The following is a 70,421-nucleotide window of genomic DNA, read 5'->3' on the forward strand; positions in this document are numbered from 1 at the left end:
ACCAGGAAGCAGAGGAGATTATTAGAAAGTTGGAAATCACATTATGTCTGTTCCCCTGTTTTCTAGTAATATAGCACCAACATGAGACATAATGCTTTCTAGACCCCTGCTTTTCTCTAATTTCCTGAAATACCAGCTCTCACTCTATAAAATAATAGGGAACTACACCATTTTTACTTCACTATTAGGCTTCTGTGAATTACTTTTATTTCTCTCATCACTGCATGAATTTGCAGTGGGTACACTGTAAGTAATAAAATAAGTACTTCTTTTATATCAAACTATTTGAAAGATCTTAATTTCGGATTTACTTTTATTTAAACATAATTATATGGAAGTACAATTGCTAAAGAAAATATTCCTGTGACTCATTTCCATATCTTCTTAGCAAGCCAAGCAAACATGTCATATTATACTTACTAAAATTATGTGTTCAGTGGTAACATCTATAGTCAGCAAGTCCATTCCTGCTGTTGCACAGAACTACAGTGTTAAGTGCCAATGACAGATTTATTTCACAGTATAATACACCAGGGAATTACTCTAGTTCAGGGATATTCACTGGGAATTACTCTTCTTCGGTGGTGAAGGATTAAGACAACGTATTATGCCATGTTAATGAACAAGATAAAGCTGGTACTAACTAGCTAATGTCATAAGATGTGCTATACCAACATACTCCTCAAGGAAAAGATACATTTTCTTAATTTGAAACCTTCTGTTGAATTTAAAAGATACATCTTATTCTAAGCCTTACAATGTCTGCTGTGTAGTGAGCTTTTTCTGTTTTTCCAACCAGATCACTTTTATAATGCTAGAATAAAACAAGCCAAATCAATGGATCCATAACGGGAAGGCATGAGTTTGTCTACAGAGAGTGCTGGCATAAAGTGAAAATATAGCTAACAGAGACTTTTTTTTTCACTGGATAGTTTTCTGAAACTCAACATTTATGGATGTGGAGCCTCTGTCTCCACTGACATGGTTTTTTTGCTTATATTGTGTATGCATTTCTCTGACAGATTTTTTTTTTTAAACTAAGACTAATATAACTTGTAAAAATACAGCTGGAGAACCAGCAAACACATTTGAATATATATGGTAAAAGCTGTATGGTCGCTTTCTGAAATATTAATCTCTTAAAGCCTGTTGGGATAGCTGAAAGCAATGAGACAACTCGGTTTGCAACATGAACTATGTTTTTAATTTTTTCTAAGATAAGGGGACATAGTGCTATAAGAAAGTCAGATAGATATGCAACAAAAATGTTGAACTATTGTTTATTGCAGTCAAATACGAGGTCACTAAATTCATAAGTGGATCTTATCCACAGTTATGGACAGAATCCAAGCAACTTGATCAGTGTTTTATTATTTACTGTTTGCTATTTATTAAAGAATATTTGTATAGAGGTGGAAGGTTACCTCAGCTTTTTACATTTGTACTGTAGGATACGTTCCCTGTCTGGAAGATATTACAGCTTAACAGATGTCTCCCAGATGGTCATCTGATACAAAGTCATACACAGAAGTCAGGTCAGCAACTTTGGAAATAAAATCCAACTCACAGGAAATATTTATAGTTGATTCAGCATGCAGCAATATGACCTTTATTAATGTTTAAGGAAAAACAAGAGAAGAAGTTTACATACTTAGAATAGAAAACTTTTGGTAAAAATATCAGTGGAACTTTTAGTTTGGCATTCCTAAGGCCTACCCAAAGTTAAAAAAGAAAGAAAAAATGTTTAACATACTTAGAATAGCAAACTTTTTGGTAAAAATATTAGTGAAACTTTTAGTTTGCTATTCCTGAGGCCTACTCAATGTAAAAAAAATACAAAAACCCTCATAAATATCATATCATGAGATCTGCTCAAAACAGACGGATTAAATGGATTGTAGAAAACTTATGAATTGGAAACAAAATACATCATCTTTCACATACTCTGAGTGCCTGCCCATAGTTATCCAATTATTTCTCTGAAAGCCATGCAAGCCATTTGGGGTTCTGACACACAATGACCTGTTATTTCTATCAATTAATAGCCAAAGAATCATCCTCCTTCACGAGCGGAAGCAGAAGCTTACAGCATGAGCAGGGCATACGATTTGTCTGCTCAACTTCGATGGAAAACTGAAACAACTACCAAGGGACAAATGACATTAACATGGAATAATTTTATCTCCGAACAGCTCTGTCTGCTTCTTAACATGTAGACACCTCATTTAGGCACTCTGCAAACACTATATTCAAAATGCAAATAAATATTAATGTTCATAGTTATCTATTTGAGGAGTTATTCGCAAAGTCTAACATTATGATCCCTAAAGCCAACATAGAAAAAAGCTACTAACTTAAAAGTGCTCTGCATTACCCCCGGCGGGGTTATACATCTCTTCTCAGACACGGAAGCTTGGTTTGTGGCAGAAGCATCTCGGGCACATGCCTGAAGTTAAACAGTTCTGCTCTTGTTGGGTTAGCTTTCAGCCAGATCAGCAAGCAGAAACATCCAGTAGTACGACCGTATCAGCACTCTGCCAGCACAGGGAAGACGGCAGAACATGTGGCCTAGGGTGGAGGGAATGCCACTTCTGACAGCAGCATTAGTTAGCTTAAGCCGATTATGACACTATAACCCTTTTTTGCCAACCTGCCAAAACAATCATCCAAATTGCACTAGAGTACTTCCAGATATTACACTGGAACTCTCCTTTCAACATTAGAGATCCAGCCAGACGCTTTGCTATAACATTTCCTTTACTCCACTTTGGATTGCATAGGAAGTTTATATTTCTCTCCTGGCGGTTGTGTGTCACTAATTTGTGTAGAATACTTCATTCACAAAACCAAAAGTGTATGGTGACTTTATAGGTTAGAAAAATTATTTAAAGAATGAAAAAGGTGGATTGTAAGTGATTTCCAAGTCTGATTCTACTACCAGTTTTCACAGTTTGTTATTCTGCACACCGTAGACTGTACCTCAGTCTTCTACAACTGCTCAGAAAAGCATTTATTAGGAGACCGCTGTAACATCATTTCAAGTGACATAACTTCTTACTGCGAGTAGCATGCTGGTTTAAAGATATGTCTGCACTGTAATGCAGTGCCTTCCTTGACTACAAAAGCCAGGTGGGCTGAATCTCAGCTGGGCACTCCCAGAGCCTTGGAGAAAAAGTCTTAGGGCTTTCAACACTTTTTAATTCTAAACCGGCCTTAGTCCTATTTTGGGTTTGAAATTATTTAACGCAATTTTTGAATTACAGTGGCTGCTAAGGTGCTTTTAGTCATACAACTTTAGCGTTCTTTATCTACCTTTATAAAAGGGGCTACAGGATTTCAGGCACATGAGGCAGTTTCTCAGTTTATCCTTTTGTGTAAAGTGCAGTGATCTGCTTTCTAGGATCTGGATGAAGGATTTGTTTTGGTTCTGGTTTTGGTTTTTATTGCTATTTGTCAAATACACAGGATGTAAAGTCAAAGTGTCTTCTACTTTCCCCAGGGAGACCATCTGGGGTTTGTGGCAGTCCTTAGTTCTGGAAGAACAGCGTGTAGCACAGGCTAGACACCTGGGTTGTGCCATGACTTTTAGATTCTTTTTGCTTATAAAGAGAGAAGAGAAGAGAAGAGAAGAGAAGAGAAGAGAAGAGAAGAGAAGAGAAGAGAAGAGAAGAGAAGAGAAGAGAAGAGAAGAGAAGAGAAGAGAGAAGAAAAAGAGAAGAGAAGAAAAAGAAAAAGAGAGAAAAAGAAAGAGAAAGAGAGAAAGAGAGAAAGAAAGAGAAGAAAAGAAAAAAAAAATTCAGTTGGAAGGGACCTACAACAATCATCCAGTCCTGACCTGACCACTAAGTAATCTGGTTTTACCATACAGACTCAAAAAACATTAAGAAATATATTTGCCCTAGATTTACACATTTCAGGTCCAGTTCCACCGTCATTATGTGACCTCAGCGGGAATACTGCCTGAGTAAGAACTGAAGTCTTCAGCTTTCGATGATATGCTTGTCATGTACACAAAGAAGACACAAAAGAAAACAGATGACTAAAACTTGCACTTGTATGTGGTTTCAGTTACTGATATCATCTTCATTTCAATGCCATTTGATACGTGCTCCATTTTTTAGGATGCTTTGAAGCATTCTTGCTGCACACCAGATTCATTTTAAATTGGCTAGAGTGGTACCTATTAGTACCTAATGTAAAAATTAGTTCTAAAATGGATTTTCATATCCTGAGGGTAGATGGTACATTTTAAAGGATTTACAAATGTCAAGGTCACTGTAGCTTTTCATTTATCAAAGTCAGTTTGGGAAGTAGAACATGTTTTCCTGGAGGTGTTACAGCTTTTTGTGACAGATTTTTTGAGTAGAAATTTACCTTTGATGTTACAAGATTCTATAAAATAGAAAGGAAAAGAAAATAAGTTTACTTCTTAACAGCAGAGGCCTGACTCAGGAGCTTGTCTATGCTACGTCAGTTTAAATTAATCTTTCTTAGCAGGAATGTTGCTTGAAATTTAAAACACAGATTTTTTAAAAATCAAGTAGGATAATATTTAGAAAAACTGACATATTCCATAATTAACTAAGGGTCATATTATTTTTGAATCTATTATCATTAAGTGGCAAAGAGTTATTTGTACAGCATTCAAGTATAAGCATATTATATAACCAAACAACGCAACACCAGTTCCATTTCCCTACTGTAAATCGCAACTTTTTTCGGTTGGTCCACTTCAAGTGTCCTTGAAATACTTGAACACGCTGATTTCGGTACTCAAGTAGAAAATTTCTTCTGAATCAGAAAAATTTCCCTTGCAGAGAAAACACCTCTTTAAAGCTGCCTGCCCAACACCTCTTCAATTTATGCAGATGAGTCCAGGCCATTCCTCAGTTCTACCTATTCTTGCCTCCACCAGGTGCATTTAGGCGGACAGAGCAGTGCTGCATTTAAGAATGTGAAGGGACATGTATTTTATCTCACATCCATTTATCTCACAATAAATGGTTTGAGAGTTACAGTTCAAGGCTCAAAATATGCCTCCAAGACGGGTATGATTTACAAATCTAATCATTGCAGACACCAAACAACAGGAATGTTTAACAGCTGTCAAACCTTCCATCCATTTAAAAATCTGATTTGCACATACGGTATTGGTCTTGGTATTGGCCTTTGAGAGGGTACACAAATATAATGAGAAGCTTGAAGAAGTTAGCAACACGCAACTATTCACCAATGATCACTGAAAACATTAACCATGTGAGCTCTTGGTTAACACGGTTTGACACAAAACGAAAAGCCTAATAATCCCTCTTACACCACAAAATAAAGATATTTAACAGAAAGTAGATTTACTATAAGGAAGATCCAGAAGAAGAAGAAAATACTACAGAAAATTTAGGATTATGCATTTCTCAGTCGTCATCATATGGAAGTGGCATGAACCACTGCAAGGAAAAATAAAAACAGCATAATGCCAGCACATGCAGTTTCAGGGAAATAAGCTATCTCAAAACTGAGTAGATTAAAAAAAAAGTCATCTAAAGAAAAAGTGGATATAACTTATGTCTAGAATACAGAAACAAAAGCAAGGGAAAGATTCCACCTGAGCAAGCCATATAAGAACAACATCAAAGACCTTTTTTTCCCATTCCTTCCTTCCTTACCATGCCTCTTCCACTTCCCTCTTTGACAATATTTTTTCAAAACTTATCAGAAAAAATAGAAGTTAATAGGTAAAAACTAAAATGTGACTGCATTTTGTGAAGTTTTCCCTTCATGAAATGTCCTTCCAAAACTTCATAGATGATGTTTGCACCGAATTCACCTGCAGTTCATGAAAGGGCATGTAGAAAATATGCAGGCAGCAGTTCATTGTCAATAATACTCTCTAGCCTCTATTAAGCCTTCCATTATTGCACTGAGTTTCAACTAGTCACATCCACCAGTCAGCCTCACTCTTCACACTGTCACCACGCTCTCTTTAGAGAAGAAAGGACCTGCCTACTCTTGCTGTCAGAGCCCTCAAGGCACTAATAGGCTTTAACGGCCCTGACCAGCCTCAGCTGGAGCCTCCACTCGCATCCTTTGCCCACGGGCCCAGGAGCTCTATTTAAGCTCAGCCTTGGTCCTTCAGTAGCCTGAGCCACACTGCTGGAGGAGTGCTGGTGTCAGTTTAGTGCTAGTCATACCTATGCTGGGCTATTGAGCCCCTTGATTCAGGCCTTGACCTACAAACTGACTTCCCGGCTTCACCTTGGACTATCATGCTGCTGTGGACCTGCTTGGCAACCACTGGAACTGATCCTGATGTGTATGGATTGACTCTCTCCCTTGATCTCAGACCTGTATCATCACAACGAACTTGTCTTGTGATCTGGACTCTTGGTTGGATATGGTGACGGCCTCTGGACATGCCCTGCTTACCCTGCTCAGGTACCGTGGGGCTGGGCCCTGGCTGCTGAGGCTGGCTCTGTTGTGCTCGGCTCCTGGCTTGCTTTCCCTCAGATGCTGGCCAGTGCTGTTCCCTGATGCCTACTTTTGTGCTGCTCATCTGTAGTCTGGAGTATACTTTCTCATTATGCAGTGGTAAATAATTTTTCTTATGTCTTATCTGTATCTTTCCTTCTTAGGTTTTCTGCCCCTTTTTCTCTTCAGGTTTCTGACTGACTTTTGGTTTGCCCTTCCTTTCACACTCTTCTCAGGTTCGTATTAGGTCTCCTAGCTGTGGATCTCACTCCTTTCTCAAATCCCTCTGTCCCTTTCCACTAGGAAATCCCTGTCAGTTGTTTTCAGAACTACCTCATGCCTATCCTGATGAAAATGGTTTCATGACTTGATCTGTCCCTAAATCAATAAAGGTGACTTTCTCACAAAATACATCAGAATCATTTTACAGAATAAGTGAAAAAGGGAGAGAAATCTTGGGAGTTAGAAGATAAGTAATAATTTAGTCTAAACTCTTAGTGACATCCAAGAAAGGTCACTACACTTGAGGGGGGGGGACCTAAAATGCTAAGCTCTCTCTTAAATAGAACCTTAGGTGTAAAAACTCCAAGCTCTTCCTCTTAAAATTTGTATGTAAACTTTGTCTCAGCAAACTTAATGCTGAATGAACAGCAAGGAAAATGCCAACATGTTTTTTTTTTTCTGGGCCAAGACTCTGGAACAAGTAATGAGCTGGAATAATGTTCTGCAGTAAATGTACTGCTTGACAGACGTGCTTCTTTCGGAGCAGACAAGAAGCTTCCTCCACTAACTGAAGCTTATGTGAAGTGTAAATAAGGATCTGCTGCTTTGCTCCTTCCATCAGGGGCTACAGAACCAGAAACATTACTAATAGGTTTTATGAAACTCATGCAGGCCTTGTTTGTCAAGCACCGTGGTATATTTTCTACATTGATGAACTGACTTGCAAACAAAAGGCTTAAAAAACCACACACACACACCCCCAAACAACCAAACAAAAAATCCAACAAACCACTGCAAAACAAAAAACCCCCCCACCACCTGACTATGGTCATACAGGGACAGTGTGGGGCTTTGCCTCAGCGCAGCCCTGGAAATAGTGGCTCTGACCACCAAAGCAGCTTCCTCCTATTACTCTGGTCACAGTGGCAGCCCTCTCATGAAGAAAATAACTTATTTTTATCCTCCCAGTGTTAATTTTTCCATCTTTCTGATCCTAGTGTTTTGCCGAACTTGAGATCATGTCGTTTTCTTCCACTAGGTGAAGAGATTGAGAGTGCTAGGTATTACTTCAGTACAAATTCTTTTTCTATGACTATGACAGGAATCAAACCACAGCAGCCAATGTCTTTACAGTTTCAAATCTCTTTCCACTATCATTCTGATCGTCAAAATAGCTATTTTCATGACCTCCTGACTGCCATGCTCCCAAGGCTGTGTTCAACGGTGCCTTGTTCCCATTTCTTCCACCACTTCGTTTCACTGCTGTCTCCCTATAGCAGACACAAAGGCTACTTTAGTATTAAAGGCAGTATGTCCTTCCTTCCGCCTAAGGTAAGGAACTAAGAGTAGGAAATTCCAGTGGTTCCCTAGACGAGGATATGCCGTATGCATGTTCTCCTTCAATGTATAGTAAATTTAAACTGTTTTCCCAGTGGGTTTCAAGTCTGAATACTTAGACCTCAGTCCAGCCAGTAATTAATGAGACTAACGCACTGACCGCTTGTGCTTGAAGTACTTTATTTGAGGTGGAGTGCTCAGCACCATGCATGTAGAAGCTTTTGGCAAAGTGAGCAACCCATGTGTAACACTTATTGTTACTAGTATAAACTACTAGGATTCAGTGAAACTGCGTGGAATGGTCTTGGGCTAAGGTAGCCTGGTCTGAAGAGTACTAGACCTTTTTTCCTATAAGGTTAATAAGATGATGATCTCTCACTTGAAGACCTCTGCCAGATCACTCTGAAAGCATACGGATGAAGGCATTGTGATGCTTCACTGCGTAGATTTTATTAAAGTTACACTACAAAAAATATTGTTCTAAATATATAAAATGCTTTGTTAGCCCCACAGCTTTTCTACTAGTGTGCAAAAAGTTTGTCTCAAGGGGAGGATTAATACTTAAATGTCATCATATAAAAGTCATTTGCTTTATATTTGCATATAAAGAAAAAAAACAAGTGGACTTATGAGAGTGTGCACTTGAAAGCCCTCCAAAACAGTCATGCTCTTATTCAGTAGAATCAGAATAATAACACTCTAGGTAAAAACTCTAATTAGGGTACAACAAGGAGAAGAACCTAGGGGGGAAATACAGCCTTTTATAGCCGTGTCTTAAATGAAGCAGAGCTGCAAAAGAACTTTTACAGACACTGCACTGGAAAGAATTTAACTGCTAGTGAATATTCCTTATGTCTTGCAGTTTAGCTTAAGATAGTGTTCTCTCATTCTTCTCTGTTCCTCCTTTTAAATATGACCTGACTCCAATCTCAGGCTGACTTTGGCACCGATACATAAAGTAGATGTACACATCTAATATTAATGATTGTTTGAGCTCTTCTATTTATCAGTGACAATGGGTGAAATCCACTATATTGCCATATGGAATTTGTCATCCTCTTCTGTGATTTACACAAAGCCTTAGTGATATGTGAGCTGCTGTAATTCAAGTCAATAAATGTCCAGGTAACTTTTAAAAGTTATCAGAGAAAATTCTTTTTGCAGCAGGGAAGCTTCTTCTGACCAATGAAGTTCTGCCAGAGTAGAAATGGATATACCTACTAGCTTCTAAAAACAGAGTTGAGAGAGACAGGAAAAAGTTTTAAAAAAAAAAAAAAAAAATCACTCAAACAAAATAGGAGTCTGTTACAACCCAAGACTCTTCAGGGTTTGGGAAATACATAGATTTATTTAAATGGAAATTCTGGTGATGAAGCCTCTTGTATCAATTTTAGACCTTACTGTTGTATACCAGTAGTTTTAAGACCAGATGAAGTCCAGGTAGAATGCTGATATCCTTACTAATACTGAATAAATACTTCATGAAGTGCCTGGATATCAGGGGGACCATTAGTGAAGCAAGGGTCTAAATTGCCTGGTCATGGGGCAGAAGAAGAAAAACAAGTGGCTTTCAGTCTTTGCTCTAGGTCTCAGAACCTAAGGCTGACCTCTGGTTAAGCCTGAAGAAAGCCTTATGATTCTCTGTCGTGCTGCCTCGTTAGAATGTTGTACTGCATGCATGCTGCAACTGTGTAAGCATGCTCTGTAGATTTGAGGTCCCTAACACTGTCATTCTAGTGGCACAGGATTTTCAACAAATTTTAATGGCAGATATTTCACTTAAGGACTTCCACTTCATGTACTTGTTGCCTATATAAGCATATAATGACTTTTTTTGGAAGGCAGGTTTAGATGTCTTTGAAGGTGCCAGTAAGCTTGTACCTGGAAGTAAAATGAGTAATATCCTATATATTTAACATAACTGCTGCAACTTGGTGTTCTTTATATAAGCCTACTTCAAAGTAAATTAGTAAAGACATACACCAAAACAAGAGTTAGCAGGCTTATGTGACAGGAGCTCAGTTTCAGTATAATTGTTAATGAGTTTGCAAAAAGGAAGCTCACTTCTAAAATGAATGTTGAATTATACCTCAACTCAGAGCCTGCTGTGGATATAACAATGGCACGGTGAAGTTGGCATTGTAGTGCAACGTAGCCATTTCCCGATTAGACCCCAGTGTGACCAGCAGATGCTATTTCAGTGAGGGCAAGATAGGCTTTATGTACTACTTATCTCTCAAAGACTGTAGTTTCCTTGCTTATATATTGAAAATAGGATGCAGATCTCTGACTGGTGGAAGTGTACCACATGCACGTCTAGAAGTATGTCTACATTATTGTCTACATGTCTAACATCTAGCCTGCAGAAAAGGAGGCTGAGGGGAGACCTCATCGCTCTCTACAACTCCCTGAAAGGAGGTTGTAGCGAGGTGGGGTCGGTCTCTTCTCCCAAGTAACAAGCGATAGGACGAGAGGAAATGGCCTCAAGTTGCACCAGGGGAGGTTTAGATTGGATGTGAGGAAAAATGTCTTTACTGAAAGAGTGGTTAAACATTGGAACAGGCTGCCCAGGGACGTGGTGGAGTCCCCATCCCTGGAGGTATTTAAAAGACGAGTAGATGAGGCGCTTAGGGACATGGTTTAGTGGGCATGGTGGTGTTGGGTCGATGGTTGGACTCGATGATCTTAGAGGTCTTTTCCAACCTCAGTGATTCTATGATTCTAAGTAGGAAAGGCTGATTGATATTAAGCTAGTTCCAAACCTCTTTTATGCTGGAACTGACAGGCACTGACCTAGCTTACAGGCTGTCCTGAATTGCATAACCTGTTTTCATTCCTGTGCTGTTTTTGACATATGGGGATCACCTGAACGGAGCCATGCCTCTAACACTCCTGTACAGGAGGTGGCTAGTTGAGTACGTATGCTTTGTCTGCTGCAATCAATTTAACCTTATTGTAGTTCACATTTCCCATAAGAAGATGGAAGAATTACTGCAGAAATTAAAATGTGTTTGTAGGAGTTCATAGAAATGGCAAATGGTGAAAAACAATTAGCTCATGTGAAAGAATGCTGCTCTCTTGAAATCACTTTGAGAAGATCATCAGTAAAATGGTGTCATCTTTGAAAGTCTAATGGAGCTCTTGGCTAAGAGACCCAACGGTGTGGATCAAACCACTGCACTTAATATAAAAAGGGGAAATGACTTATGGCAACAGAAAGCAGAAATAATGCCTACAGAAATAAGTAAGATCATCTCATTTTTTAGCAATTATTGCAAAATAGAAACGTCACCCTTAATTCTAGATGCAGTTACAGCACAGAAAAATAAATTCTAAAACTGAAACTAAAAACACCATTCTAACTAATTATGTAGGACAGATAAACAGAATGAAATATAAATGTAAATCTGAATTAAATATATCAAATCTTTTCTCAGTATACTTTCCACTTTTTGCAGAAATCTTTACTCAAAGCAGTCTAATCTGCATCTGTGGAGAATATATATATGCACAGCTTCCAGAATCATGTGATATTCTCAGTATTAGCAGAAAGAGCTACTGCTAAGATGTGTGATCTACATGGATTTGTATAAAATATAACTAGTCTATATATGGTAACAGCTACAATGCATGTAAGAACAAGAAAGAAAATACCAATTTTTTACATATGAAAATGCTGCAGAGTTCTATAAAATGAAAGAATAACATGTTAACAGTACAGTATCATTTGCAATTAAGAGCCACAGCATCATCTAGTGGTCAAAGATGAAAAGCAGAATTCCAAGTGAATTATCCATTGTTTTGGTACTTTATTCAGACAGAAAAATTAAAAGCATAAAGAAAATGGCTACTTACACTTCAGGGAGCATTGTAGGTAAAACCCAGGAGAGCAGTTACCTGACTGAAGGCTTTTTTAGATATCTACTTTCTCTTTTCCTTTCACAGAAAATAAATTTAATAGAGCACACTAATAGAGGAGACATCATGTACTCTTACTCGCTTTTTCTTTAACTGTATTCAGATATACTCCAAATGGAAATAAAATCCTCCACAAAATGTACAAGTCAAGTGAAATGACATTTAGCAATCATTTTGCAGTCTCTTTGAGGTTATATGTATGCTTACGTAGTACCTAACAAAATACAGCTCTTGTCCATGCCTGAAGCTTCTGTAACATGTATATATGATGCTAGCAGTAATAGATATTATCTTGTCAGCGATATTCTGGTCCTTCTGTGACCTTATTTCTAAGGCTACTTTACGTTACACTATGCTGTTCACATTGATATGAAGAAAGTTACAGAACTGCCACCCCGAAAATCAAATTTTCCCAGCATTTTTGCCATTTCTGTCTCAAAGCTGCTCTTGTGGTTTTCTTTTTTTCCTTAGTAATTAAAACACTTTGTCCTGAGGCTTCTAAAACTTAACAAACGCCTTGCTAGCCTTGTCTAGCTCACAAGCAATGAGGCAGAAAAAATATCTTTTGGGAGCTGAATTTGAACAACAGGTAATACCACCTACACCTCCTATATTTTTGATCTACAGAGTTGTTGCAAAAATGACCTGGTAATATAGGATGTTACCCTGTAGGCCAGTAAATACAGTATTGCCATTACTAATAACGAGCTACAGGCTTTCACTGAGTTTGCAAAGCCTCAGGACTGAGGCATGTCAGACTTGCTTTGCTTGAATTCATCTAGACCTGTCTGGAGCTTTGTCTTAACTTGTTTAGATGTAACATCAATTTTTCTTATCAGGTGGCTATGCCTAATTTCATTTACTTTTGTTTACCTCTGTACTGAAAAATAGATTTGATATAAACTGGAGTAACAAGAAGTCATTCTGTATAGAATGAAATATTTATCACTCTAATCTAATGCAGAAATACAGGCCTAGTATGATAGCAGAGGCCTTAAAATCAATGAGGTGTATGGAGGGATTCTTATCAACCTCTCGATTTGTCTGTAATTGTAGGCAAACATACAAGAACGGTTATAGAAGCTTTGTAGAAACCGGAGTGCTACACAGTATTTGTAACCTGTATTTTGAATCTCTCGAGGAAAAGTAAAAGCAGACTTCGCTCAGAGAACCAGTCAAACAGTCCTGGCTGCGCATTCTACAGTTCTGCAAGTCACTGCCTGTTTAGTTACAGATCAGCTGTTTCACGCGGAGTTTGAGAGCTAAGATGGAACCAAAGATGGTACTTTGAAATGACACTAGTCTTTCTTTGACACTTGCCCCAAGAATAAGGCTGAGTACCCTAGTGTTGGATATGGTTTGATACAGAGACTTCTACTTGTGATGAAGGCATATTTGAGAACTATATAGTTTATTCTCCCATGAGGTACTCATGCTCTTCCACAGAGGAAATATATTTACTTATCAGCCAATTGAATGAAGCTACTCTGCACCATGATCCACAAATTGAGAAGTTCTGCTTTAAAGGATGCAATTGCAGAAACAGCAAAGTCAGCACTGATACCATCCTAAAGAACAGCGAATGCTGAACAGGTCAACATTTTTGGTATTTTGAGAAAATCCACATATCAACATACAATTGGAATGCAATGCAATTTATGTATAGCTTTGACTGTCTCTGGTTTCTTGTGACAAACACTTGGTATACAAATATTAAAGTCACTAGACACTTTTAACACTGAAGCCAGAGTAATGATGTCACCAAATCCTATATGATGAATTAACTCTGATTCACAGGTAATAAATGCCCTATACTAGACAGTCGTTGATTAAACCAAGTCTCTTCTGATGACTTCTGAAATAAGGTAGAAAATATATGAATTAAAAAAAAAAAACTGGATAAGAGTGAAAGAATTAATTTTGACAAGTGCTGAATTTGCAACTCTGGAGAACTAAAATGATATTCCTGTGGATGATGTAATTCTAAAAGCCATTTGCTTGTCATACATTCCTCTTCCTGAAGGAAAACAAAGATTCCTCCTCCCCCAGCTCTTTTTTGCCACCTATAATTATTTCTCACATAGCTATAGATATCATTCCACAAGGCAGGAGGGACAGAAAGAGGGGAAACTGCAGATTGCAATTGCCAGATCTTGTGGTGTCAAACAGCTTGCTGAAAGCAAAACGTCAATTACTTCTGGAATGGCAGTGTATAACTGAGTGTACAGGCCCTTCATTTCAATATAAGGCAGCGTGTGTGAAAACTCATAGCCCAATGATCCAGAATGAAGTTGTACTTGCATATAAAGTATTGATTGTATTTGGTAGGAAAAAAAAAACCACTAAGTGTCTTACGTGGAAGTATAACACACAATAAGGCATTGGTCCTGAACCTGATCCCCCGTGGATAAAAAAACCCAGGCACTCAGCTTATGTGGAGGTGTATTTTATGCTTCCACCTGAAAGGTTGTTGACGCTTGCTTTAGGATATGAAACACATCACCTTAGCATTAGACATGTAACCCGAGAACCGACTTCGAAAACTGATGAAATGCAGCGTGTAGTTCTTCCCCTCAACACATTGAGTGAAAGGTAATTTGTTTTGATTGACACTTCGCTCTTAAAATGTAGCACTTCATTATAAAGAGAAAGTGTTACACTAAATGGTTTCTTACTCCTATGCTGCCAGGTATGTATAAACAAACACAAAAATTTTTATTCAAACAAAGGCTCGGAGGAAAAGCGACCAGAACACAACTGCATAGGGAAAGGCAAAAGGCACCTCTGTGAGATTTGTTTAAAAAGTAAATAAATTATTAGAACTTGCTGCTGAGGCTTCTCAGTGTGCAGGGACAACTCTTTCCTTATTCTGATACTGGAATTCCAGTTGCCACAGTCTGAATAACGTACAGAATATAGAGACTACCAAAAGTCTTTCATGTTTCATTAAAGGCAGAACACCCCCAACACCCCCCCCCCCCCCCCAAGAAAAACAACTGTCTCATTTGAAAAAAAAAATAACTGAGGAAAGCATTTTTTTCTTCCATTTAGCGAAGAGATTGTTTTCTTTAAAAAAGCCTTTTCTAACAGCAAAGTTCTGACTGTTCTTTCTGGGGGAAGGAACTTGAATTAAGGTTATTTGGAGCTGCTGCTGTTGTAGTATGAAGGTGTTTTTCTTGTGCCAGTAAAGGATGAATGCAAAACCAGAAGAGTCAGTAAATTCAATTGTACAGTCTTTCTGTAGTGCTAACTCTAACATGCAATTTCATTAATGAAAGAACGTGACCCCATTACACAGTGTTATTTATTCTGTGGATTGTGCAACCAGTTTTGGGGGCCATTTAAAACTCTGCTTCTGGTGGCCTTTCTGGTCCTAGCCATACAAGAGAGGTTCATTTAAGTACACGGGTATACAGTATTTTGTAGACAAGGTAAAACAAGCCATACTACCTTGGGCTTATCTTCATGCTAACACAGGTACTTGCCTCCTCACTCAGAGCTTGCTTGTGTCCAGCCAACTGGAACATCTACTCAAGACAACAGAAAATACCTGGACACACATAAAAAAAAAAAGACATAATCAATAATGATAACAGCAGGGTCTAGAAATCCCACACCGCAGCTTTTCCTCAACATTTAGCCTCTTTCTGGTCTCAGTTTATCAGGATGATGATCTACCAGCATCTTTGTGCATCTTAATTGCTCCAAAAAACAGTAGCATTGCTGCTTTCGTAATAACGCTCACCTTTCCCTGTTTAAGGATGCAGACAAATACCTCCCAAAAAATTGAGCCTGCTAACCCATACCATCCAAAAGTACTCATCTATTTCAAGTGGACCCTTACATACTATTTTTTATAAATTTAAATAAATCAGTTTATCATTCAATGTGTCATTGATTTGCTGCTTTCGTAAATAACTGTAAAGGACAGGCTGAGTTGGGCTTCTATTACTTTGGACAACTGTATCTGCCCCTGGCCACTGCTGATTTGATGTCACTAATGGACAACTTTATAGGGTGGGTAATGAATGGTGTGCAAAACATCAGGGTATTCTGCAAAGCTAGCTTTCTTGATTTTTTTTTTTTCCAAACTTGTGTTTACTAACTCAATAAATTTTAATTGGGAACTTGAAATTTTGTCTTTATGAAGTTACCACACATTTACACAAACACAGTCACTTCCAACTGGATAAAAGGGGAGAAAAAAAAATCACTGGGAGGTTAATTAAAGAGTAGAAAAGCTTGTCTGTGGAGGCTGTAGAATCTTCACCCTTAGGTCCTTTTGAGACCAGGCTGCAGAAAGCCCCAAGTGATGTGGTTGGAAGTCAGTGTTGACCCTGCTTTGAGTAGGAGGCTGGACTAGAGACCTCCACAAAAGGATTGCCTTCCTTTCTGACCTGAATGAGTCTGTAGTTCTGACTCATACTGGTATTACTAAAACACTTGCACTTGCATTGAAATTTCTCTCTCTATAAGCAAAGAATTCCTAAACCTAGAATTTCAACACAAAACCACGATGCATTTGTGGTGAGGAACTCTATTGTTCACGTATCTACAAATTTAACGTCTTGGAAAGTAAAAAAAAAAAATCACACACTAGTCATCTATTTTGAATGTGGGGATGAGGGGGAAAGAAAGGAAAATATTTTTTTTTTTGCTTTCTGCATCTTATAAAAAAAACCCAAAAAACCTGCACATTTTTATCCCCTTGACTTAATGATACTCTGTTAAACCTCTGCTCTAGAGATGTTCAGCTTCAGGGGCCTGGTCCATCAGAGTGAACAGACTTTAAAAAAGTTTTTCTCTTTCTTTGAGGGGAATTCTGTGCTGAGAGGGACAGGTGGGCTGAACAGTCATGAGACATTAGAGTTGTTTCCAGTGAAATTGTTCATGTCACTTTACTGTTCAACGTCACTAGAAAATACATATTTTTCTCAGCCTACCCTGACCGGAACCGAGAACAGTGTTTCTTAGTTCCGAGGGGAGAACATATTTGAAGTTATATCATTATTTTACCATCTGGTGACTGATGTGCAGATTAATAATTGGAATGTACTATAGAGCTACAAGGGAAACGGGGAAGTTTGGTTTGCCTACAAGTTTCACAGACCTGCTGCATAAAAAGTTCTCCTATGTCATTACCCAGGAGTGAACTAAAAGTCAGGCCAACTTAAACAGGATGCAGCAGCACAGCCACCACAGACTCGCTTTTGCAATCCTGACGCTCCCATCTGCTACAATTGCATGTTGACCAGCACATCCCAGAAAGTCGTCTGGACTTTATACAAACCACAGGCCACACACGGAACTCACCAGGCCGGCCAGCGTCACTTTTAAAGTTTCCACAGCCTCAGAAAATACAGTACTGCTGGTATCACCAAGAGAGAAAGTACACTGCCGTATTTGCATACTGTGCCAATTCTTCCACCTGTTTCCAAGTTCATAGATATTTCCTAGCTTATACTAATGACAGCAACAAAAATGCAGTAATGGATCCCGTAAGAAATTGCTGCTATATTTCTGCTTTTCTCCTAGATTCCTTTTGAACAACCTGTGCTTCCCCAGTCTTTTTTCCCCGAACTCCTTCCCAAACCCATCTGGATGAACTTGGACTGTCATCCGATCTACCCAGTGAGACCACTGTGACCACCCACAACGGCCAGATCTTTCCCCAAATAGTCCGTGTTCAGTCACGAAATGAGCATGGCCCAAGACCCTTCTGGTGTACTGCACATACTGCGCCAGGTCCATCACGACTCGTCAAGGAAAAGAAGCGGCCTTGAGGACTTCATGGACTGAAGGCCTTACTTGTTCTCTTGAAAGATGCAATAAACAATCATTCCCTATTCACCAGGTACACCGCACAGCCTACAACACATCTTTTCTCTGTGGCTGGCTTCAGTGCGCCCTGGACACCAGTCCCAGGGCTTGGGTCTCCCTCGGTGCTCTTGCTGCCCGGTGGCAGGGCAAGTCCTTCAGGCTCTGCACAGTGGCATCAGGCGCTATGGCTCTGTCGGACCCAGAGCCAGTGGCAATAGCCATCTAGGCAGGTGCTGCTTTTGCCAGCCAGCAGCCAGCTAATTAGATACGGTAAGACCTGAGATTTCATCACGCAAGTTTGGGGATTTTTTGAGGTCACAGCCTCTGGCCTCAGAGAAAAAGGCTGGCTCTGGATCAGTCCGTCTGGTTTCAGTAGGAGCTGGCTGGTAACTGCCTCTGTACGCGCTGCTCACGCTGCAGAATCCCCTCTCATGCCCGTAATTACAGGCTGCAGTTACGGCTGTGCTTCAGCCATGCTGCTTGCCTTTGCCAGACGCTCGACAGCTGCTACCGTGAAGCAGCATATTAACGTCTATGCCAGAAAGACCTTAATACCTTGCCGTTCAGGTAAAGCGGCAGGAGGAAAAGACAAGTCTCTTCAGCTAAAGGCTAGTGAGAACGGTATTCTGAAAGCAATACAGCTTCTTACAACTTAGTCTGAGACAAGCTCTTGACTGTTAAGGGAGGGGAAGAGGGCAAGGGTCACCCCTCCCTTTGGAGCATTGTTTCAGATTTGACTAAGGCAGATTTTGTACATCATCTGTCTAAGGCATCACCTGACTGAGACACGGCCCTGGAAGAACGGCTCCCGGGCAGCCCACCACCGCGCTTACGGCAAGCGAGACCGAAGCGAGGGCTCAGGCTGCTCTGCCCGCCCGCCCATCCGCGGGCCAGAGGAACCGCAGAGCCAGCCACGGCAGCCAGCCACGGCAGCCAGCCACGGCAGCCAGCCACGGCAGCCAGCCACGGCAGCCAGCCACGGCAGCTTGCGGCGGAGCCCCTTTCCGCGCCCCCGCTGCTGGCAGATCCCCAGCACGGCGCCAAGGCCGGCCCGCGGCGGCGGGTCCCGAACCCGCGGCCCCCCCGCCCCTCCGCGACCGCCCCGGCGCGCCCTTCCCGCCCTTTCCGCTAGCGACAACCCATGGCCCCGTGCCCCGCCAGTCTCGCGAGACTTGAGGCCCAAGCCCCCGCCTCCGCTCTCGCGCGATCTGTCCCCTTGCTTCCGGGTGGGCGCGGCGGTCGATCCGGCCCTGCGCGCTGCGATGGCGGCGCCGGGCTGCGAGGAGGCGCGGGCGGCCGGCCCGGGGCTGGGGGCCGGCCCGGGGCTGGGGGCCGGCCCGCCTCACCCCGGCGTCCCGCCTCACCCCGGCGTGGCGCGGCGGCGGGGCCGGACGCTGCTGGTGCGGCACCTGCCCGCCGAGCTGACGGCGGCGGAGAAGGAGGATCTGCTGAAGCACTTCGGGGCGGTGTCTGTGCGCGTCCTGTCGGACCACGGGCGGCTGGTGAGGGCCGGGGCCTGGGGCGGCTCCGGGCGGCGGGGGCGGGAGGAGTGACCCGCCGCCTCCCCGGGCCGTTTGCCGCGCCTCGGGGGCGCGGAGCGGGCCGCAGGGCGGGGGTGAGCGTGGGTGGCCGGGACAGGGCTCTTCCTTCTCCCCGCTCGGGCCGGAGCGGGCTGCGGCGCGGGGGCCCTGCGCGCCGGGAGAGCGGCGCTGGGCCGAGGCGGGGCGGTCGGGAGGGCGCCTGACACGGGGGTCCGCCTGACACGGGGGTCCGCCTGACACGGGGGTCCCCTCTCCCCGCCGGCTGCAGGTCCCGTGCCCTTGGCCGCAGCTTCGGCCTCGCTTGTTGTTAGGAGTAAGGCTGTGGAAAAGCAGCGCGGAAGGGCCTGTTGGTAGGTGTGGGGGTGCAGTTTCACAGCTCTGTGTCTTGAAATCTTTATTTTATTTTAGTTTGTTTTCTTCCTCCGAATCACAAAAACATAGGAGTATCTGTCTGGTGGCGAATGCTGTTTGGAAAGAGCCTTGTATTCCTGCAGAACTGCGGATAAATGATGTCCGCGTCTTGTGTCAGGGTCATGCTTTCTTTTATAGGGTATTAAAAATACTGACTTTGTTACAATGATTTTCCTGATAGCTGCTCTTATAACAGTATTAATTAATGTTTTGGGTTTTTAATACCGAATCGTGTAGTGGCAAGGTGACGTAGTAAAGTTTGTTAAAACAAATTGAAAACGAACGGTGTATTCTGTGAGGATTTGATCTAATTGGGAAAGCTTAAGTTTTTTCTGAACTTAAAAAGTAAGGGAAAATGTCAGCTACAAATCATCCGAACTTTCAGAGCACAACAGTAGTTACGAGTTTTGTAACAGGAAAAGTATTACTTTTAGGAGTTGCTTTGATGAAAATGTTCTGCTGAGGTGCTGAAATAAATTTCTTTTTTTGAAAAGAGGATTGAACTTATTTATCAATACATATTTTCTTGCAGTTTAGGATGGCTTTTGATCACTAGAAAAATAATACTGTTGTCCTGTATTCCTTAAACTGCTGAGTTCCTATCTTAATTTTAGACTGCAGGAGGTGCTTGTCCTAAATTCTTGAGAAAAATGTCCTCTGGTCCTTCACCTTTGCCCCACATGGGAGTTAGATGACTACTGTCTGGAAGCTTTCAAATATGTAAACTTAAACTTACGAATTACTTGTGTGTGTATGTTTTACATGCAATTTCTTAGCTTTTTGATTTGAATTCAGTATGACAATTTTTTTTCTGTTTGTTTTCTAGAAACACACTGCTTTTGCTACCTTTCCCAGTGAAAATGCAGCTGTGAAGGTTCGTGTTGAGTTTGTTATTGAAAGTTTTAGCAAAGCACTTTTCTGAATTGCCAGTTGTGCTCTAAGGTGTTTTACACGTCATCTAGTACTCAGTGTTGGGGGGGGGGGGGAAATGCAGAGCAAGGTAATATTAGGATTCTGTTTCAGGAGGTGCTTGAAGGACTCGGTAAAACGAACGCTTCTGTAGAGTCATGAGAAAGGCGGGTTGGAAGGGGCTTGTGGAAGTCATCTGATCCATCCTGTCACTTAGAGCATGGCAAAATTCCATGAGTTAAGGCTGATCAGGGCCTTGTCTAGGGTGTGTGCATTTATATGTAAACTATAAACCAAACGTAATTTACTTGTCTCCTGCATAATTGCATATTTGCCGTAAAATTCAGACATAGTGATGTACACAATTCAAGACTGCCTTGAATGCCCAACTTTGATAAGGAAAAGAAAACTACCATGTTAATGGGGGACATGGATGCCAAAAAGGTAATGCTAATAATGCTTTTTAAATATGAATCTGGTAAAAAGCCTGTGTCCTGAATTTTCTTCTTATGCCCTGGTTTTTTTGGTGTTGCTTTTATTTTTTTTTTAGGCCATGCTGTAAAGTACTAGTCAAAAAAGTTACAAAGACTATGTGAGGTGAACAGTGGTGAATTTAGGTTGCTTTGTGTCAGTTGTTAGCAGCCTATCAGGATCTGGACTTGCAGAATGCTGGAGCTTCCTGGTGTCACTGTTAAGAATCTTGATTTTAAAATTCCCAGCTATTACTAGTGGACTTCAGCCCGTTTGTAGTTTGTGAGCAAGAGGTTGGTTACTTGAAATCACAGAGATTGACTAGGCTATGTAATAAGTATCATTAAGGTTGCTACTGTGTTCAGATGACGTAAGTCTCTGCAATGGTTCTAGCTGTGCAACCTCGTCTCATTCCTTCCTGCTATAAGGAAAGAGGCTGCTAAAAGCAGGGCTGTGAGGGCAGGAACGGTGCAGAACTGCCTGTGTCTGTAGTGGCACAGACTTAGTTTAAAGCAGTTGGGACTGCATCCTATGGCTACTTTACCAACCAAAGGAAAAACAGTTATGCTTTGAAATAATTCTGATGTATTTCGTCTTTCCTTTCTTTCTTTTCTCCATTATAATTATTTGAAGGCTCTGTCAAGACTGCATCAGCTGAAACTTTTAGGTCACACCTTAGTTGTTGAATTTGCAAAGGAGCAAGATAGTGTGCAGGTACTTAGCCAGCCTTCTGTCTCAGAGAAGTGTAAAAGGTACGTGCATAATAATTCAGTCTCTATGTTTGTGGTCAAGGAAAGGGAATTCCATGTTCATGATACTTTTGTAGTACTGTTAAGTCAAAGGATGAATTGTAACCATTTAGAAGTGTTAACAGGCGGGTTCAGATCTCTAGATAAGTAACTGCATTCCTCCCATTAGTATTGTTTCATTCGCTGTCATCATGAAATAATTCCCATCCTTATTCCTATAGTTATTAATATCTTTAATCAGCAGATGGTCCTGTTTGTTCTCATTTGCAGAGCAAGACTCCAGTCTGCGTAAGCTGACCTCTGTGTTGCACAGGTTCCCTGTGTTTAAAAAAGACTCTTCTACTTTTTTTTTGTGTCAGGATTATAATTTTCTTTTGCTGTTAGTGCATGCTGTGCTTTCCTGATGTTTCTTTCGAATCTAATCAAGAGTCAGGCAGAATTGACACCTGCTACCATAACTGTATAAGACTATACTATTATAGCCACTGGCTTCTAAGCTGGAGCTGATTTGCATGTATCTAGCTTGAAGCATGAGCAGAACAAACTTAAAACTGTCTGAGTCTCTCTTCAAACAGTTAAAGAATATGTAATATTTAAAAATAAAAATTAAAAAAATCAATGAATCCTAATGCTAGTGTGACCAGGAACTGTGATAGTTTGGGTTTCAATTGTCTGTCAAGTACTTAATTAAAAAAATAAGTTGCATAGTTAGGCTTTCAAGTTTACCTGTGTAATATGTAACAAAGTGATAGAAGCTATGAGATAGTGCTTAATTAAAATCAACGGTAGAGGTTTTAAGTTATTTATTCCACTCTCTGAATATGAACAAATCAATAATTTAATACCTTTTGATTTTATACAGTCTCTGAACAGAGAGTAACATGAAATAATTTTAGTTCTTGTGCTGTAAGTAGATTTGTCAGGAGTGTTTGAATATAGGGAGGCTTACTTAAATCTGCATAAATATTTATTTCAGAAGTCTGGCTACTATAATTATCCACATGTGTTAATTCTTAAGAATTAATAATGGCTGTAGTAATGTCATTGATAAAAGATGTTAAAAATACTGTACTAATCTATTTCTTATATTTTTAATAGATGAGATTAAACATACTTCATATATTATGTAAGGCACTTAAATTTTGCCCTGTTTTAATTAATGCTAAATTAATTTTCAGTTCAGAAGAACCAGTGAAAGAAGAGGAGAAGAAAGAACCAAGCTGTGTTAAAATAGAGAATGGAATTGCACCCAACCATGGGTTAGTGGGGTTTTTTTGTCTTAATTATTTTATTCTGTTACAGTTTCTTTTGAAATAAGTGTTATGTACTGTTGAACAAGAGAGAATGCAGCATCCCGTTCTCTCTTGTTTTGTTTCATGGTATGCTACTGTTCTACATGCATAGCTGTAGGAATTGTCATAAAGATGAAATTTTAGTTCTTCAAGTTTAGAACCTTCACAGCTGATCAGTGACTGGTGCTTTGAGCCGTGAAGTTGTGGGTTGCATAATAGCCTTCTAGCCCTATGCATTGCTTTCTGAGGAAGAGTTTGAGGACTGGGTATGTTGTGCCAGTGTTACCAGCAGAATACTGTTGACTTTTGTTTTTCCAGAGGTTTCTTGTTATTTTTTCCCCCATTTGTATTTGTGCGTGCATGAAAAATAAATTTCTTTTTGGGCTGCTAAATCCAGCGCTTTGAGCATTGAGTTTAAGATGTTTGTACAGCATGCTGTGCTGTGCTTCTGGTTTTGGACATGTTGATTGTTTCTGTGTGCTTTAGGCTTTCTGCATGTGTTGGTACTTTCATCGTGCCCAAGCCCAGTAAGTCTGTCATGCATTAGGGGACTGCTCCCTGATGTTACAGACATAATGTAAGTGGCCAAAAACTGTTCTAGGGGAAATAATTACATTTCAGTGACGCTTCGGATGTAATGAATAGTTAAACCTCTAGTAATCATTAATTGTTATCAGTCATTATGTGGCAATGGTGCTAAGATGTCTTGTTTTTAATCTTTTTTTTCCTCAGCCTCACCTTTCCCATCAATTCTTGCCTCAAATATTTGTATCCACCACCTTCAAGTACAATTCTAGCAAATATAGCAAATGCCTTGGCAAGTGTGCCCAAATTTTATGTCCAGGTAAGTGAAAAAGGGCAAAAAAAGAAAGTATAAAAATAAAAACATCTCCTTTTTCCTCTTTTAATTATCCACAGAAATAATTTTCGTCATAGTAAATATTAAGTTAGTTTTCGTGTGACAGTGTTAACCAATGTTATTCTTTTACTGTGTTGAGATAATAAGACCAGAAGTAACCTACTTCATTCACACTGAAGACTTAACTGGATGTGATCTTCCTAATTAGATGTGGCTTGAGTACTTGACATTTCATTCTGAGAAGATGCTTTACTTTTTTGGATTAGCCTTTTTAGGGTGTTGCTCATATTTACCATTAGTGTTGGATCTCAAGTGCAGGCTTTCACATTGTTTAATAACCAATGTAGTTGTGTCTTCATTAAAACTATGCTGATTTACACCTGCCAGAAGTTACTGGCTATGATACCTAGCAAGGAACTATTTTCATTCATTTATTTATTTAAAGGAAATCCTAACTTACCTTGAATCGTTTCAGGTACTTCACCTTATGAATAAAATGAATCTTCCTCCACCTTTTGGACCAGTTACTGCTCGCCCTCCAATGGTAACTTTTTAAATACGTGTTTTAAGTATTGTAAAACGGATTCACAATTTAAAATGTTAGCAACATGGTAGGACATCTAAGTTCAAACTTCTAAAAGTTGGAGAAATCTCTAGAGGATAGCAAATACTGCTGCATTTCATTGGGTAAGATGTGCATGTCAGTCTTTTAAAGAAATCTTTTTAACTAGACTTAAAACAAAGAAATACACATGTATGACAGTAGCACTGGAATATTTCAAACTGTTGAGTATTAAAAAAAAAGGGAGGTTGTAGCATCATGTTACAGATACACTAAATACAGAATACCATTAGCCCGTTGCCTTACAAAGATGTGTTAAGTTCTTTGATCCGTGTGTTCCTTTAGAGTTCTAATTAGATTCAGTTTGTTAATGAGATTATACAGCGCTTTGGGATTTAACTTGCTCTGTCTCCAGGATGTTTTTTGAAAGAGGGAGGGTTGAGGGAAACTGGCAGAGGCTTAGGGGGAGCTGTTTTTGAAGGGAAATAGAAATACCAGCTCTGTGGTCTCAGTTCTCTGATGCTGTGATAGAGTAGTTTGACTGACTGCCAGCGGAAGGTAGAGCAAGTGAGGACTTTCATTAATAGTGATAGCTCCAGGATTGGGATACAGTGAAGTTGTGCTCCACCACACTTTGTGTTTGCCCTAACAGAACACCTGCTTCTAGTAACGGGGGAGCTAGCTGGTAAAGAAAACTATGAAATAAATCTATCAAATAAATGAATGCACACTGATTTTTCTGGGAATAATTTTATTTGTTGCCTGGTATTGGGCCAGGTTAAGCACTGTGAATTTAATGGTCATGCAAAAAAGAGTAGTAAGGTGCGAAGCCAGTCCTTGAAATTCCTAGAACAGTTTCTAAAGGGCACAGTATTTCTAATGCCAGAAGACGTCAGTGCCTTAAGGAACTTAAGGTAGCTGTTAAGCGTAGTAAGATTGTTGAAAGTGGGGCTGGAGATGATTTTGTATAGGAAATTCCTTATATGTGTTTTTTGCAGTCTCAATGAAAAAAATTACTCTTTTCATGAAATCCTCACCCCTTGCAGAAATAGAAATGTAACTTTGATAGGTGGTGGAAGGTTCAGTGTAGAAACTGAGATGGCTTGGGAGGTTAGGCCTCCTCCCATATGGTTTGACCGTATTCCTCTCAGGAAAGTCCTTAAAGCTGAGTGCAAAGTAAAAACCCAGGGCCATAGTTGCTAATTTTTTTTTAACTCCTCAAAAGAATAAAAACATTCAGTGTTATGCTTCAGAAAGTGGCAATTTTTTTTTCTTGTGGAAAGTTTTCATTAGTAATGTAGTTTAGCAAAATAGCATCTAGGTCCCTATAAACATACTTTAAAAAAAATTTATTTTGGTTTTATTATGTAAAGGAAAACAAGATATGCAATTAGTTTTCTTAAAATGTTGTTACTTCTTTTTTTTTTTTAACTTTACCCCCATAATTAGTATGAAGAGTATTTACCAGTGCCTGTGCCACCTCCCCCAATCCCACCTCTGCCTCCTGAAGAGCCTCCTTTGCCTGAAGAGGAAGAGGAGCAACTATCTAGTGGAGATGAATCGGAATATGAAAGTGATAATGAGGAGGAAAAGGAGAGGTATCCATTTTACAGTCATTTGCAAGCTTTTGGGCTCTTTTAAAGTTGTGTTTTTACTTTTCTAGCTTCTAGTTCAGCAAATGGTGGAATCTGTTAACGTTTGCAGTATATAGATAATCTTTCCAGATGCTTAAGGAAGCTCCAGAGTGACTTAAAAACAGAAGGAGAGTGCTGTTTTGAATCACAGTAGGAGAGGGGAAAATGGCCAAATGGTATGCAAATTATCATTTGTTCCCATGTCCAAAGAACAAAAACCCAAGAAAACAAAACCTCAGAGTGCAGATAGAAGGAAGCAATAATTAATTTGTTTTCTGGATTCTTCATTTTTCCACATCTTTACTGAGTAAACTACTCAGCCTGAATCATATGTGCATTCTGACTTCCAAAATATTCTTTGTACATCAGTGTGTATTGCTAGGAGCAATAATAATGGGAGGTTGTGTGTGCTGAGGATTCTCTTGCAGTTTTGGGACTGAATTCACAGCATAGTTGTCTGGGTTTTTTAAATCTTTAATAGTAAATGAAGAAGCAATTTTCTTTATTTGCTATTTAAACTGAAAAGTAAATCAAAAAGTCCCTATGTTATATTCGGAAACATACATGCATTTGGAAAAAGGCACTCCTGTTGAGTGGAAATAGTATTATAAAAAAATGTTTGGCTTGGGGCTTCTATAGCATTTCTACAGCTTCAGTGTCCTATTTAGGTGCATGCTTGGGGAAGGAAGGGGCATCATTGAACTCATCACGATTTTGATCGGTCACTTAAGTGCTCTGTGTATACCGATTTGCTATATGTGTTACAGTTTATTAATGTAGTTTCAGTATTAAGGTAGCTAGATTTATAACCGTGTTCTGAAAAGTTTTATTTCAGGGGCTTTAAGGAAGGGGGAAGGTTTTCCAAAATGAGTTCAAATAAACTGTAAACCACTTTGGTTCTTTTTTAAATTTTGTTTAAAATAGAATGACCAAGTTGATGGAATTAGCAACCCTTCAGCCTAAAAGACCAATAAACACAAAGAGGCGTGGTGTTAGAAAAAAGCAAAGAATTAAAGACTTATTGAATGTTCCCGTGTGTACTCCCCACAGGTCTGTATTATTTCTGGTTTTTGTACTTTTTTGGAAGATTATTCCTTTTACTAAATGACATTCTCTGTATCTTGTTTGCTTTAGTGTTGCTGTTTTAAAACAAGCGTTCTTCACTGATAGGTAAATTTGGTAGTGGAGTTGGTCTTCTCTTACCGTCATGCTTGGTTTTATTGCTCTAAAGGTCCAAATTTTTGTGTAATTTGAACTCAAGTCTGCTCAACGACCTTGATCTGTAAAGTGTGCCTGGTTCGAGCTCTGTGTTTCTCTTGCTATCAAACTAATAAAAATCCCTTTTTCAGAAAAAAAGAAAAACAATTTCATATCACAGCCCTGACAGAAGCAATCTGGATTTATTGTTTGGGATGCTTCTTAAAATAAATTAAAAAAAAAAAAAAGGATGATACTGGAAGAATAAAAACTGATTTGGTTTAAAATAAGTTTGGTTTTTGAAACTGCAGTACCATGGCACAGTAGACACCAGTGTAGTATTTCTATGTAGTCGTGATCAATTGTGAATGCATTTTTACTGATAGCAAATCACTTGGAGGAGGAGGAAGGCTATATTTTTTGAAAATCTGGTATATTTTATACACTATATGAGAGCAGCAGCAAGGCCAGTTATTTTTTTTATTTAAGTTACTGATGAAGTTTTTCATAAGTGCCTGTCTATACTGTAACATGGTATGTAATTCTTGGTTTTGCTCTCACTGCCAGCCATACCTATGGTATTTGCAGTGTTTTAATCAACTTGAACTGTATTGGGTGAAATTTATGACATGGAGAACTCATGTATTTGTGGTAAACAGCAGCATAAGATCTATCTGGAAGAAATCTTGTATTTGACTATGCATTCATCAGTGTCTGAATCTTTAATTAACATGTTCTTGTTTTAAACAGTAATTTGCACCCTACGCTGTCACCTTCGGATGTCTTTGAGCAGCCACAGCACATAGGTCATAAAAAAATTGAGTTCCATATTACTACTGACATCCCAGCTGTTCTTCAGATAAACTCAGAAAAAGAAGAAAAAAATGGTAAGAGAGTTCGTACTTCAAATGTATTTAATATTAAATTCATGTGGTTTCAGTGTGTAGAAGGCTGCTGAAATTTAGGCCAGGGAATTCTCCTCTTCTTTTGTATGGAGCTTTCATAAATAGTATATGTCAGGGTTTAAGAACACCAACCTGCGTCTTGTCTGCGTTTGCTGTTTTTTCCCACGTTAAAGCACATAACTCTGTGCTTTGCTGCAGTAAAGGATCTAGAGGATTTTAAAGGGCTCTTTCTCTCCTATGTGATCTGGGGGTTTATGGTGAATTGGTCTCTATTTTAAATGTTAAGGTGTTTTTAGCAAATATGTTACAAACGCATTCTCAGTATTATATAGTGTAATTGAATATATCAGGCTAATTTCAGATTTTCCTTTTCCAGCTCTTAGAGAGCAGCATTCAAGTGATTGCCAACTCCTTCTCTGTGATGCACTGATTATCTGCTGTAAAAAATGCTGGGCGATAATAGCAATGAGGTGTGATGGTTTCTTATAGGGTTATGGTCAGTCTGTGTTTCTTGGTACTTAACAGTAGCATACAGTTTCTTTGAATGAAAATTAGAGAAACCACTGAAATGGATACAGGCTTGAACAGCAAGGCTAGTTTTACCTTTACTGGCATGTGCCATGGCTTTTATTTGTGGTACAGTTGATTTTATAAGACCATATAGAGCAGGTGTGTTTGTTAACCCAGGGATTAAGACACATTTCTTTAAGGATGTGTTCAAATTGCTTTACAAAGTCTACTATATTAAAATGTTACTGAAAAGAGTACATTTTTTTGCTTGCTCTTGATCCTCTTGTGAATAAACATACAAACCACTGATATAATGTGTTGAAATTTCAGACCTTTATGCGACCACGGAAGAAATCAATAATACAGGCTTTGGAAGGATTTTCCCAGCTCCTAGCTCAAATGATAAAATGGAAACTGAAGAGGAGGATGATGAAATACCATCAGAATTTATTTCTAGAAGGGATCTAGAAAAAAACAGACTTTCTAGAGAAGGTATAACTGTGCGAATACATTATCTAATAAGAACTCTTTGATTTGTTGCAACAAATAGTTTAAATAAGTATTTCCTTTGTTAATTGATCATATAGTAAATTTAGTTATGGTATACCGAGCAAAAATACAAAGTAAGTAAATGAGCTAAAACATTGTCTGTTTTTCTGTCTTCTTCAAGAAATGGAAAAATTTTCTGTTTTCAAAAACTATGAGCCCGGTGATCCAAATTGCAGGATATATGTGAAGAATTTAGCTAAACAAGTCCAAGAAAAGGTAGGTAAACAAGCAAATTAAATATTTATCAAAAGGGCTTTTTACCAGCTTTCCTCTTATACCTACCCTTTAATTTCAGGATCTCAAGTTCATTTTTGGAAGATACGTTGACTTCCAGTCAGAAGTGGAACGAAATATGTAAGTTAATTTGGTACTTGGTTAAAATTAAGCCTTTTATGTTAACTTCTGTCATACTGGTGAAAATTGTGATTTAAAAAGTAGTCATCTTTACTTTTTTCTTTATGCTTCTGCATAAAGAAAAAATGTTTCATCTGAAAATCTTAATTTATCACAAGTACAGAAATGGAATTATTTTTTTGAACAGTGTCTGAAGACTCTACTATTTTGCCCCCTATTTTTGTTACCAAATTTACTGTTTATTGGCTGAGCGACACAGAATGAGCAGTGTAGGTGATTGTGTGTATCTGATCATTTTGCATTTGTCGTATTTACTACAGCTGCACACCGATTTGCCATCCTGCAGTCTAATGTCACTTTTTACTAAATGGTTCCCCCAGGCAAAATGGTCTCCAATGACATAATTCCTGCTTGTAGGCTCTGCTCCCATTTCTGCTATTTCTCCAACTCGAAGTGTGAGAATTATATTTGTACTGTGAAATATGAAAGTGTGGTGAAACGTGAGTAATGCCCAATTCTCAATTTTGCCTCTAGGTTTGATATACGTTTGATGAAAGAAGGCCGTATGAAGGGACAGGCTTTCATTGGACTTCCTAATGAAAAAGCAGCTGCCAGAGCTTTAAAAGAAGCAAATGGATATGTCTTATTTGAAAAACCCATGGTGGTTGTATCTTTTCAAACACTTACATTATATTCTTTGTCATCTGTCCGTCAATCTCTAGTTTTGCTCTCATAGTGTTCTACTTATTGGAAATCCTATGGAAAGAGGAAGTACCTTAGAAAAAACCAGGCAGCATAGCATAGTGTACTATTGTTAGTTTTATGGTAACTGAAAAATATATAGAGGCACCTCTTCTGAAATAGGAAAGTAAATGTGTTTGATTTAAGACAATAAAATTGTCTTCTCTGGTCTTAGCTCTTTGATCCTACAAACACAATACAAAAGATGATTTAGCTTGTATGACCATTGTATTTAAATTAAGTAGGCTTTTTGACTTGGTTAAGCCTCTGTTTACAGAATTAAGAACATAAAGAAATGTTCCTTTCAGGGTCAGTGGTCTCTATTTAGACTGCTTCTCTGGCTGGAACTGTCAGTTACTTTTTGGGCCTGTGTAACATGTTGGGATTTCTACGCTTTTTGATTGCATTACCCTGTTTTTTTGTCTGTAAGTCCCTTCTTATTTTTCACTTAAATGTTTCATAGTTTATTTCCTTTCCTTTGTACTCTTGTTCACCCCAACCTCTGTTCCTTTTAGCTTTCTTCCCAAATACCTACTGAGACATCAAAGTTACAGAGTTAACATGCTGGGATGGAGGACTGTAAATATCAAGCATTTGTCCTGCTGCAGTTACTCTGCACGTAACTCATTCCTGGTTAGTCGTGCTCATTTACTTAGTACTGTAAACTCTTGGACAGGATCTCTTAAATTTTTTTGTGCTGCAGATCAGTGAGGTCCTGATCTTTCACTAACAGACGCTATCGTTATAATATTTAATACTGTAGTAGAATTGATTCACAGATAAAGGCCAATTTTTAAACTACCTTTTGCTGAAATAATACTTCTTTTTTGCTTCTTGATTGGCTTCTGTTTATCATTGACACTTGTAGTCCTTAACAGAATCTCAGCAATTTGCTCGTTCAGCTAGACCAAAACAGGATGCCAATGATGGGAAAAGAAAAAAGTAGAACACTGCACGAGGTATGGATTCTCTGCCTGCAAATAAAAATAAAGAAATAGGCTGGGCTTTTTTGTTCATTTGCTTTGTTGGGTTTCTTTGTTTGTTTTTATTTATTATCTTTTTAATGGCTTCTTTAGGAATAGTGATGGTGGAGGGGAAATGTTCCATACAATTTTTTCTTAAATGTGTACTTATATCAGAAAACCAGAATGCAAGGTATATAGGTGGTGTAAGTTTAAAATGTTGCTTCTTCCTCTGTTTAGAAACTCGGAGACTGCCGTTTCCCTAATCCTGATATCCTAGGGTAGTTGTCAGTTTCTCTAATCCTTAATCTGGGGAGCTAAGGAGAATAATTCTGTGGAATCGGACCCCTTACCTTTTAGTAATCTGCTGGGGTTTTGGCTTTGAAAAGAGTTGCCTCTTTTCTCCTTCCCTTCCGTCCCCGCCATTGTAAAGTGATCCTGAAGAACTGTTTCCAGCGATAAACTCGCTTCTGCTAGCTCTGTAAAGGACCTTTGGCTTTGCTAACTTTGGAAAATGAGACCTTCGTGCTGTTGCAGCATCCTTTAAACTTGTCTGGTTTGGGAAAGGGTATTGTGTCAGAAAGTGCTACTTAATGTTGCGTTGATCAAGGCTTCATTTGCTGTGGAACGCATAGGTCCTGGTTTTTGGCATTATTGTCTAAACTTGATGGGAAAGTAACTTTTAGCAGAAAGTAATCACTATTTAACTTTATTTGCTATCATATAGCTTTACTTCACTACTGCTTACTCAAAGTATTTGCTTTATATAACAGTAACTCAAGCAAAATCAGCTCTAATTTAACTGAGGGGTTTCATGGCCTAAAAACATTTGAGTAGTGAACGGTCTCAAATTAGCATGTGAAGTAACTGGTGCAAGAATTAGAAGCACTTATTTCTCAATCTGCACCCTCGGGTAGATCAGCTAGCTCAAATTTAAAGGGCATTTAACTTCATTACAGATTACAGTTGGGCATCACTCTGGTTACACCTCCACCTAAGACCAAATGAACGCAAAGCTCAGGCTGAATGCTTCTGAAACATTCTGCTTAACCCATGACGTGTTTTTAGTCTGGATGTTTTGATGACTGTTACTTTGGAAAAAAACCCTGAAGTTTGAAATAAAGGATGTGAACAGCTGTTTTTGATTTTTAAAAAACGGTTGGAGACCCCGCAGTATGGTTATAGTGAGGGTAGTGTTTCTATTTATAAGTTACTTCAATTGTAGGTTTCTTCTTCTGTCAGTTGTCTAAGGATTTTTTCATCAGATTATATTTGAGCTTGTTTCCCTCATTTCTGAGATGCTATTTGGTCTTATCAGTTCCTATTTCGAGTTACTGATTTGTGGTTTGCAAAATTTGTATTTTATCAAATTAAAGATCACTTTTTCTACAGGCATTCTTCTGTATTGGTCATTGAAAAGAGACAAATGAGCCTTGGCTGAAGTATTCTATTAGGAACAAGGGTTTATGGGAATGTTTCAGTCTTGTTTCTTACTCCTTCCTTGTTAGAAAAAACCTGGTATTTATATTAATTTATCCAGTGTCTAATAAGAAGAAAATTACTAAGGTTTCTTTAAATGCAGAAAAGAAACTTGAAGCATTTTAGCTATTGGAAAGCCTGATAAATGAAGTCTGAACACTTTTTTCTTTTAGGAATTCCATGTCTTTCCAACTAATTTTGTACATTAAATCTAATTCTGGCTTCACTAAACATGCTAAATAATACTTGAATTACATAAAGAAAATAACGAGGTGCTTATGTGGTTATTAATCATGTTGATGGTCAGCTCAGAAGCTTTTTTTTAGAGTGAGCAAACACGTACTTAGGCAAGACTTTATCTGTGCACATGAGTTACCTTGGTGTCCTTGGTTTAATGTATCACGGGCAGAACTTCTTCCTTACCTTGACCATTTATACGTAAAGATCACAGAATGTGCCATAGGCTAATACAGATTTCTAGGGATCCATGAGGTTTAACTAAAAATACTTGTTTCACTTCCCAACTAATGATGAAACTGAACCCTATTTCTGCATGACTATGTTTTCCTGTTCCTGCTGGAATACTCTGATGGGTCTCGATTTATGATGCAAAATTCCATGATAGAAATCTGAGTCTGTAAGGAAAAACAGTGTCAGAATCTCATTTGAAACATAAATACGCATATGAAGAAGTTTATGCAAACATTTGAGGGACTTAAAATTCCATCTGTATCCTGCATCTCAATGTTGTGATTTGTTTTATAACAACTAAATTGACATAAGTTAAACTTCTGATTATTTTTAAACAGGAAGAAGCTGTGTTAAATTCACAAGTGTTACTGCAAATACTTTTATTATTTTTTAGTATTTTCTCTACAAAGGTTTTATCCTTTCTAGAGAAAATAATACGTATAGTTTATAAAAATACTATGTAACTCCTTGCTGGCTGAAATGTCTTTTTCTTGATGGACTGGAAAAATTTCAGTTAGTATTTGGGGTGACTATTTTTTCTGTAGCTAAAATACAGCTTTTTGGGAGAAAGGTTATGTAGCAGAAACTGATGTTGAGAGGTCTCCAGCTTCTGCATAGGGAAGAAGTGACTTGAAAGCCTGCATTGAATGGAAACATGATTGGGTTTTGGACCTGATGGAAAAAGTGAGTCTATAAAATGGCAAAGACTTGAAGGAGGATTAATGAGACAGAAAAATCTGGTGGTGTCCTAGTAGCTCCAAGTTATCGAAAATGTATTTACTTTTGAATATGGAGTTTAGTGTTGGTGGGCTCATCAGCCCTCAGTAAATCTCATAAGGGGTCAAAACTGTATTTTATCAGAGGCGCATATTTGCTTTTGATAGGTAGCATAAAGTTATGTGTATGCAATACTGAGAATCAAGTAAAATTAAACCACATTCTGCTGTTCTTCTTTAGAAACATTCCTGCGTAAATACTGCAGTAATACTGTCATGCAGAGTGTATCCTTTCTTGTTGTATCCTTTTTTTGTGCAATGTTTCCCGTAGCACTCAACTACATCTAAGTTTCCATATAGAGTAGGTGTGGGGAGGAGTTTACGTGTTTTAGAGCTTGAACTAATCTGGTAATTTTAAAAGCAAAGGGCACTTTTTCAGGGGGGAAAGAAGAAAAAAAAAATCAATGAGTTGTCTGTGTTGCGTGAATAGACACAATGGAGGTTCCTAGTGTTGACAGGTGGCCTCCACCTTCTTCCTCAAAGGTCATGTAAATTGCTAATTTGTGGTCCAATTCCTTAGCTTGTTTGAGCTAGAAGCGTTCCACTGATACGCGTGGAGCTGTGCTGAGCTCACACCAAGGATGTCGTCTTGTTTTTCTTTAAATAAATATAATAATAATAATACGTTGGTTAAAATATGTTGCAGAGCAATTCTTAATAATATTAAAGGGTTGACCAGTATTTTTAGATCATTTGATGATTACTGTTGTCCTGGTACATGAGAAACAATCTGTAGTTGACTTAGTTTGTACATTCCTTACTTTTTTTCTTTTTTGAGTAGAGAAGAAAATCTAACAGTATCTCGCAATGAAGTATTTGGAATTGAACTATTAATCACTGCTACCTTTTTGTTGGTTTTTTTTTTTTTTTAGATTGTTCTCTGCACTGAGGTAGTGTTGTTGCCAATAACACTTTTCTTGTGGGTTTCATATTATGTTATTGTTTAACTTACTGTAATATAAAATTAATACAGCCTCTATCTATTAAGTCACGTTTTTTCCAGACATTCAGCACTTTTCTAAATACTAAGCATCTTTCAATTTAGTTATCAAAGGAGAGCACAACACTACTATTTTCTGGTTGTTCTTACTTTTAACACGCCTTTGTGATGTTCCAGGTCCCTTTTGTGTTCCATCTCTTTCAAGTATTATCAAGCTGGGGGAAGAAGCAGTGTAATCATCGGGACTCTTGAACTGTGCGTAGTAGCATTTCTAAAGTATTTTAGGCAGAGTATAAATTTTCTCATCTTAAAGATTCCAGATACCTTTAAACTGTCACAAGACTTATATGATAAATGTATGTTAGTTTGCTTGTGAAATCTCTAATAAATTATTTCCTTTCTCTTCATTTTGCCTTTTTCTCTTCATTTTGACTTTTGTTTTGTTGCAGGGCTTGGGAGTGGGAAGGAGGAGGAAGACTTTTTTTTTTTTTTAAAAAGGTCAACAGTCCAGTTGTAACTGTGCAGCATGACGAGTTGGAGTATATATTCATGTGTATGCATATATTCTTATATATATTCATATGCACCTCCTGGGGTGTGATGCTTAGCTGTTAGTGTTTCAGGGTAAAAAGATAAGAAAATCTAAGGATAATCTCATTTTAGTGTAAATCTTTTTCTTGTCTTGGAGACTAAGCACGAGGACTAGTGCACCGGCATGAATTTGTACTGTGAAATTAGGCACTGTTTTTTCCTCGGTAATTAACTTCCATTGTTCATCCACATCTTGAAAAAACATCTACCACTGGTGAGACCCAAGTCATTAAAACAAGGATAGCGGTTAAACCAGCATTAAACCAGTGTAGGTGCGGTCCTTGCCCCGTTGAACTGTGTTAATGAAAATCAGTGCTGTGGGGGTCACACTGAGGTTTGTTACATACTAGGAAGATTAGCGTAACTTTCGAAAACCGCGTGGGAAACATTGCAATGACGTTTACTTGGCCAGAGAGTCCAGTGGATTTAAGGAGAAAATTATTCCGTGAACTATTAATTCATAGTTAATGGTGTGCTTAACAGGCTGGTGTAAAGACTTGTCATCATTCCAGCTGCAAACAGCCTGAATCACCAGTATTGATTGCTGGACCAAAATAAGTGTCTCTCTCCTGTTTTTTCAATATGAACTGGCTTAGCAGATGACTTTAAGTGCTTTTACTGGAATTCTTCGTAGTTTATTTGCTGCGTTCCCATGTGGAGTGTGTAGTTGTTTGTTAGTTTATCTTATCTGTATTTGGAGTAATAGGCCAGGAAAAATACACTGAGAAAGGAAGTTTTATGAGAACTTGTGAAGGGTTTATGATGCTTAGAAGAGAGAAAAAAGTGGCTTAAAAAAATAAAAATTTTGAGTGTTCTGTGGCCATTCCATTATGAATAAAGCGAAGCTTGTGTTCTTGGTGGGGTTATGTTATTAAAGAACAAATAAAACATACTCCCCACCATCCGATACTGATAATCTATCAAGGAAACTTCTGCAGTCCAGTTGCGAGAGCTTTTTTTTGATGTCAGAAGGCAAAGATTTCATTCATGAAATCAACTGGATTTTCATATACCCATTCCTGCTGGTTGGTTTTTGTTTTGGTTTGTTTTTTTTTTTCCTTTCCCTTGGAACGTTTGTTCTGTTTGAACTGGTATTTCAGGTCAAACGACCTCTGCGGTTTTTTAACGAGTCACTAGGGCCGATTTCCGAGATCTCACATAAGCAGTGAATGCAGGCTTAATTCACAATTTTTCTTCATTAGCTAAAGACATTTAGACACAGCAACATTTCTTATTTAATTAACCTTTTGAATATACTCACATCACTATAATTTTCAAGGTGAGGCTGACTCAGATCATCTAACAATCATGAATTCTACTATAGTGCTCTTGTATAAATGGACTCCTTGATGTAGCAAAGATCTTGTGATAGAAGGAGCTAAATTAGATTTATTTTCTACGTATAAATGTGAGTTGTGTGCCTTGTCAGAATTTTCTTTGAAAGCCAAATTCAGAAGGTCGTTCTAATATGCTTTGAATTCTAAAGAGATGGATTTTAAAAAAGCATGCACATTTTTCCAGTGTCCTCAGCGTGAGTTTCATATGTAAGGCTCCTCTTCAGTTGAAGTCTTTTGAGTGTTTTTTCCTCAAAAACTTTGAATTATAGGGACTTCACTATATGGTAGTGAAAAGAAACTTTGGTTTTGAGAAGGCAAAAATAATAATGTCGTCTGCAAAGTGGAGTTAACGTGCATGCAGAAATTAATGGTTTCTAGCTAAATTATCCTTATGGTGATGGTAACTTGGGAAATTCACGAAGACGTTTCACATGTGACACCGTTTGCATCCTTGTCATCCCTTCGTGTCTCCGGAAGTTGACAGCTAAGAGAGGACCTCATGTCAACTGGGAATCACTTTTCCTTTATTATTTTCTAGGACATTTCCAACTGCTTCCAGTTTATTCCTTAAATGTATCTTCCGACTTGATACAAGACTGAATTCAGAGAACGCGTTCGCCGTCGTCAACCCTTCGGTCTTGTTAAGTAGCGAACGTTGCTGCTGTTCCTGTTCTAGGACGAGCACGTCAGTCCCGCGACTCCCACCCGAGTCTTTTGCTCCAGCCTAGCAAGCAGCTTCTGGCACGAGACCCTTTTATGTTATATACAGACAAATGTTTACTCCAGTTGTGGTTTTGACTGTTCCCAGAGAAGAGAAACGTTACTCTGGTAATGACAAACTCCGTTTGTTAACTTTGGCAAAGACGCTGTAGCAATATTTAAAGTAGAAAATCCGAGTTCACCTGCTGTGGCCTTCAAAGACGCGGAACCCCGCCGTGTGCTACCACGTTTTTGGTCTGTATCTGGGTGGAGCCGCTTCTCAAAGCTTTGTGACTCAGTTTATCGCACACACACACAGGTGTGTGACAGAGGAGACAGGCAATACGGCCCAGCACCCACTTTGAGTTACAAGTACAGAACCAAGCTATTAAAACGTTGCATAAAAGGCCGACTGGGCAAATTTTCACACCAGTGAAGTGTAGGGTAAGAGCAAAGGGGTGCTATACTCAACGACAAAAACACTTAAAAAAAAGGAAAAAGTGAGATGAAGTGTATATGCAGAGATACTTCCTTTCTCAAATCTCGGGAACAAATACATTCCAGAACGTAGTTTTATCTTGAATCAACGTAACCACGTGTAACACAAAGCTTTTAGGTAAGCCCGTTTATTTTACCGTATAACGATTGCTCTTAAAGTAACGCAGCTGACCGGCGGGGGCGGCAGCGCTGGAGGGCCGCGGTCCCCCCGCTCCCGGCCGCGGTCCCTCCGCGCTGCCTCCGCTCCCCGCCGCGGTGCCTCCGCGCGCCGCTCCGCCCCAGCGGAAGGGGCGGGGCGGGGTTGGGTGGGGCTGGGCTGAGCTGAGCGGCGGGCGGGAGGAGGCCGGGGGAGCCGGCCGAGAAACGGCGCGGCCGGGCCCCGGAGCGTACGGCCGAAGTTCCGCGGCTTGCTTGCGGTGCGTGTGCTGCCCGCCCGCGGGGAAGGGGCCCGGCCGGGCGGGCGGTGGGTAGCGGGGGGGGGGGTGGGCGTTGCGTGAGGGGCTTGTGCGAGGGGCAGCGCCGCGCCTCTGACGGAGCTGCCGCCGCCGAGTCGCTTCGTCCGGCCGAAACGTGCAGCCGCTGAGGGAAGCCCCGCGGGGAGCGACGGGGGGTTCACGCGGAAGCTGCTGTGCTGTAACGGCCTTTTATCTGCGGCTTCAGCAGGCCCGCGTCGGACCGCTCGCACGTTCAAATGTCGTTGCGAGTGTTTCGGAGACAGCGGCCGAGTTTCTTCCGCAGGCTTTGACCCAGCAGAAGACGAGCTGACCCGAGTTCTCAGGTTGTCCGGGGCAGCGATAGCGTTCTTCAGAAACGCGTTCTTTGAACTGCCGTCGGTCGCGCGCTCTTTCCTTCCGTAGAGGGATACAGGCCTCTTTCAAAAGCATTTTGAAGCGACAGCCTCCGGAGTGCGTTGGGGATTTCAACGTCTCCGTTCTCTTGCCATCGCTTGTACGGAAGCCAGAGCGGCCGTAAACCTGTTTCAAAGGAACGAAAAACTACGTTCAGTCGCCTCTTCAAGCACTAGGCCTTGGAGCTGGTTGGGTCAAAATACATTATTCTTACTGCTTTGTGTAGTTTACTGCTTTGTGCGCTTACCGCTGTAAGTAAGAATTGTCAGTCTGATAAATGGCTTCTCTCACCAGAGAAGCTCGAAGTTTCTTAGCTCGTTTTCTGTTAATGTATGTCCTTCCTGTCGGGGCAAAGAACCATTCTTTCGTGGAAATGGAAGCACGCAGAACAACTTCTTACGGCTGAAATCTATCTGTATGCTGAAGATCTTCAAGTAAATAATTTCATTAAAATTATTTTGTTCACGAGCAGAAAACCAAGCCAAATTTACCAAATGATTCATTCTAAATAACCCCGGCTGCCTGAAGTACAGTGACAGCTGGTAGCAACAGGCTCTGGAAGGCGGGTTCTGCGCTTTATAAACGGGCATATTTTGTGCTTGCGTTTGCTCCAAGGAGCGCAGCTCCACTGACTGAGAGCTGCGGATCGTCCTTTCCTTGAAATACAAATGAGGGTCCTGTGGTAGAAATCTCGTAAGATTTTATATCAACTTTTGTTTGGGCACCTGTACCATAGCAGGTTGGGGTTTTCAGCAGGGCATTCCCAAATGTGTACTGAATCAGGAAAGGGTGCGGGTTTCTTTCGTGTAGCAAACCTGAAGGCCCTCGTGTTCATGTTTAAACCTTCACTGAAGTGTTTGGTGTCCCCTGTGACAGCACCCGGGAATCACCCGATTCCCTCTTTGCCCTGCGTTGCTTCTGTGTTAAGATAGCTTTGTAAAAAGGGTACTTGGAGGAAAGGAATGATATTCTGTGTTTCGTTATTTAAGGGAAGTAGTAGTTCAGCCTTTTTGCAGAAGATCTTGTAGGAATTCCTTGTGTCTCAGACTCTCTAAATCAACTTCTAAACACGAAGAGTGCAAAATGAGATCGTAAATTGTGTAATGTAAATCTTGATAGTCGTTTGACTTCTGGCTTGTTATAAGTTGCTTTAGATGAGAAAAAGGAGGGGCGATTTTAATAGGCTTGTCATCTGTGTTCGTACATAAGTAAATGCCAATATGATATGAATTGGGAAGTACAGTTCTTAGCCTAGCTTATCGGAAGGCGATGCAGCTGGTTTTCCTCCTCTGGAAAGCTCCTTCAGTGCATTTGCCGAACTCTGAACCTGGGCACTGAGAAAGGAGCCTTCTCGGTTACGGAGCTTGGCAGCGCTTCTAACCTCTGCATGCCATTGCGCTGCGTTCTCTGGGAGAAGAACATCTCCACGCGAGCTGTACAGGTGTACACAGATTAAACATTTCGCGTTTCTGGTTTTGAGTCAGCATAGCCACTTCTGTACCTGGGAGATCTTCCAAGATCAGGGCTGTTGTCTGAATGATGTCACGCGTACCACGAGCGACAGACTCGCGTATGTTAGACCTCCAAAATATCTGGGGTTTCGTGGCACATCGCGATAAGAAACGTGCTGCTTGGCTAAATGTGCACAAGTCATTGTAAAGCAGATTGGAAAGAAGATGCCTCTCAAGGATAAATAGGAACGTAAACTATTATACATGAAAATGAGAAATGAAATGTCCATTTCAGTCTGTATAAGTGCTCCTTTGCCTTTTGGGGTTGTTTTTGGCTTTACACTAATGAAAATACAACTTTTGCACACTAGGGAAAGCCTGTATTAGACAAGGTCTGAATTTTAACTTCAGAAAAACAAAGTTATCATTAGTATGGGGGGTTGATATAGCTTAGATAGAATCCAATTCTCAAACAAAATGACAATCAAGTAAAGTTAAGTAAATACGATGCCAGAGATGGGCATTTACTTTTAAAGGTGTGTTTTGTAACGTGTACTTTACCCTCTTGCAGGAACGTAAATAGGCAGTAAGAAGAGCGCAACTGATCCCAGAGCACAGGATGGGTATCTCTTTTCTTCTGTTAATCGTAGGGTTTTGCTGGGCGCAGTACAACCCTCATACTCTCTCTGGGAGGACGTCTATTGTGCATCTCTTTGAATGGCGCTGGGCCGATATTGCTCTGGAGTGTGAACGCTATTTAGCTCCTAACGGATTTGGAGGAGTTCAGGTATGTCTGTTCTTATCAGTAGGCAGTAAAATTGCTACATAGATGATAATTTGTTTTTCAGAGAAAATGTTTAATTCACCAAAGGACAGGTACTGAGAAAGAAAAATAGAAATTGGTAATGGAAGTAGTAAATGCTGACAAATACATTCTTCAGCCGTCATCGTGTAAGCATGAATGTATTTCATCGCTCCAAAGTGCCTGTTTTGCGCGCTGTGCTATTACATTTAGATGAATTAGAATTGTGTATCACTGGCTAAATCTTTTTTTTTAGTGCTGTGAAGAGTAACCGATGTTTATCTGCTTGATATTATTTAAATCAAGGGAAGCTCTTAAGAGCTAGATAAACGTAAAATGAAACTATGACTGAAAAAAGGGGCTCCCAAAGAGAATAGCTAAGTTCTGAAGGTTTTAAACAAAGAAATGTAAAAGGCTGCTAATTGCATTCACCCAAACGGGCAAGTTTCTCTCCGTCAAGCCTAGTGTCAGAGTAAGCCATTAAGAGACCCTTCTTTGCAGGAACCTGGGGTGAGCAGGCAGAAGTGATCCGAACACAGGTTCTGGTGGAGGTGTGTCGATGCGCATCTGTTCCGTCTGAACAACAGACGTGTTCCTGTGGAACCAGTAGTGTCAGACGGCTGGGGTGGTACGGCTGGAGAGCAGTCACCTATTAAACTGTTCCAGTTTGTTTGTCGGATTGCTCAGGAAAAAATGGTGAGAGAAGGCTGCCTGTCTCTTGTAGCCCAGGAGTTTGCAAGTTGGCCTGAGTGAGAACTTGCCCATAATTTTCAAATAATACATCTTTTCTTTGCAACCTTCTTTCCAGGCACACAGGCCTGATTGATTTTAAGCTGATTTCTCAGACTATGGTATACGCTTGGATGTCTTTTTAATCCATGCTCTGACGGGGTCTCAGAAAGAAAGCTTCTTTTAGGTGCAGGCTTGCTGAGCTGGTCACAAAGGTGTGGCAGCTAAGTAGGCTGCAGCCCAGGGATCTTCGTGGGAAATGGTGGGATCAGGGGGTTGTGCCCAGAGACTTGGAGGTAGCAGGAAAAGCTAGTTGCTTGAAAAGTATCCTGGGAAGAGTCTATAAAAGGAAGAGGTATAGCTTACCTGGAAGCGGTGACAAGTCTCATGTCAGGAACGCTTTTATCCAAAACATTACAAAAAAGGGCAGTCGGATCAATTTTAAGGGCAGGATGTTACGCCAGTTGTTCTGCAGCCAGATCCTTCCTGATTCTGGGCTATCTCTATTGACCTAGTCCTTCAGATTTCAGACCCTTCTTTTGATCTTTGAGGCCTGCATTCATGAAGCTAATTAGGACACTATGTCCATGGACATAATTTTTGTAGTATGTTTCTACCTGCTGAAGGTCCAGGCCTAAGTCTTTTATTTCCAGCCCACTACACTGTAAGCAGAGGATACCAAGGATCTACGTGGGTTAGGTATTGTGAGCGTGAAAGGGACCCGATTTTCTATTTTTATGTTCTTTCTCTAACAATGCTGGGCAAACAAATAAACCATTATCAGTATCCTGTTACCAAGAGACACCATCTTGTTCACAGATTTCACCTCCAAATGAAAATGTTATCATTACTGACCCCTGGCAACCGTGGTGGGAGAGATACCAGCCCGTCAGCTACAAGCTGTGCACACGATCCGGGAATGAAACTGAATTTAGAGATATGGTGACCAGGTGCAACAATGTTGGAGTACGTGCTTTGAAAACCTTCTGGTGTTAACCATGCAAGGATATAGACACCTGGTAATTTAGAAGGGAAGACGTGGTAGCACTGGAGTGAAGATGGGGGGGGGGGAGGGGGGGCGGCGTTCTGCCTGTTGAGATGCATGTTGTATCACCGCTGCTATACGTTAATAAAAGAGAAATATTTTAAATAATTGCAAGCAAGCAGAAATAGGGGGATAGGGCAGGAGGTAAGAAAGAGAGAACGTTAATTAGTCGTGCCGTGGGAAGTAGCTTTCTCAAATTGAAATGTGACTACTATCCTCTAGGTACATATTTATGTGGATGCAGTAATCAACCATATGTGCGGAGCTAATGCTGGTGCTGGCAACCATGCTACTTGTGGAAGCTATTTCAATGCAAAGACTGAAGATTTTCCTGCTGTGCCATATTCTGGCTGGGACTTTAATGATGGTAAATGTAAATCTAGAAGTGGAGACATTGAGAATTATCATGATATAGCTCAGGTAAACCTAGAACTATAAATATATTTATTCATGAACATCCGTTCCTGGCCTGGGGTTTCTTTGCTCCCCTTTACTGTCAGACATTTTTTTAAAAACAAAACAAAACAAAAACCCTCATGGGAAACCATCCAAGTTGATAATAGACGTCAGCGTTGCTCTCAGGAACACCACTTCTTAGAGGGATAGCTCTGCTTGAGCCAACGGCTCAAATTCAGATTTAGACAAATGTGCTTAGGTACTTTTAAAGACAGTTTTAAAGCTCATAAAATCTATTTAGGGATTATCTTGTGTGGGGTTTTTATGTTTAAAAAAAAAAGGTAAGAGTTATTTTTTGCCCTTTATTGTAATTTGGAAGTTTTCTTTGGTCTCAATGTCAGGAGAGAGAGATTAGGATTTCATAAAGAAAAATAGTAATGCTAAAATCTTGAGACTCAACCTTCTGTTTAGAGATTTCTCTTCCTAAGAGTGAGTCTGTTCCTCTATATCAGATTACGAGGTCAGGACTTTAAAACCACCACAGAATGAAAAATTATTTTATAAATACCTGTCTGTCTTGAGTAATGTCTTATGCCTTCAAAAGCATTTGATCTTTTCTGAATCTAAGTTGAGGGGAGAGGTGTTTTGGAGAAAGGGCAGAAGAAGGGGAGACTCTAAATGTCCCTGAATTCTTGAGCGGTTCTAAAGGAGCATCTTTATAGCCAATCCTTTAGTACAGTTTGCAACACAGGCTGATGCACCTTGCTCTCTCCAGGCAGGTGTGCATAGCCACGGAAACCCATCGTAAGAGTTATTAAAAAAAGCATTTCAGTATATTCAGTGTATGTTTAAAGTATTCTTTTGATGAGAATCGATGCCCATCATTTTGTATTTACAGGAAACAAAGGCAAAAAGGGGACAGAAAACAAGAGTTTAATGTTTCGTAAGGCTACAATAACTCAAGATTTTTAAAAGACTTAGAAATACAATTTCTAGAAAACTTTCCTACATCAGAGAAGAAATGAGTGCATTTGAAATAGTAATGAATCTGTTCCTTAATACAATGGAGTAAAAATGATTTCTCATGTTTCTGCCCTATACTTGCATTAAAAAGCTGATTATAGATTTAATGGTTTGACTTTCTGTTATAATCCTTCAGCACCTACAGCTGTGTAAGCTGGGTGAATGCGGACTTCTTAATGCTCCTTTTGTGTAGATGACTGCCCCAGATAACTGTCCAAGGCAAAGACACGCATGGAGAACAATGGCTAGTGAAGGTTTTATTCTGGCATTGTGATGTAGATAATAGAATTCAAAATGTATGTAGAACGCTACATTTAGCTTATTAGGTGAAAAATGTTTCATTTCAGAATTTTTATATAGGTGCGAGACTGCCGCTTGGTTAGCCTTCTTGATCTGGCCCTGGAGAAGGACTACGTACGCTCAAAAGTTGCTGAGTACATGAACTACCTCATTGATATTGGCGTAGCAGGCTTCCGGATTGATGCTGCCAAGCATATGTGGCCTGGGGATCTGAAGGCGATTTTAGGCAAGCTGAAAGATCTAAGTACTAGATGGTTTTCTGCAGGAGCTAAACCTTTCATTTACCAGGAGGTAATCTTTATTTTTTTTAATTGTACTTCACAAACATATTTCTTGCAGGCACAGTTACAGACTCAGTCGCACACTGGAAGCGATGCTTTGCTTGAGCTGGGCCCAAGCAGCTTTCAGACTCCAGATCTATAGAAATCGTCATCGAGATTTAATAACCATAATTTACAAATATCTAATCTGCCCACGTATGGTCATTGACATGCACAATGCCCCAGTTGTTTTGGACCTTCTGGAAGTAGGTAACCTGGAAATTTCGCTTGAGATGAAATTTACTGCATCGAAGTTAGTGTAAAAATTCTGTTGGTTTAAAAAAGAGATTTCACTCCCTGAATTTTAAATTCTGGGTAATAAATTGCAACAGAAGATATGAATGGTGATTACGGTCTGAAACTTCGTTTTCCAATGGCATAACCACTGTTACTTGACATTCCGTGTTTGTGTTTTACGTTTGAATAACAAATCCTAACCAGACCTAAGAAGCAGGTAATTGTTGGCTTCATTCAGCAGAAGCTAAAGTTGCTAGACATGTTTTACTAAGTCAGTATGTTGCCTGCAAGGTCTAGGGCAAATAGTGAAACATTCTTTAGCTACAGAGTGAAATGAGGTTGCCCATGTGCTGGAAGCAGAGGCGTTGGTGACTGGACTAAATATAAAGTTGCTACGGCCCAAGCCTTAATAATTAAGATTGTGATCAATCAGGGTAAGGAGATTTAGGATGGAGATGGAAAACAAGTTCGCAGCTAGGCTGAGATGAAGAAGATAGCTTTAAATACAATTTTGCAAGTAAGCCAAATAATATACTTAGCTTAAGTAGTGCCTCTTCCTTAAACCAATGTCTAGGGCAGCGCCTTTTACTTGTTTGGTTTTATAAGTAGAAAGGAATGCTCTATCTTTCCTCTACCAGGTAATTGACTTGGGCGGCGAGCCGATCAAAGGCAGTGACTACTTTGGAAATGGCCGAGTGACGGAATTCAAATACGGTGCAAAACTGGGGACAGTGATCCGCAAGTGGAACGGAGAAAAGATGGCCTACTTAAAGTAAGGATGGCGATGGTGCGACTTACCCGGGATACGCTGGATACGCCAGCTGACAGGGTAGCTTCAAGTCTTTGTGGTTTTGGCTAGGAACTGGGGAGAAGGCTGGGGCTTTGTGCCTTCCGACAGAGCCCTGGTCTTTGTGGATAATCACGACAACCAGCGGGGTCACGGGGCCGGCGGAGCTTCCATTCTAACCTTCTGGGACCCCAGGTAAGGGATTGCTCTTGTCTGGGTGGTGCTTCTTCCTTTTGCTTGTTTGCCTGTCGGTTCCCTGGCACGGTTTGTCTTTCCACGTCTCATTACTTCTTTCTCTAACGAACAGGCTTTATAAAATGGCAGTTGGTTTCATGCTTGCTCATCCGTATGGGTTCACGCGTGTGATGTCAAGTTTTCGCTGGCCAAGGTCTTTTGTAAATGGACGGGTAAGCGTGTCATGCTGAAGATACATTCATGGTGAGTGAGGATCAGAGCAGGGCCGGAGAAGCAGTCCGGCGCATTTAAACGTGTTGAGTGATTTCTCTGTCCCGCGTTGGATCTAGCAGGTGGAGATTTGATGCTCCATCTGGCTATTCTCTCCAGATAGGCTCTCTGCATTTTCAGTAAGAAGTTTTAAACTTCTCTTTTTAATTGCAGGACGTCAACGACTGGATCGGACCACCGAGTAACTCGGATGGGTCAACAAAGCCTGTTACAATCAATGCAGACTCTACCTGTGGCAACGGCTGGGTTTGTGAACATCGCTGGCATCAAATAAAGTAGGACCCTGTGGAGAAAAAAGAAGCAAAAGCAGTTGCTTTTGCTTCGTGTTCCTCGTGGCTTTAGAGCTCTTGCAGCCACCGTGACAGCCGTTCCTTGCCTTTCCAGGAACATGGTTATCTTCCGTAATGTGGTGGACGGTCAGCCTTTCTCCAGCTGGTGGGACAACGGCAGCAATCAAGTAGCTTTTGGCCGTGGTAATAAAGGCTTCATCGTTTTTAATAATGATGACTGGTAAGTAAGAGAGGAATAAACTACAATTCTTCTAGTTAGCAGAGAAAGCTTTTAAGGTGTTGCGAGCTCCAACAGAGCTTTGTAACAGACGCTTCCTCTGTCTCAGTTGTTGGCAGTTTAAACTTAGCATCCTCCACTCTCCCAGGAGCACTCTTCACTGTCCGAGGTTAGGCCTTGTACTGTGCTCTTGCTATTGCCCAGTTCCTGGAGTTGGCTGTATCACTGAAGAGCATGGTCAGCCAGCAACGTCCGAAATTACAGAAACGAGGGAACTTGGTGACTCGGGGATATGGTCCAAGAGTGACAGTTTTAAAAACTGTCTTGCAGTCTTGTACGCGAGAGGGACATGACTTGAGAGACCGGGAGTGTGTCAGATCTGTAATAATTTAGGAGTAGGTTGGGGTGAGGAGCAATTTGAAGGATGTAGTAGTTGAGTTCTCAGTCTTCCAGCCTACTGTGCAGTCCATAACAACAGTTCCTTTTGGACATCCTGCAAAGACTTGAGAAGAGTTTTATTAGGGCTGACAGTTCTTTAGGCTATTTTGGTATGTTGTTCTAGGGTACTGTGATGTCAGGAATACAATATCTGCGTGGAATCTGGCATTTCTCAAGTACCTTTAAGCTCCTTAAAAAACAGGTTACTAACAGAGACGTTTCTGAGAACTTGTGATGGGATAGTCTGAAAAAGCTAACTGGGGTTTGGTAGGGAAAATGAGAATTGCACTAGAGTGCAGTTTGAAGCTCTGGAGTTCAAGTCCTAAAGTTCCTGGAGAGTGAGAACACCCAAGCTTCCTGTCATTGCTGGGAAATACTTAAATCCTATTATATTAATTAATTTATTTACGTAATTATTTTTCTTCATTGTAAAGGAGCGTAATTCTGTGTGATTAGAACCAGATTCCTTTAAGTGCCCATAATGTAAGAGAGCTCACATGAAAAATTATTTAAACTGGTGTGTGTTGACCAGCCTTGTGACGCCTGAGCACAGCATGAACCTTTGGTGTCTTTCTAGGCTCCTCACTCAGTAGCCCTAGAGTATTGTCATTTGGTGGGAGAATAGACTCTGGAGTGTCCAGAGAAGTGCTGCAGAACAACAACTCCAGAATTACCTAACACCTGAGAAGGTCTCTAACGTGAGTTTCAAAGCATTTGAGAGTCCAAATAATCCTTACGGCATTTCAATATTTTCCAAAGGTCTTTGAATGTAACTCTGCAGACTGGTCTGCCTGCTGGCACTTACTGCGATGTCATTTCTGGGCAAAAGAAAGGTGACTACTGTACCGCAGTTGAAGTTCATGTTGCTGCTGATGGCGTGGCTAATTTCCTGATTAGTAACGAAGATGAAGACCCATTCATTGCAATTCATGTTGACGCCAAATTGTAACCAGATCTGTGGTGCACGTGTTTTTTCTTCTCTTCTGTATTTTTGCTAACAGCGTACAAGGTCTGATTCTCTTGGCTCTCCGGCACCGAATGAACCGTGATAGAGCAAAGTCCATTAGTTTATATTAATGAAATAGCGAGTAGCTGCTATACAGAGCCAGGAGCTAGTGGTGCTAGCGCAGATCTGGAAGAGGCAGTATACACCCGCTTGCCTTTGTAATTGCGCTTTATTCAGTTAAAGTACTAATAAAAAATGAAAGGAGACAATTGAAATGACTTAATTTTAAATTGTGCTGCTCTGTGCATAAGTGGAAATGTAGTTCTCTTTATGGGGAAGCTGGACTAGGAATTAACAGCACGTCTGAAACTCAAGAGAAGACACCTTTGGGCTGAAACATGGCGCAATTCAAGTTGATGCCACGTTATAACTCAGTTGAAAATGCGTTTCTTCCATTGGTCTGTGCATTATTGTTTCCCCCACATGTGATTCCCTGGTATTGGAGCGTGAGTGATCCTCTGTGTCTAGTGAATAATAAATGGCAATCAAATTGAAGGGTAATGCTTTTTCCCTTAACGAATTGGATTGTGACTTTATCACGTCATCACTAGTGGCAATGCAGTGGTGGGTTTTAAGGCAGTGCAGCACTCCATTTCCCGCATCACAGAAACACGGGAGAAAATGGAATAAATAAAACCCCCAAACCAACACCTGCGTCAGTTAAAAGGCGGCATTCCCAAGGCCGATACGTCCACGCACGTCTGTATCCCAGAGCAGCCGCGTTGCGGGCAGTCGGCGATGAGCGGTGCCTACACACAGAGTTTATCTGTTTGTGGCGACAAACCAAACCCGGGGTCTGGGTGGTCAGAGGACGTTGGGCCGCGCCAATCAATTATTCCAGCCTATGACATCAGTCAAGCCAGCGGGTTGCCTGGTTCACCATCAGCTTGTGCCCGTGCCAATCAAAAGCGCCCGTCTTCCGTCGTTAGCCCCAGCGGCTTGCCGCAAACTAGCGTTCGCTGTGGCCGTTCCAGAGGCGTCTGAGAAGCGAGCTGTATGTCCAAGCATCGCTCAGACCTCGTGCCAGTGGCTGAAGCGCAGCACATTCTTGTCTCTGTGGTGCGTTAGGCTTGCTTATTCTGTCATATCTCGGAGAATTACGCAGAGGGAGCAGAGATTTGGCGGCTCTCCCAATGTCGTTGTCAGTCGTGAGAAAATGCCGGGGTAAATGTGAGAGCGCAGCCCTTGCGCTAAATCAGAACGTCTGCTTGGCCAAAAGTACTCGTTGCGACCCAGTCTGGAGGGGCAAATGGGAGAGGAACGCTGGGATTTATTATTGTTGAGGTCAAGGTGTGCTTTCACGGGCTGTTTCCCTTCTGTGGCGGGGGAGAGCGCGGGTGTTGGGGGTGGATATTGGCTCTCGCTGTGCCCACGGCTCGGCGTGTCTGGCAAGGCAGTCATGGCGCGGGAGGAATGGGCCGGGTAGCGTCCCTGGCCCGGCGGCTGGACCCACTGTCTGTCTCCCTTGCTCGCTGTGGCCAGCAGCGCCTTGCTGAGGGCAGGGCTGGCAAAACGCAGCCCCTGGGTCTGCTCACTGGAGCGGTGTCAAAGGTTGGGAGACCCGTGTGGCAGGGGATGTTAAGAGCCATTGCAAACCTGTCGCTTGCCCCCGGGGGTGGGGTCAGGGAGCCCTCCTGCTCCTTTGAAACAGACTGGCTTCACTTGTTTGTGCAAACTGGGGTGGCAAAGGGATGTGTTTCACATCCATGTTGTGCTAGAACGTCCCTGAAGTTAATTTTCAGGAAAGCTGGTTTAAAAGCATGACAGCTTGTGTAGTGTGTGATAGTGGCAGTGTCCTGGCAGCTGAAAATTTACAATCAAGATGATGAATACTTCTCTGCTGTGGAAACTGGCATGATTTTTTAGGTCCTACAGCTATGACAGCTTAATCTTTTCTTGTACTGGCTCTTTCTCCGCTTCTCTGAAACCACTGTTTGCCACCCTTCCCGGCATTTGCGGTGGACTTGCTATGGCAGATACCACTGAAGTTTGAGAACCGTTTCTTTCCTGAGAGGAGGACAGTCTCAACTTTGTAGCACGTTATGATACTCACCTGTCTGGTGAGTAGCAATAAATGTGGACATGTTCTTTTTTTTTAAAGATGATAATTCAAGTCTGATATCTCTAACTGAGCATCTTTAAGACTGTCATCTCCCTTTGTCTTTTACGTTGGTTTTAATAACCTGTCTGGGAATGGTTGAATGCTGCATTTAATATACAAGCACACTTACCCGCCTTTTCATAGCCTTCAAGCCATTGTTATGACAGAGCCCAACAATATTGATTATTCATTCGGTCAAGCTAAATAGCAGCGAGGCGGACGATTGCATGGCGATTGCTCTGACTGTGTCAGCGTCCAATGCTCTCTGACCAGCTCCTTTTAGATATTCCATGTGTGGAGGGGGTGTAATGTTTAATATAAAATTTACTTATTTGAAGATAATTGATGCTAGATACTTTTTCTGACTTAGCAGAGCAATACAAAATATACTGATATCACAATACAAATGTAAGTTATGCTTAGCAAAATACAACAATTGCAATATACAGTTCAATCACAATGTCGACGTGATCTCCATTACTGGTCTCTACAACACACTCACCATCAGGATGCTGGGCGTCCCCAGTCACGGGAAAGGAATATGTGGGTTGAAACCAGCTGACGCCCATTGCTATCTTTGAAAATCTTTTGTTAGTTGTTTAGTTTTTATAATCCCTGTTGTGCTGAGCCACGTGTACGCTCCTCCCCATGCTGGTCTGGCTAAACCAGGGCGACAGTCACACTCTTTTATTTAACTCGGGGATAAACAGTTAGGCTACCAGCTGATGCACTCAACTGATGGAGCTGTTTATCTAAAATAAAGGCCACCCTCCAGCCCTCCTTGTGTTGAGATAACGTCAGCATTCTTTGCGACACCTGCGGACGGTTACAGCCTGCATTATTCCCTGAGCTTCCTGGGCAAGTCACTCTTGCCTGCCTCCTCCGAGCCTTCTTCCTTTGGCGGGGTTTATTGGTCCGTCACCTGCTGGTAGGTCTTGCGTAGGCATTGCCACTGCAGCGGTGCATTGGGGAAACGCCGCCGTTGCAGCGCGGTATCGATTGTGCATTCGATTGACAGAGCTGTGCTATGACCACGTAGGGACATATAAGAGCAGGCCTGCTTTTTTAGGTTTGCGGTGTAAAAGCTTGCAAACAAAAGGGTCTCATTTCAATGTCTAGAACCCACATCCTCCAGGTCTTCACAACCACGTTTCCAATGATACCGGGGGATCAAATGGATTAAAACACGGGATTTCAAAACAAAGCCAAACCCTTCCAATGTCTCGTCTGCCCAAAGCTTCAACTCCCCTAAAACTCCCCTGAAAATCAGAGCCAATTTGTCAGGCACCTGACGTTTTTACCGTACCAAAAGTGATGCTGTGTTTGAAACTGCACATTAAATACTTTCTACTTGGGGTAGTACTTCAGAAAGACTGATAAATCGTCGGTGCTGGATGACCACCTTTTCTCCTGCCCTCATGCATTTCCTCAGCATGCTAAAATACTGCCGCGTGTTCAGCGTGAGCTGCTGAATAGCCTGTCACGTGAGGACTCCCGGTCCCCTTGCCGGTGGGTCGGCCGTCCGTTGCATCGGGCTATCGAGGATGGGTCCTTCCTCTCCTTGGCCGACAGCAGTGTATCTCAGTGGAAAACGCAGGTCATTGGAAACTGAATGGTACGCGGTGACGTGCCATCACGTCAATGGAACCCCACCGGGAATGGTGATGTAAAAACCTCAGGCACATTTGGTTGCTCTCGGTATTACTGAGGAATGGGGGGGGTCTGTGCTCACTGAATTGGTAATCACAAGGTGCAGTCATCTCACTGGTTCCTTGCTGTTAGCGAGTAGGCAAGGTCATTCGCAGTAATTTACTATTTCATTGTTGTAGTGGAAAAAGAGACCTTTGATAAGGTCGGTGATACGAAAACGAACAGGTGGGCAAATGGGACCTGCTTCTGCGTTTCGTCCTTGAAGACAAATTCTGGGAAAGAGAAGGATGCATGTGACACATTCAATGACGTGGCTGGTTTCAGGAGAAACACGCTAGAGGCAGTTTGGGTACAAAGTACACTGAGGTTTCTTTTCTCTTGGAGTGGATGTGCCATTTTGTGGACTTTTGGTTTTTCTCACAGATACTCATCAAATGTCAGGGATTTTCTGGTCTTCGTATTCTCTCAGAGTGTTGTTTTATCAGTTGCATGACTCGAGCTTATTCATGGAGCGTTATTGCTGGGACTTTGATCTTCCAAATCAGCTCCAAATGGAGACCTGAAATTATGTCGTGAGCAAAAGCCAGAAGGTTTTTTTGAAGGAGGAGATTGTAGGAAAAGCCAGAAGGGACTTGGGCAACAGCTCTGGCTTTCTAATGCAGTTTTATGTCAGGCAGCTAAAACTCATCTGCAGTATCACTTTACATCTGATTTTGGGTTGCCTTCCTTGACTCAGATGAATCATTGGTCATTTAAAGTGAGATGAAACCTTATGCAGAGTCTCTGCTGGAGAGGAGAACACTTGCAGCTCTGATCACTTTCAGTCAGGTAGAGCAACAGCTGCTCTGCACGACCGTGTGAAGAAAGCCCAACAGTTCCTAGCAGGGGTTGGGCAATGATGCTAGAAAAACTCCAGGCATGACAAGGGCTCAGTTTCTAGTTACCAGTGTGATTCACCTGGTGAAGACCCACGACGTGTTGTGTAATACATCTGTTACTGACCGAGAGTGGCTGATCAGCTCCCTTGGTTTGGGCTCGGGCTAATCCTGAGAGCTAGATGCCTCTGAATGCTGGCAAACACATTCATTCTCCTAGAGCTGTTAGATTTCCAGTTGTCTTTTAATCACCTCCCTTTCCTTTCACCTTCCAGAGGCCCCTTTGTGGGTCTATGTGTTATGTTTTGGAATACTTTTGATAAAGTATCTTTGTTTACATGATTGGAAAGCGTACGATTCTGAATTTAGGTGCACTGCTCACAGACCGCTTGGTTTATGATAACGTATAATCATTGTGAAAAGGTATTTTATCTTCAGTTGTTGGGCAATCCAGGAAAAAACAAAACAGAAGAATGGTATCGAGCTAGCTAGCCAAATAATAACCGATAGCACTGATCTGTGTGAATTTTGACAGCTGCAGTAGGAACTTTGTCAACTTGCAGGGGTATAAATTGCCAGCGGAGAGACCACAGCCTTGCACTGAAGGCATCATGCAAGTCCTCCTCCTACTCGCAGCAGCAGGGTTTTGCTGGGCGCAGTACAACCCTCATACTCTCTCTGGGAGGACGTCTATTGTGCATCTCTTTGAATGGCGCTGGGCCGATATTGCTCTGGAGTGTGAACGCTATTTAGCTCCTAACGGATTTGGAGGAGTTCAGGTAAGTTGTTTCCTGTGAGTAGGTAGGAAAACGGTATCGCAGAATTCAATTAATGAATCAAAATGCCTGAATCGGAGACAGCCAGCTCCGAGTGACTTTGGTGTTGGAAAGGGGGGCATGGAAGTAGTAACTGCTGTTAGATGCAGCCCTAGATCCTTCAGGGCCAATGGATGATACGGTGTCTCTAGCAGATCAGTTACAAAGGGGCACGCTTTCCTCTGAAACGCTTGCCCTGCAAAGCTACGTTTTCCTCTTTACCTTGTTCTGAGGGAAGTGCATAAGCATTGAGTTTTGGCTTTCCTAAGGCTGTCACTATTCCAGGTAAAAGTAATTCCTGCGGCTTCAGCCCTCCCATGCGCATGTCCTTGAAAGCAGGCCCATGCTGGACCTGGGCCGCCCACAGGAACAAAAAAAACCTTCTTTCTTGCCAGTCTACAAGACGGACACCTCGCAGACCTGAGCTTATGCTGTGGGAGAGAGAGACTGGGTTGGGCGCTAGCCTGCCTCTGAGGGCAGAGGTGCCGAGTGCAGATTTTCCCCTTAAAACGTTGAAATAAAGCCAGTTGATTTCTTATCAAAGCACATCGTTTCATCTGCAGGTTTCACCTCCAAATGAAAATATTGTCATTACTAACCCGAGCAGACCCTGGTGGGAAAGATACCAGCCCGTCAGCTACAAGCTCTGCACTCGGTCAGGAAACGAAAATGAATTCAGAGACATGGTGACCAGATGCAACAACGTTGGAGTAAGTGCCTTGAAAATCTGTCTCTGATATGGCAAGGAGTGCTGTTTCAGCTGAGGGAAGTTATTGCTGCTGTCCTCAAAGGAGGCATAAGCTGAGAATAAACTGGAGGGGAGAAAAAGATCGAATCGATAGGGATGTGGTAAAGCTCTGGCTATCGCTTCACCGTCATTAGAAAACATACTGAAATGCGCTTACTGCTTTTCCAGGCTCATATTTATGTGGATGCTGTTGTCAACCACATGTGTGGGGCTGCGGGTGGCTCAGGCACCCATTCTACCTGTGGAAGCTATTTTAATGCTGGGGACAGAGATTTTCCAGCTGTGCCGTACTCTGGCTGGGATTTCAATGATGGCAAATGTCGAACTGGCAGTGGAGAAATTGAAAATTATGGTGATATGTATCAGGTAACTTTCTCTGGCAAAAGTTTGAAATCTTCTTCTTTCTCCTTTTTTTTTTTTTTTAACCTGTTGTGTAAACATTACAGTAAGGCCAAGCAAAGGGAGTAGTTCCTCACAAAACCTGTGCTTAGTCACCTGACAAGTGAATGAAGTAGTGAACATAGGTACAGGAAAGGTGCTTGTGGTGCAGAATATTCTAAGTACTGAGAAATCAAGAGCCCTCCCCACGTATTTCACATGGGCGTGTGCAGGAGTTTGCTCCTGAACTGAGCCCAGTGTACTTGGCTCAGCCGGCGAGCTCTTTCTTACAGCTTCTAAACTCAGCTGGTCTTGATAAGGAGCCCCCTTGGAAAACTGACGGTAGCGCAAGGTGGTGTCCTAGTTGAGCGACTTACTCTTTTTTGTAGATGGAATGGGTGGCAGTTCTTTCTCAAGGTTGCTGCTCTTCCTTCGGCCGCTTTGCAGCAATACACCGTGCCATTTCTCCTCCTCAATTCCGATGACATCTGCACGGGGAGGTGATACGCTTCACCAACTGTCCTAACCTGAGTATTGAGCTGTATAGTGAATTTACCCATGTCTTGGTGCAGACCTTGGCATAATTCTCTTCTATGCAAATTAAATATCCAAACAGAATTGATTTTATGGCTCGAAACATGCAAACGTTTCATTGAAAGGTTTTACAAGCTGACAGAGTGGCACCTCAAAACTTTTTTTTTTTTCTTCTTCATTACACTGGTCCGGGACTGCCGCTTGGTTAGCCTTCTTGATCTGGCCCTGGAGAAGGACTACGTACGCTCAAAAGTTGCTGAGTACATGAACTATCTCATTGATATTGGCGTAGCAGGCTTCCGGATTGATGCTGCCAAGCATATGTGGCCTGGGGACATAAGAGCATTTCTGGACAAGCTGAAAAATCTAAATACTAAATGGTTTTCTGCAGGAACAAAACCTTTCATTTACCAGGAGGTAATGTCCATGTTTTTTCCTTTCTGTTTGTCTTTGTCTTTGGTGTCTCTTTTACCTTCCTCCTTCAGAGGAATGGCGGTAATACATCTTCATCCAACTTTACCCCAGAAAGAGCTAGCCATTTCTTTGGAGCAGCCCTGCAGACATAAGTAGTTTTGCTCTTTAAAAATGCCTCCGCAACGGATTGTCATTCAACTTTACCTTTTCTTTCTTCAATCATGTGTTTACATGTATCCATCATGTATTATACCGACTTTGGGTTGATCTACACAGCGGAAATAAACATACTTTATTATTTTTTGTCTAAATGTAAAGCAAGAACTAATGTTGAGGACTGTACACTGCATTTTTTGTCTCTGTGAGACGAGACCAGATGCACAGTTTCTCCTTTGTGTGCCAGGTAATTGACTTGGGCGGCGAGCCGATCAAAGGCAGTGACTACTTTGGAAATGGCCGAGTGACGGAATTCAAATACGGTGCAAAACTGGGGACAGTGATCCGCAAGTGGAACGGAGAAAAGATGGCCTACTTAAAGTAAGGATGGCGATGGTGCGACTTACCCGGGATACGCTGGATACGCCAGCTGACAGGGTAGCTTCAAGTCTTTGTGGTTTTGGCTAGGAACTGGGGAGAAGGCTGGGGCTTTGTGCCTTCCGACAGAGCCCTGGTCTTTGTGGATAATCACGACAACCAGCGGGGTCACGGGGCCGGCGGAGCTTCCATTCTAACCTTCTGGGACCCCAGGTAAGGGATTGCTCTTGTCTGGGTGGTGCTTCTTCCTTTTGCTTGTTTGCCTGTCGGTTCCCTGGCACGGTTTGTCTTTCCACGTCTCATTACTTCTTTCTCTAACGAACAGGCTTTATAAAATGGCAGTTGGTTTCATGCTTGCTCATCCGTATGGGTTCACGCGTGTGATGTCAAGTTTTCGCTGGCCAAGGTCTTTTGTAAATGGACGGGTAAGCGTGTCATGCTGAAGATACATTCATGGTGAGTGAGGATCAGAGCAGGGCCGGAGAAGCAGTCCGGCGCATTTAAACGTGTTGAGTGATTTCTCTGTCCCGCGTTGGATCTAGCAGGTGGAGATTTGATGCTCCATCTGGCTATTCTCTCCAGATAGGCTCTCTGTGTTTTCAGTAAGAAGTTTTAAACTTCTCTTTTTAATTGCAGGACGTCAACGACTGGATCGGACCACCGAGTAACTCGGATGGGTCAACAAAGCCTGTTACAATCAATGCAGACTCTACCTGTGGCGACGGCTGGGTTTGTGAACATCGCTGGCGTCAGATAAAGTAGGACCCTGTGGAGAAAAAAGAAGCAAAAGCAGTTGCTTTTGCTTCGTGTTCCTCGTGGCTTTAGAGCTCTTGCAGCCACCGTGACAGCCGTTCCTTGCCTTTCCAGGAACATGGTTATCTTCCGTAATGTGGTGGACGGTCAGCCTTTCTCCAGCTGGTGGGACAACGGCAGCAATCAAGTAGCTTTTGGCCGTGGTAATAAAGGCTTCATCGTTTTTAATAATGATGACTGGTAAGTCAGCGGGAGAGACCGTGTCCCCAGAGAGAAGCATAGCATCTCTTATCAGCAGTACTGATGGGAAGAGGAATGTCCTCATCTCCTGATAAGAGCATTTACTACAGCCTGAGCTAGAGTCATGCAGTTGCATGCCAGGTCTAGAGAGCCAAAACAGGCGCGTAGGGAGCAAACAGGGATAGGATCAGAAAGCTCACACTTTACTTTGCCCTTCAAAGTAAGGGAGTAGCATCAGGTTCAAAAATCCTATACCTCGCTTGAAATATCTGTTTTGAAAACAATGGACAAATAGCGTTCACTTATTTTCACATAGGAATATGAACATCCATTTGCAAACTGGTCTGCCTGCTGGTACCTACTGCGATGTTATTTCTGGACAAAAGGAGGGCAACAAATGTACTGGAAAACAGGTGTATGTTTCTGGTGATGGAATGGCTAATTTCCAGATTAGTACCAATGCTGAAGATCCCTTCGTTGCAATTCACATTAATGCCAAGTTATAACTCAGTTGAAAATGCATTTCTTCCATTGGTCTGTGCATTATTGTTTCCCCCACATGTGATTCCCTGGTATTGGAGCGTGAGTGATCCTCTGTGTCTAGTGAATAATAAATGGCAATCAAATTGAAGGGTAATGCTTTTTCCCTTAACGAATTGGATTGTAACTTTATCACGTCATCACTAGTGGCAATGCAGTGGTGGGTTTTAAGGCAGTGCAGCACTCCATTTCCCGCATCACAGAAACACGGGAGAAAATGGAATAAATAAAACCCCCAAACCAACACCTGGGTCAGTTAAAAGGCGGCATTCCCAAGGCCGATACGTACACGCACGTCTGTATCCCAGAGCAGCCGCGTTGCGGGCAGTTGGCGATGAGCAGTGCCTACACACAGAGTTTATCTGTTTGTGGCGACAAACCAAACCCGGGGTCTGGGTGGTCAGAGGACGTTGGGCCGCGCCAATCAATTATTCCAGCCTATGACATCAGTCAAGCCAGCGGGTTGCCTGGTTCACCGTCAGCTTGTGCCCGTGCCAATCAAAAGCGCCCGTCTTCCGTCGTTAGCCCCAGCGGCTTGCCGCAAACTAGCGTTCGCTGTGGCCGTTCCAGAGGCGTCTGAGAAGCGAGCTGTATGTCCAAGCATCGCTCAGACCTCGTGCCAGTGGCTGAAGCGCAGCACATTCTTGTCTCTGTGGTGCGTTAGGCTTGCTTATTCTGTCATATCTCGGAGAATTACGCAGAGGGAGCAGAGATTTGGCGGCTCTCCCAATGTCGTTGTCAGTCGTGAGAAAATGCCGGGGTAAATGTGAGAGCGCAGCCCTTGCGCTAAATCAGAACGTCTGCTTGGCCAAAAGTACTCGTTGCGACCCAGTCTGGAGGGGCAAATGGGAGAGGAACGCTGGGATTTATTATTGTTGAGGTCAAGGTGTGCTTTCACGGGCTGTTTCCCTTCTGTGGCGGGGGAGAGCGCGCGGGTGTTGGGGGTGGATATTGGCTCTCGGTGTGCCCACGGCTCGGCGTGTCTGGCAAGGCAGTCATGGCGCGGGAGGAAGGGGCCGGGTAGCGTCCCTGGCCCGGCGGCTGGACCCACCGTCTGTCTCCCTTGCTCGCTGTGGCCAGCAGCGCCTTGCTGAGGGCAGGGCTGGCAAAGCGCAGCCCCTGGGTCTGCTCACTGGAGCGGTGTCAAAGGTTGGGAGACCCGTGTGGCAGGGGATGTTAAGAGCCATTGCAAACCTGTCGCTTGCCCCCGGGGGTCGGGTCAGGGAGCCCTCCTGCCCCTTTGAAGTAGATTGGCACTGCCTGCTCTTTCTGGGTTACTGCACCCTTGTTTGCTTAAGCCGTGCATTCAGCTCCACCCCTCAGGAACTGTCTGATGCTATGCTAGCTATCATTCAGACGTTACCTAATCCCAAATGTAGTAGTCCGTCTACTACAGCTCCACCCCCAAGCCCCCCAGCTATTGTGGCAAACGCTTGAAATGACGCACAATTATCTGAGGTGTCCGTAAATAAACAGGAGGTGCTGAATACGGAGAAGGATATGTCTGTGCCTGCGAACATACGTGGGTCCCCTTTTCAATTACGTTGGAGCGCAGTGAGTGTTTTGCCTGCTGTAGCTTCAGTCTTAGCTCTGCGTTTAACAGTGGGATTAAATACAACATGGAGAAAAAGAAATCATGAGACAGCTTCCTTAGACCAAAGTAAAACTTTGTGGGCCGGACGTTCACTGCTTTGAAGGACCAGACCTGCATCCCGACTTTGTTTTTTGTTCCTTTTTTTCCCAAGCTTTTTGGCACATTGCCTTATAATTTGAGCACAAAGAAGATGAAGAAAGCAACAGTGTCGTCTAGAGCAACACCAGGTCTTTCAGATGAATCATGAAACCCAGAGTTACAGTCAGCTTTACTGTTGACCTTTAAGTTTTTCCAAAAATTATTAGCACTAGGAATTTTTTATCATTATTTTTATCATTTCTACTCATTGCTACTCTTCTATATGTAAAGTGATGTCGCTAAGGCCTTAATTTTGTATGCCAGTAATGAATGAAAATTTGAAATCCTGTTATGAAATTTATCAAGTAAGGTGTTTGCTGGGGCGCAACAGGATGTCGAACAGATTTGCTGAAGTGTAAGATTTTAGAATTTTGTGGGCATTATGCAATATTTCATTTTCTGTTGCAAAGTAGTCCTCACTTTCATTGGCCAAACAGTGAGTTTAACTGAGTAATGTCAAAACCTGCTATAGGCTGATATTCTAAATTTTGTTGCAATATTGCCAGTCTCAAGCCTTCCAAAATAATATCTCAAACCCTAGAAATTCTGAGATTTTGAAAGAAAGTAATGGTTTGGAGTTGATTTTTATTTTCACTCCAAGTTTTGAGTTTTCCAGGTACACTCTCTTCTTGTTTTTATATTTTATTTTGAAATTTGATCTAGAATTTAAACATGGAAAAAGCCCCCAAACCTAACCAGCTGGGATTAAGCACATAAAAATAAATATTTCTGGTTTTAGGGATATGCCATGTAGCTGATTGGAAGAAACTTGACTATGAGCAAAGGTAAATACTGTTATCTTCTTCACATACTGTCAGGTTATCAGACCAGTTTTAAAGCGAATGGAAGAAAGATGGATAGTAATAGATTATTTTTCCTTTGGGATCTGTGACATTTCTCTTCCAGAGAAGTTTAACTGGCTCTGTTATACAATTTCCTTTTCAGTTCCTTTACTGGAGAAGAGCATGAATGCAGTTGCTGGGTCATGAGGAACCACTCAGGTGACGTTTCTGGGGCAGAAGGTGAATCTGTCCATCTTCACTTATGAGAAATAAGATAATAGTGTATCTGAGAAACCTGCCTTTCTCTCCTCCTTCTTTTGTCTCTGGTTTGGCTGGTCCAGCTGCCCTCTGTTCCGCTCTCTACTGTACTTCCCCACGCCTTTGCCACAGTTTTGCTTTTCCTGCTCTCTGCCTCTTCTGTCACATGCCGAGAACCATTTCGATCCTAGTCAGGTCTTCCTTTGTGCTCTTTGCAAAGCTCAGAGGAACCGTGTTAGATTCCGGCAGCCATGAAGAGGGAGTTCTCTTCATATTGGTTTAGTTTGTGAGATGGGAAACCCATATGAAACGTTGCAGCCCATATAAGGGGCATTTTCTGTAACTACCTTCTTCAAGCAATATGAAGCCTATAATGGTATGATTTGGCATAGCTACATTTCATAGGTACCATAATTCAAACTAAGCAGAACTTTGTACATATCAACATGTTGTTCAAGCGTGGTTTGTTTTGTGCCGTACAACATATGGAGGCAGTTAAGGGAAGTAGACTGGAACAGAAGGAAGATCAATGAAGAGAGAATTAATTTGCGGTGTAGGTATGAGAAAAAATCCTTGACTTATTTCACCCAGATGGTCTATACATATCCATATTGGCAATGATATCCCTTAGAGAACATTGTAGGGACAGTAGTTAAATGGTTTCACAGAGAAAGTTTAAGACTTTACCAATTCTTACTGTAAACTTTATTATGGTCCTCTAGTTGACCATCTCAACTTCTGCCATTTCTACACTAAGAAAGTTTTGGGGCTGATGTTAGATCCTGAACAGTTAACGCTAACAAAATCAATGAGGAATAATTTATATTTTTCTCATTCAATTAATTGTACTTGTGTTTAATTGGGTGATAAAGAAATGTCCTTTGCTTTCTAAATAAATGTTGTGATGAGGTGTTTTACTTGTAGTGGGGTGGGAAAGGCAATGGAATGTTGTCAGTTTTGTAAATATAAACCACTTACTGTTCACTTAAACTTCTAACAATTAAAACATAGAAAAAGAACAAAAAAATGAAGCATAGCAATACATGCCATTGTCTTGTTATGTCCATTTGTGTTGGCCATGTGTTCTCTGAATATGAGTAAACAAAGCACATGGCACTGCGTTAAGCAGAACAGTGTTTTACTAGTGGAGAAGCTATCTAGGTTAAGTTATAAATCGGACATCTTTAACGTTACCAGTAGATTGCGTGAGGAAAGTAAAACATAGAAATGTCCTCACAAAAGGAAAGTTCCTCAGTCCCCTTAGAACCTAACATGAAATGTTGAGCCTAGAGCCATAGGCCCATTATGCTATAAATTGTCAGCTATTGGGTTGCCTGGTCTGCTCACAGCAGTATTATATTTTCGGTGAATGTTTATGGTATAATACTTATGCAGACTAAAACAATAGTAATCAAACTGAAGACATCAGCATCTGCAAGCATTACCGTTAGAACGGGGAACAAAAATTCGCTACTGAGCTGTGCAACTTTTCTGAACTACCTGTGTAGCCTTCTGTGACTATCGGCTAAACGTGTTCTCAGTAAGGTCAGTTTTAATGAATCGGTGTCAAATCCCATATTTTATATGACTACAAGGGAAAGCAAAGTATCCCAAGTGGCTCAAAGACAATGATGTGGCTCAAAGAAAATGTTGTGTCATATTTTACCTTTCTCTATTTGACTGCTATGGTATTGTTTATACCCACATAATTAAAAAAACCTTAAAAGCGTGTTCCCTATTCCTTTTTTGTAACCGAGAAATGCAAAACCAGCAGACTTAGCATCTTAGTGGCCTCAACCGCCTCCCAAAATGAGACTGTCTAAAAGGCCTGTTAAAAGCACGGTGTGGCGTTTTATTAACCTTCTGCATATCTATTCACCCCAAAACAAGAAAATGAATAGCTCTTGAAAAAATATATCCTGTCAAAAGTTTCACCTACTTTGAACCAAGTGAAATGTTGCATTCCTGAAGTAAAAGTCAGTGAAAAAGATGCCACTTGCTGTGTTTAACCAAGAGGTCTTCAGTTTAAGTAGCCATTTGACCATGGCAGAATCTCAGAGATGGAGATGGCCAGTTTCGTTGTTCATTCCAAAATATATTGCAAGTAATACCATAGAAAACAAATTTCCAAACATTATTCATGTCAAATAATACCTATTTCATGGCTTCATTGGTTACCCCGTGCATTGAACATAGTTGTTTCTTGCATAACTTTTTATTACTAGTTTTATCCATATCTAGTACAATCCTGCACACAAAAATCAGATTGTTGTAATCACAGAACATACTGATAGGGTGAAAGCTCACACTTCAAGGGACTGACTCCAGGCAATAAGAGGTTCCTGGTGACATCTTTTATCTTCTGTAAGTCACAATAAAGTCACCAGCTTTGTAGTTGAATTTATGTTGCTCCAGCTTTCCAGTTTTAAGAAAGTTCTTTGGAGCTGATTTGCTATGCACCGTATGAGGATGCCTTCTCAGAGCGTAACTGTCATGGCCCAGAAGTAGCAGTCACTGAGAAGAGATTAAAGGAGCTAAGCAAGTAAGCTGATAAACTGGAGAAATAGTTGCCTCAGTCTAAATTACTCTCTGATTCTATAAATGCATAGAAAGTTTGTAAATTTCTTCATACTCCTTTTCCTTTCCTTTTCCCTTTTCCCTTTTTCTTTTCCCTTTTTCTTTTCCCTTTTTCTTTTCCCTTTTTCTTTTCCCTTTTTCTTTTCCCTTTTTCTTTTCCCTTTTTCTTTTCCCTTTTTCTTTTCCCTTTTTCTTTTCCCTTTTCCCTTTTCCCTTTTTCTTTTCCCTTTTTCTTTTCCCTTTTTCTTTTCCCTTTTTCTTTTCCCTTTTTCTTTTCCCTTTTTCTTTTCCCTTTCCCTTTTCCTTTTTCCCTTTCCCTTTTCCCTTTCCCTTTCCCTTTCCCTTTTCCCTTTCCCTTTCCCTTTTCCCTTTCCCTTTCCCTTTTCCCTTTCTTTTCCTTTCCCTTTCCCTTTCCCTTTCCCTTTTCCTTTCCCTTTCCTTTTCCCCTTTCTCTTTCTCTTTCTCTTTCTCTTTCTCTTTCTCTTTCTCTTTCTCTTTCTCTTTCTCTTTCTCTTTCTCTTTCTCTTTCTCTTTCTCTTTCTCTTTCTCTTTCTCTCTTTCCCTCTCTTCCCCCCTTCTCTCTCTCTCTCTCTCTCTCTTTTTCTCTTTCTCTTTCTCTTTCTCTTTCTCTCTTTCTCTCTTTCTCTCTTTCTCTCTTTCTCTCTTTCTCTCTTTCTCTCTTTCTCTCTTTCTCTCTTTCTCTCTTTCTCTCTTTCTCTCTCTCTCTTTCTCTCTTTCTCTCTTTCTCTTTCTTTTTTTCCCTTCTTTTTCTTTTTTTATTTTTTCTTTTTCCTTTTCTTTTTTCATTTCTCACCATAGTTCTGTCTCTGTATGTAGCTTTCAGCATAATAGTGATCAGAATTTAATGGAAGTGATGCACAATAACGCAAAGTGAATGGCTACGTTGTATGTGCAACTGCTCATGAATACTTAAGTTATATATAGAGACACATGCAGGCAGTAAACACTTCCACAGTCACCTGATCAGAAAGAGAAATGATGGGTCTGATACATCACAAGATGATTTGTCCTTTTAGTGGTTTTAATCCACAGAGTTAAAACTATGTATTTGTCAGATAAGGTGAAATAAACAATGTATTTAGAAAAATCGTGAACTTCTAGTGGATTGTCTATGAGTGGACCAGAAGGTTAAGTTTACTGAATTATTCATGGAAATTTATTTTCTCAGCTCAATGCAACAGCAAAAATGGAAACTTCTGTTCAGCTCTGCATGTCTCTGTGCCAGCTTATTATTTCCCTGAATCACTGTTATTTTTCTAGCAGAAGAAAGAGTTCTGTAAAGGGAAGCTAGCAGCCTATTGTCTTTTTTTATAGAGACTGTGAAAATTATTTTCAAGTTCTCATTTTGTTTTAAAGGGAAACAAATGAAAAACTCAACACATAACACTAACTTTTTAAGTGCTGATCGTGTGTTTGGTTCCTTTGTCTGGAATCTGTGTTTTTAACAGCCTTAGTCTATTAGTCTCACTGCACAACGTATTCTGAACAATATACAGATATTTCCTTCGCAAATGTTTTCATGCCATGGCAATTTTCACTCTGCCTTAATGTTAAATCAGAATGGTTTAATTGGAAATAATTTAACTGGAAATAATGCTACTATATTAAAGACATGTAGATGAGGCGCTTAGGGACATGGTTTAGTGGGCATGGTGGTGTTGGGTTGACGGTTGGACTCGATGATCTTAGAGGTCTTTTCCAACCTCAATGATTCTATGATTCTATGATTCTAAATATGTTGCCTTTCAGATGACATTTAATACAAAGGTCTTGGTCATAAATATTCCGGTGACACTGTTTGAGATGCTAGTGGTGAATTATCTCCAGTTACTAGAGTCAAAGTGAAAGTGCTTGGGTTTTCACCCAGTTGGCACACCAAGTGCTCTGCGATAAATAGCCAGAGCATTTAATGTACGATTAAGAAAGCAACTTACACCCTGTAGGAGAGCAGTAACGTGTGAGAGATTCTGTGGCACTTGTGAGTTGAAAATGGAAATACCAGACATTTGTCAGCGAATAAAATTCCATTGTCTTCCTTGGTCCTAAACTAAGAATTAGATTGCATTATCCATCCAGCCACCAAGACTGAGAAGTAGCCAGCTTAATTAGCTGCATTATACTTCCCTATTATTCCAAGGATTATTTTTTTTTCTTCTTTTTTTCCCCCCACAGAAAAAAAGAAAGGGTGGTGTCATGGTAAATATACACCACTACCATCATATTTTATTTTTCATTCCAATTGTGAAGAAAGCCTTTGGAAGCTAAGCAGTTTCTGTGTGTTCGTAGTTGACAAATGTTAATAACTGGATGCTAATTTCTGCAATGTTCTGAACACGGTGGAGCATGAAGTCAGTCAGAAGACCCTTGAAGAAAGTTAACCTTTAGCATTTGGGCAAGATGACTACAGGGAACTCATTATGTCTACAATAATGAACATTCAGTTATTGGCCTAATTTACATTGGTATTATTCCTGAGCTGTTCCCTTATAGTGTGTGTGGGAGGCAGTCACTAAAATTTTGATTCATTATCTTGCAGGACCTCGTGGTATATTTTAAGTATTGGCATTTGTCTGTATTTAAACTGAACTGTGTGTTACACCGTTATTGTCCAAAGTCTTCTGCCTTTAAGATTGTGTAAGCATATCTGTGTCTTGAGAACTGTCAAGACTAAGCTCAAAAAATTGCTGCCTGAGCTCATAGGATAAAAACATTCACTTGCAGAATAGCTATTGACTGAATTTAGGTCATTTAGATACTAATCAAGTTGAATCTCATCAGTCATAATGTTTAGCAACAACAAAAAGAAGAGGAAAAGAACACTGAGCCGGCCAGATGAACACCAGTGCAAAAAGGGTAATTTTGGCTTTTTTTTTTTTTCCTTTTTTTTCCCAAGTGTTTTCTTCTTGTTTTTTCCTGTGTCTTCTTTTCTGGCACTAAAGCCAAAGTGAATGTAAAAAAGGCTCTTGTATAGCCTTAGTTAGCAAGAAAAGTGAAGTAAACAAGCGTTTGTTAAGAAGTCATGGGGTCAGAGCCCGCTGTTAAAAGTACAACAGCCGCAGCATTGGTCCGTGGACCTGCTAATGCTTCCCACAAAGCAATGCAATTGCAAGAATAGCATTTTCCTAAATGGAAGTTTCTTGGAAATGACGGTACCTTCACAAACGTGTATCCACACCTCTCTACAGACATCTGAATACCTCTACATTTGTCTTTTCCTCTCCTGCTTTTCAGCATTTGTAACCACCATTTTGATTGTATTTAAACATACGTGATTTGCATGGTCTGGCAGAAAATGGCAGGACAATATCTTACTGTGAAGCTGCAGCGAGATAATAGAGGGGTCAGTGACACATCAGAACCTTCCTGTTGCGATAGACCCTACGACGGCTATACTGGCATAGAGTGAATGTGGATTTCCATGAACTAATCTCACTGCAACTCAAGTTTAAGTTCCTCTGAACCCTATCAGGACAGATGATGGGGTATAGCAGTAACTGAGGCAATAAAGGCTAATAACACATAAGGGGAAAAAAAATGAGCTTTCTCGATCTGGGTTCTGTGCACATTTCTGCCTTCGTACAAATACTCCTTGAATCTGCCCTTTACTGGACAGTGCAGTTCGTGACAGACAGCTGATACGCACAGTGATGACAGTGACAGGACAGAGTAGTCAGTGGTGGACAGACAGCGTGGCAGAGCAATTAGAGAGGTGGTAAGCCAGAATGAATACCAATGTTGACAAATAACGATACTGACATGACAAATGATGGATAACAAGATAGAGCACAAACAGAATAGGCAAACTCCTTCCGGATGACTTGTCTAGAGCACCAAGCTGTGTATCCGTGGGTAGGAACTGCAGGCGATTGAAACGACAAAAAGGTAGGACTAAAGCAAGTGGATCAGCCAGCACCGTGTTTATGTATTGTAGATGGGACCTTCATGCTTTAACTGGGAAATTATATCTTAGAACAGCTGTGATAGAACTTTATGACGCTGTAACCTGTAGCAAATTGTCTATTTACTCGATGAAAGTAAAAGTAATGACCTTGTGCTGACAAATAGACTGCCGCATTTTGGTGTCAGGATTGTATGCCGTGTAAGAGGAATGGGATGTTAAAACCTCTTGATAGGAGACCTCAGATGATACAAGACAGCAGGAAATGTGGCAGAAAAATTTGAGCAGTGGATTTGGATCTACTTTTCTTTGGAATCCTTTTCAGTATCTGCTTCTACAGATTTTTTTTTTAAATTAGCCATCTTTTACATATAATAGCTGCCACATTCATCGCCAGCCTCGGTATCGTAAGTTGTGGCCTCTAGATAAGTACTCTATTGCTTGCCAAGGGAAGTGAACATGGCAGTTCTGCATAAGAAGCCCTACATATGCAAAAACAGAAGTCAAAATAGCCGCAATGCAACATCACTTTCCTGATTTTCTACATTGTGGGAAAATGCCTTCTACCCCTCTTCATGAGGAAAGCCACGTCTTGTCTCTGCTGATATTCCCTTGTGGCATTGTGTGAGTATCATAAACTAATTGTACGAGCAGTCAAGTAATTTTCTCACCTCACATGAGATTGGAGAAGGTTTGTCTCAACAGGTCTGCAGCTTATTTACAAAGCTGACAAACGGGAGAAGTGATGTAACTTCACTCTGGAGGGCTGTGTTTTTCTAAAAGAAGGAAACATCACGTAATCCAGCCCTGAATTACCACTACTCTCTTCCCATTTGTCGTGGATGCAATACAATTGCTCTTTCCGTGTCTGCTGACTGTGGAAAAATATTCATCTTTTAGTGTCACAGGTGGCTTTCCGTTCATTCGATCTTCACACTCAAAGGCCATGTTCTGTTTATCCCACACTTAGAGATCAGAAGGTTGGATAAGACCGTTGGGGCCATTTCAGTTGCACTATAATTGCAAGATGATCCTCTCCACTTACCTCTTAAGTCTTTTATCTGGTCTACTTTGAACGTAGCTTCGTTGATGTATCAGCAACTTCTTTTGGAAAGCTACTCTACTGCCTAATGGACTTTATGGGCAGATTTCTTTTTATCAGTAAGCTAAAATTTACATTTTTGTATTATAGTTCATTACTCTTTAATCACCTTAAATAATGCCTTGTCTTTCCCCTGACAATATTTCCTATCAGTAGCCGAGAAACTAAGTGTATGCTGAATGTCAGTGTATGTCAGTGGTGTGTAGACGAATTAGAATTAATTAGAATCCACTGTCACAACATGAAAGCCACTTTCATTTTTTCCCTTCCTCGTTTTTATCTAGGTAGACAAAAATCTGGTAATAGAATTTTTCTAATCATGCATGGTTGAGTAGATTTTTGGCTTTACATGATCTGGTACTTACACACTTATAAACGTAGTTAACCTGTAATCATTGCAGGTATAACCTTGTTTCAATGAATTTGTCTACCCTGAAAAGATTAGGAAACAAATGATCTGACTAATGTAAAATCAAGTAGCACGTAAGTGTGTGTGTGTGTCCATACACACACACACACATACACACATCTACATGTGTATGTATATATTTTTTTTCATTCCTTATGCCTGCGGGACATCCCCTAGGCACTTAGCTGGAAATAATATGAAATATTTAAAGATCCCATTATGTTCAATTTCTGCCATAACTGTTCAGGGATCTGAATTAGCAAAATAAGGTTTTATTTCTGGGATGATCAATGGTCCAGTCTCGTACTTCTTGTGCATCCAGAATTTTCATTGAGACATCAGTATGAAAATAAAAAAAATAGCACTGAGACCAGAATGATCCGATACAGTAATCTTTTTGGTTTATGCATTTTTCCCTTAAAATGTTTGAAATAATGAGTCTTATTTTTATATTGAGTTCTAATCTCAACTTTTAAGATGCTTGTATGATTTTGCAGCGAGATGGAATTTTAATTCAAACTTATCCTAAAAAATGAGTGATTAAGTGGAAATTTTTTACTGAAGCCCAACGGTCTTTACACAGTAAAATACCCGCAGTCCGAACTCTCCCTACTCCCTCTTCTGTTCCCCAAAAATGACAGAAATGGCAGTTCTTCTTCAAACTTGTGTTTATGGGTCCTTTAAGCAAACCTCATTTCTGTCCTTCTCCCTCCACTATTTTGCCGGTATACACTCTGTTTCTACATGGCTACTTGAAATATTTACTGTGGTGGGAGGCGACTTCAGATTTGGAAGAAGGAAAAGAGAATAGAAAGGTGATTTTTTGTTGCCTTCTTTATAGTCTGATGGCAGACACTTAAGGATCTGATGATGAAGCTATGGTATCACGAGACTGGTCAGGGGCCATAGACTGTGCTGCGGGATGCTTTTGAGTTCAGGGATCGCAGCAGGAGACACCACCAGGACTGTAGCACTAAGCAGCAGCATGGCTCATTCTGGTGTGCAGCCTGGAGCCAGGGAGTTGCTTTGCAAGCGCTTATAATGCCGATACTGTGGTTGGGGAATACCACGTGGAGCCCATGCGGAAGAGTCTCGTAAAGAAAGCATGAGAGCTGACAGGTCTGTTTGGTGTCTGATTACAAGGCGGTCACATACGGAATGAAATAATTACTTTAATTAAAGTAATACTTGTCCTAAACTGGGTGCAGTTTAAGGCTGAGAGTGGCATAAGGCCACTTCTGTTTATCTTTGTATTTATGTCTCAGCCCTTCCTTCTCCTCCTAACACATAAATATCTGAAAAATAGGAATGGCTTTATCATCATGGCAACTTGCGCTGGGGAAGGACTTGCATTACAGGAGGGTAACTGAGGCATAAACAGCCTGGACCTGCCTGGTCTTCAGCCTGCCAAATTAAAGACTCGGTCAGGACAGACTCAGGAAGGAACAGGGCAGTGTCCTGAAAGCTTTAGAACAGCTCACTAAGGCCCAGAAAATTATTACCTGT

General features: G+C 41.1%; 3 protein-coding genes across 8 annotated transcripts; all 3 read left to right on the top strand.

The window, feature by feature from the left end:
• Positions 1 to 19,025: 19,025 nt before the first annotated feature.
• On the top strand, positions 19,026 to 35,482 carry RNPC3 (RNA binding region (RNP1, RRM) containing 3). 3 transcript variants are annotated; one of them, XM_076337921.1, is made up of 15 exons: positions 19,026 to 19,265; positions 20,542 to 20,589; positions 21,729 to 21,847; positions 23,023 to 23,103; positions 23,869 to 23,980; positions 24,471 to 24,539; positions 26,007 to 26,155; positions 27,116 to 27,241; positions 28,139 to 28,275; positions 29,134 to 29,295; positions 29,474 to 29,568; positions 29,648 to 29,706; positions 30,241 to 30,373; positions 31,334 to 31,406; positions 34,317 to 35,482. In XM_076337921.1, exons 1-14 carry the CDS (start codon positions 19,026 to 19,028, stop codon positions 31,391 to 31,393), a joined length of 1,590 nt encoding a protein of 529 aa, XP_076194036.1. In that variant the 3' UTR covers positions 31,394 to 31,406; positions 34,317 to 35,482. The 3 variants fall into 3 exon arrangements, with proteins under 3 accessions (XP_076194036.1, XP_076194035.1, XP_076194037.1); XM_076337920.1 differs by having other exon boundaries at positions 35,253 to 35,482; XM_076337922.1 differs by lacking the exon at positions 19,026 to 19,265 and adding an exon at positions 20,972 to 21,068 and having other exon boundaries at positions 35,253 to 35,482.
• A 3,066-nt stretch (positions 35,483 to 38,548) lies between these two features.
• LOC143160243 (pancreatic alpha-amylase-like) lies at positions 38,549 to 49,070 on the top strand. 4 transcript variants are annotated; one of them, XM_076337924.1, is made up of 11 exons: positions 38,549 to 38,616; positions 41,071 to 41,286; positions 42,850 to 42,996; positions 43,298 to 43,495; positions 44,855 to 45,085; positions 45,990 to 46,123; positions 46,211 to 46,333; positions 46,446 to 46,545; positions 46,757 to 46,878; positions 46,988 to 47,113; positions 48,308 to 49,070. In XM_076337924.1, exons 2-11 carry the CDS (start codon positions 41,119 to 41,121, stop codon positions 48,495 to 48,497), a joined length of 1,539 nt encoding a protein of 512 aa, XP_076194039.1. In that variant the 5' UTR covers positions 38,549 to 38,616; positions 41,071 to 41,118; the 3' UTR covers positions 48,498 to 49,070. The 4 variants fall into 4 exon arrangements, with proteins under 4 accessions (XP_076194039.1, XP_076194040.1, XP_076194041.1 ...); XM_076337925.1 differs by lacking the exon at positions 38,549 to 38,616 and adding an exon at positions 38,791 to 39,482; XM_076337926.1 differs by lacking the exon at positions 38,549 to 38,616 and adding an exon at positions 41,803 to 41,997 and having other exon boundaries at positions 41,225 to 41,286.
• Positions 49,071 to 53,498: 4,428 nt separating this feature from the next.
• On the top strand, positions 53,499 to 58,227 carry LOC143160244 (pancreatic alpha-amylase). The gene is made up of 10 exons (XM_076337928.1): positions 53,499 to 53,959; positions 54,559 to 54,705; positions 54,912 to 55,099; positions 55,832 to 56,072; positions 56,473 to 56,606; positions 56,694 to 56,816; positions 56,929 to 57,028; positions 57,240 to 57,361; positions 57,471 to 57,596; positions 57,913 to 58,227. Exons 1-10 carry the CDS (start codon positions 53,792 to 53,794, stop codon positions 58,100 to 58,102), a joined length of 1,539 nt encoding a protein of 512 aa, XP_076194043.1. The 5' UTR covers positions 53,499 to 53,791; the 3' UTR covers positions 58,103 to 58,227.
• The last annotated feature ends 12,194 nt before the right edge of the window (positions 58,228 to 70,421 follow it).

This window comes from Aptenodytes patagonicus, chromosome 5 (assembly GCF_965638725.1).
Source record: "Aptenodytes patagonicus chromosome 5, bAptPat1.pri.cur, whole genome shotgun sequence".
NCBI classification, from domain to species: Eukaryota; Metazoa; Chordata; class Aves; order Sphenisciformes; family Spheniscidae; genus Aptenodytes; species Aptenodytes patagonicus.

Coding starts and splice junctions, on each gene's coding strand:
- RNPC3 (XM_076337921.1), top strand. CDS start 19,026: ATGGCGGCGCCGGGCTGCGAGGAGGCGCGGGCGGCCGGCCCGGGGCTG. Junction 21,848..23,022: donor GTCTCAGAGAAGTGTAAAAG/GTACGTGCATAA, acceptor ATTAATTTTCAG/TTCAGAAGAACCAGTGAAAG. Junction 29,296..29,473: donor AAACAGACTTTCTAGAGAAG/GTATAACTGTGC, acceptor GTCTTCTTCAAG/AAATGGAAAAATTTTCTGTT.
- LOC143160244 (XM_076337928.1), top strand. CDS start 53,792: ATGCAAGTCCTCCTCCTACTCGCAGCAGCAGGGTTTTGCTGGGCGCAG. Junction 56,817..56,928: donor CTAACCTTCTGGGACCCCAG/GTAAGGGATTGC, acceptor TCTAACGAACAG/GCTTTATAAAATGGCAGTTG. Junction 57,029..57,239: donor GGTCTTTTGTAAATGGACGG/GTAAGCGTGTCA, acceptor TTTTAATTGCAG/GACGTCAACGACTGGATCGG.
- LOC143160243 (XM_076337924.1), top strand. CDS start 41,119: ATGGGTATCTCTTTTCTTCTGTTAATCGTAGGGTTTTGCTGGGCGCAG. Junction 46,546..46,756: donor GGTCTTTTGTAAATGGACGG/GTAAGCGTGTCA, acceptor TTTTAATTGCAG/GACGTCAACGACTGGATCGG. Junction 47,114..48,307: donor GTTTTTAATAATGATGACTG/GTAAGTAAGAGA, acceptor TATTTTCCAAAG/GTCTTTGAATGTAACTCTGC.